This window comes from Mustela nigripes, chromosome 5, assembly GCF_022355385.1.
Source record: "Mustela nigripes isolate SB6536 chromosome 5, MUSNIG.SB6536, whole genome shotgun sequence".
Taxonomy (NCBI): domain Eukaryota; kingdom Metazoa; phylum Chordata; class Mammalia; order Carnivora; family Mustelidae; genus Mustela; species Mustela nigripes.
The window spans coordinates 53,929,378-54,001,466 of record NC_081561.1 but is presented as its reverse complement, the minus strand read 5'-3'; the positions used below and the strand labels follow the sequence as shown (position 1 = coordinate 54,001,466).

General features: G+C 35.2%; 4 protein-coding genes across 4 annotated transcripts in view; all 4 read right to left on the bottom strand.

Moving 5' to 3' along the window:
- Positions 1 to 18,696: 18,696 nt before the first annotated feature.
- On the bottom strand, positions 18,697 to 24,972 carry DEFB114 (defensin beta 114). Its single transcript, XM_059401550.1, has 2 exons — positions 24,968 to 24,972; positions 18,697 to 18,862 (listed from the first exon to the last, which is right to left on the bottom strand). The coding sequence occupies exons 1-2, from the start codon at positions 24,970 to 24,972 to the stop codon at positions 18,697 to 18,699; spliced, it is 171 nt and encodes a 56-aa protein (XP_059257533.1).
- A 12,934-nt stretch (positions 24,973 to 37,906) lies between these two features.
- Positions 37,907 to 39,077, bottom strand: DEFB113 (defensin beta 113). The gene is made up of 2 exons (XM_059399049.1): positions 39,020 to 39,077; positions 37,907 to 38,097 (listed from the first exon to the last, which is right to left on the bottom strand). The coding sequence occupies exons 1-2, from the start codon at positions 39,075 to 39,077 to the stop codon at positions 37,907 to 37,909; spliced, it is 249 nt and encodes an 82-aa protein (XP_059255032.1).
- Positions 39,078 to 59,792: 20,715 nt separating this feature from the next.
- Positions 59,793 to 64,200, bottom strand: LOC132018627 (beta-defensin 110-like). The gene is made up of 2 exons (XM_059401549.1): positions 64,106 to 64,200; positions 59,793 to 59,958 (listed from the first exon to the last, which is right to left on the bottom strand). Exons 1-2 carry the CDS (start codon positions 64,198 to 64,200, stop codon positions 59,793 to 59,795), a joined length of 261 nt encoding a protein of 86 aa, XP_059257532.1.
- A 3,823-nt stretch (positions 64,201 to 68,023) lies between these two features.
- Positions 68,024 to 72,089, bottom strand: part of LOC132017256 (beta-defensin 110-like) — a 4,845-nt gene continuing 779 nt past the window's right edge. Inside the window, exon 2 of the mRNA XM_059399048.1 lies at positions 68,024 to 68,172. Within this exon, the coding sequence (XP_059255031.1) occupies positions 68,024 to 68,172 (149 nt within the window). The remainder of the gene's footprint in view (positions 68,173 to 72,089) is intronic.

Here is a 72,089-nt window from a genome sequence, read left to right as displayed (position 1 = left end):
ACTAAAGACATTTTTTTCTAAAGCCAGTGATCGGTATGAGCTACTGATATTCAGGAATTAATGGCCATATGTTCATAAACATATCTATATTATGATAAATTGTAATTGTTTTTATTGAATCCATATCTCACTTACAAGGAATAATGAGTGCATGAAAGAGTTGGAAGAGGTACAGAGGACATAATTCTTGGAATCCCAACAAGAAGGCACATGATAACAGGTCTTGATTTTGTCTTCATGATATTTCTCAGTTTTTGTCTAGAGAGGAAATTCCAATGACTCTCTGTGAACTTAGTTATAGTTTTTTATAAGCAATGGTGAGATATGAGAAAGCTGGTAATTATTACTTTTTTTTTTTTTTAATTTGATCCATGCTGGCCGACTGAGAACCTAGATCAAGTCATAGAATAGCTTTAGATGAGATTTTAGAATAATAGGTTAAAATGGTGTCTTTTCTATAAGCATGGATAAAATTTGTTAGTTGAATAAAAGACATGTTCTAGAGGTGTCACCTTTCTCCTAAAATCCTCTTCCACAACCCAAATATGGGTAAGGTGATATACCTCAAACATGTCTGCAGAGCCAATTTTTCAAAGCTTGATATAAATATGTAGCCTAACATACTTATCAGGGATGCTGATTTTTATTTCAGACTTAACACCATTTGACCATTTGGCATTTACTTTTGTTGAGAAATCAATTGTTTTATTTATTTTTTTCAAAATCATGGCACTCATGTCTAATTTGCATCTCTTGAAAAAACAACTATAGGTGTCTTTCCTGCCATATTTCACTGTTAAAAGGAAAAAAAAAGTACATAAACCACAAGCCATTACATGTGTTGTAGGGCCCCAAACTTGGTATAAATCAATTGTTGACATGAAAATCATTAAAGCATCTGCATATGCTAAGTTTTACCCCTGGAGTAGGGATTTAGAAGTCAATTATTTTACTAGTTCTCTCATGATGACAGTTTTGTGATATTTTCTGCTTCATTCAATTCTCTCTCCAATTTTTTGCTTGATCCACTAGTGGCTAATTCTTCATTTTCCATGAGAATTCTAAATAGATATTGTTGGATCCAGAATAACTTTGGAACAGACATCATATAGCCCTATGGCTATCTACCCACCTTGTTGTTTTTTTCTTTAATTCAAAAGAAATTAAACACTTAAGTTATTTAGGACTTTTGGATACAAAAATGGTGAAGTCAAATATTATTCTTCAGATTGCTGTTTTGCTTTTATATTTAGGATTCTCTTTTATGGGGAGAAAGAAGAGAACCCTGGCAGACACTGTGGTAAGAGGCATTCTTTGAAAACACACACAAAGATTCGAGGCTAGTCAGGGAAGAAAGGGTTTCTGGGAGCACTAGTGGTGCCATTCCGAACCAACTGTAAACAGGTGAAGACGTATGAAATTGGTCAGCATGTCCTCATGTTTCCTTTTCTTAGAGTTCCCTTTTCTATAAAGGACTCAAGCCAGCATTATTGCAACATATACCAACAAAGGAACTTATTCATAACATGGGTAGAAGACTTAACATTTCGCCTATTCAAGAAATGTTTGTATTTTTAAGTGGGTCTCTATGGGAAAGACACTCTCAGAGTAAAACATTAAACATAAAGTCAAATTATCAGGCATCAGCGGAGAAGGTATGTGAACACTGTTCTTCCATCTTTCCCTCAAATCTTATCATGTAGGATCCACCTATGATAGAATTGATGGTACTGATAACCCAGTTGACTAATGTCCTCTGATATCAGTGCAGTTATATTAGCATATACTTTCTCTGTTCCTTTGGCTAATTATGCTTTATGGGAAAAAACTAAAAACCATATTAAATTGATTTTTTCCATATATTTAGACCATGTGATATTACTATTCTTCTGTATAAATTAATGATGTCTCCTTATTTATATTATCTAGAGAGATGTTATTTATTGCTTTTGATGCCAGAGGGAAAAGACATTATCTCACCAGTTTAAAAATGCATCCTCAAATTACACTGTCCTACATGAGGGGTGTGAAGCATGTATGTCGACTTAATTGGAATTTACAAATAACAGAATATGACAGCTGTCAAGCATCAATATGAGAAAAAGAATAGCATTATTTAAGTGGGAATTCTAAATTAGCATTTTCGCACTAGTAACAAAAACAACAAATAGCTTCTCACTAGATAATAGCTATTGTATCATATAAAATTCATATTTATGCACAAGAAGAAATGGCAAATGTTTCAACTTTTTTTTGAAACCATACACACATAAAAGCCTCTTTTCTGACGATACTGAAAATGTCATGATGGTTTTTGAGGAATTTTTTTTCCAAAGCAAGTGACATGAAGGACACATGTAAATGACAATAACATAATGGGAGATAATATTTTATTATCCAAGTGGGTTTGCCCTAAATACTAGTCTTTATTTTAAGAAAATCCTGGTTTGGGGTTAGTATAAATAAAATCTGGCTTTAGGTCCTGAGTTTAGAATATTGTAATACAATAATAATCCTCACGATTTTTATCTGAGAAAATGTATTTTAATTATAAAAGAATTCAAACCATTTGAATCTTTTATTCAAAATACTTAGGTGTTCAAGTTTTTTTAATTTACTCCAAGTTAGACTTACTGCTAGAGTGCTTGGTTTCATCTGTGTTTTGTGGGATAGAGTTGAAGTTCAAAGAGTAATCTACTGAAGGTCTAGGTCATTCCTAAATCAGAAGTTTCTAGATGGCCTTTTTGTTTGTTTGTTTTTTAAAGATTTTATTTATTTATTTGAGAGAGAGTGAATGACAGGGAGAGCACAGAGGGGTGGTGGGGAGGGGAGCCTGGGGCTCTATCCCAGGACCCTGGGATCATGACCTGAGTGGAAGGCAGAGGCTTAGCCAACCGAGCCACTCAGGCGCTCCTGTTTGTTTTGTTTTTAAGGTATGTGAAGTAATTTTCTTGGGATGTGTGTTTTTTATAGTGTTCTTAAATACGTTTCCTATCTCAAGTAGTCTGAAATGTGTCAAAGCAACTCTTTCAATTGCCTATATGAAAACACATCCATTTGGCTGCTAATCCAACCTAAGAGTGATGAGTGCAACTGGTTTACAAACCAAAGGTTTACAAACCAAGCCCATGAGATCCAACAGAGTAAATATTGCCTCCACTGTTTTTTACAATAGCTGCCAGAGAAAACTTTCTTCTTCCAAAATGAAACACCAAGAAGTTTCTTTCTTCCTACGATGTTTCAACACAATGTTAAAGTAATCATAATATTTAAGAAAAACAATATAGACCATAGCCTATATTAGGTACTTTACATTTTTATATATTATTCTCATGATAATAGTAGGAGGTAGGCCTTATTACTATACTTAATTTACAGATGCAGAAATTAAGGCTGAAAGAGTTTAAACAACCTGATAGATTTATGTAAACAAAAGTTGGAAGAAACCAAATCTGAATGTAGATCTCAATAATCCCAAAGGCTGTGTTCATTTCATTAATTGATTAATATCAGTTGTTATCTTATTGGACCTCCGGTAATAAAGTCAATGAATTGTTTTTAGACTCTAAACTGTTTAAAAACACCATTTAAAAAAATTGAGAATTCTCAAAGTAAATCATGCACAATAATAAAGCCAAATCTATCATTTGATATAAGTTAGTGGAAAATCCACTGTTGCTGTACTTTACACAGTGCCCCCTTATTTTTCAAGAACCCAGGTGATAATGGGTGAACATCGTATCTAATCTGGGTTTCTGGACAGCCAGCCCACACTGAGAGCAAAGCATCTGGCCAAGTCCTTAAACTGTCCCCCATAATAATATGACTCACTAGGTAGGAGCCTTACTTTTTTGTAAGATCACAAGTCCTTTCTTTTTGATTCACTCCTGGAACCATCACAAACCATGCTCTTGGCAATGTAGTCGTTTATTTCCAGTTGACATAAACCAAGACTTCTCTCTCCAGAAAGGTATTTCACCCCCTCAATTAACACTTCTACTTTAGCTAGTGTCAGTGAGTCCAGAAAGGGACAGGGAGGAGGGAGGAGGACAGGAATCTTTGTGATTCAAGACAGTCACATCAGCAACTCTGGAGTCCTTCAGTGAGAGGAAGGTAGAGAATGCATGCTCTTCTATTTCCCTTCCTGCAGTGATATGAATTTGGTCATTATGTTTATCAAAAGTTAACATTCAAGTTCGGTGTTGCTTGGGGCTAAATGCTGAACATTGCTTTTCTTTTACCTTGGGAATATAAAGGGCTTATGACATCCCCAGCAGATTATTATGATTTTTAAGTTACTAGTTGTCTAAGAAATTCCCTATCACCAGGAATAAAATATGAGAATTTAATCTTTGATTTGCTGTTTCTGTTTCTTAAAAAGTTATGCAAAGTAAATAAACTACTGAGTTTTAAAAGTAGCAGAAATTACTGCTCCTAATTTATTACTTTTCCCTTTCCCCCTGTGATCTATGGTCTTTATTAAAACCCTCTTCATTATTACCAAAATCTTTGCTGTCATATGCAATGCAGATCTTAAGGACAAAATAAGTGTAAGAGAATTTCATAATGAATATATACACGCACACACACATACACAGCAGAATAATGTGTGTAGTGTATTTCCAAAGTGTCAAATAATGACATCACTATAAATAGTAAGTCATTTTAGTGAGAAAAAAATATTTGGATATTGTGTATAAGGAGATATTTTCGTTATGGTTATATAAAGGGGAGGTTTAGCAAAAAATCCAAGTCAAATACTGCTTTGCTTTGCTTTGCTTTACTTTGGGTGTTCTTTTTCTAAGATTGGAAGTAACAGGATTATTGGAAATGGTGGTTACCATGACCCTTTAGTGAGAAGTAATAACAAAATGCCTAATTTAAGGGATTAGACTTATCTGCTCTTATTTTTAAATTTTTTTTGTTTAAATTCAATTAGCCAACATATAATTTATCTGCTCTTACAGAGGAAAGAGGGTTTCTCCATAAAAGATAAAAAATGTAATAACCTCCTTATACTTAATTGCTGAGCCAAAAAACCTGGAACAGCGCAAGTTTATTCAGTGGCTGTTCTATAGGCTACAAGAACCTGTTGATTTCCCAGGACCAGTCTCTGTGTGCAACAAATTTGTAAAAATGGAATTGAGTCTTCTGAACTCTCCTTACTGGTAGGGTAGATTCAAAGCCTTAGTAATTATTCAAAGTGAAAATGGTTGGTTTCAGATTCCATGTGACTTTCATTCCAAAGTATGCTATTAAAAATTTGGTGCTTCTTAAGCTCAGTGTTTTTTTGGACATATTTCTCATTATCAGCATACTAGTTATTGAGAAGGCTGCCTATCCTGCTCCGAGGGATTATAGAAACAGATAAGAGGAGAAACTCACATGAAAATGAAAAGCCCTGTTTTTTGAAAGCTCCCCCTACTGCAGACTCCTTTCATGGACTCTCGCCCCTTCTGCATCTGGGAAGAGAATTTGTCTAGATAAAAATCAATCAATCAATCAATCAATCAATCTTTAAAAAAAAAAAAGAAGTTATGGTAACTCTGTTCTTTTCTATATGCTACTGACTTCTTAAGAAATATTTTGGTCAATTCATCTGTCTGGGCTTTACATCCGCTATGACTGACTATTAGGGACGAACATTTGTAATCATTTATGGTGTGTGGGCACTGTTTTGAACACTTTACCAATGTTAGCCCATTTAATGTCTATGGCATCCTATAGGAATGTAGGTAAATTTACTCCCAACTAGATGTAAAAACTAAGACATAAGGAATTCATGCTCCACAACAGTTTGGTACAGTTAAGAAATGGTGGTGAGAGGAACTGAACTCAGGTTGCTAGATAACAGAGTCCCATCTCTTGACCTCTATATGTTTCATGAACAGTGTGTGTGTGATAAAACTATCTTGAAGTTTCCGCAGGAGAAACATTCCTTGTCTCGGATGTATTTCATTGCTCATGACATGAGACAGACATAAAAAATGTTTATAAATGTAAAGTACTAGAAAATTATATGTGATATTATTATTATTAAATCAAGATAGATAATCCTGCTAATATGGTTTTCAAGAAATAATTTTGTAATTTCTAGAATAAATCTGTTGAGATCATTGAATATCTTAAATAATCATACCACACAACACTTAAGCTAGTATTCATAAGGTAGAACATTGCACTTTTCAAATCATTTAATTACTAGTCCATCAGAGGTACTGAATAAAAGTGCAATAACAAAGTCTCTTTGTTCTTCAAAAGAAGAAGTTTCTTTAAGAACCCAGGGAAGTGAGACTCTGTGTGATATCAGAGTTGTAGCATTGATTTCTGATAGTAGAACAGATAAGATCAAGGGCATCTTGTAAAGATAAAGTAACCTAAAAAGTAGCATAAAGAAGGATGTGCTTTATATGACAAAGTTACAGCAATAAAAATAAGATGGCATTTATTAAAAATATAGGTACATTGATCAATCGGCCCATATATATATATATAAATAAGCTTAATTTTTCATAAATATAGCATCTCAAGTCAATGTAAAAAATGTAGCATATTCACAAATGATGATTAGCAAACTATCAGAAAAAACATATAGAAACCCATATCCCCTTACAATAAATTAATTTTAGATAAATTAAATTATATACTTCTAGTGTAATTTTTTAAGTTGTTATATATTTTAGTTAAAGCAAAAATAACAAGTGTCAAGAGTATGTTTCTGTGTGCGTATACATATATGTATATATAAAATATATCAGGAAACCTGTGTGTTTCAGTCTGTTAAGTGCCCTGTCCTTTAAGCTTAGATCATTATTTCAGGTCCTGGAATGGAACTGCCCATAGGGCTCTATGCTCAGCAGGGAGTCTGCTTGCCTCCCTCTCTCTCTGCCCCTCCCCACTGCTTGTGTTCTCTCTCTCTAAAATAAATAAATCTTAAAAAAATAAAATTTAAAATATATTGAAGTATATATAGAATCATCCTATCATCTTGTCACAGGGAAGGTCTTTCTAAGCAGGGAAAAAACTTAGCTACACAAAATATAATACAATTTAACTATATACAAGTTTGTAATTTCTTTATGAATGAAAACCATGAAAAAATTTTTCTTAAAGATTTATTTATTTATTTGATAGACTGAGATCACAAGTAGGCAGAGAGACAGGCATAGAGAGAGGAGGAAGCAGGCTCCCTACCTAGCAGAGAGCCCAATGTGGGACTTGATCCCAGCACCCTGGGACTATGACCTGAGCCAAAGGCAGAGGCTTTAACCCACTGAGCCACCCAGGTGCCCAAAACCATGGAAATTTTGAACAAAATACTTGCAACATATAATAACTAAAGGGTTGATATTAATTTATACATAAAGAACAAGAACAAAATTATTTTAAAAGTACTGATAGTACTAAAGAAAAATGAGAGATGGTTATGGAAAAGCAAGTCACAGGAGAAGAAATACAAAATATAATAAACATAACCAAAATGTTTAACTCACTGGGAATTAAGAAGATATAAATGAATATAATTACACATTTTTTTGTTTTGTTTTTTTGATTTTATTTATTTATTTGACAGACAGAGAACACAAGTAGACAGAGGCAGGCAGATAGAGAGGAAGGGAAGCAGGCCCCCGCTGAGCAGAGAGCCCAAGGCGGGACTTGATCCCAGGACCCCGAGATCATGACCTGAGCCGAAGGCAGCGGCCCAACCCACTGAGCCACCCAGGCGCCCCGATAATTATACATTTTTTTAATCATCATATGTTGCACTTTTTATTTTGTTCTTTAAAGAGCATTCAGGAGTTTTGGACGTATTGTGAGAAAACGGGCAGGAAAGCCTCCTATGTGTAAACATTAAGAAGTCACATATACTTTGACCCCGTAATTATTAAACTTCACACTCCTTCTGGAAATAGTGTGCATAAAACTGCATGAAACTCTATGTACACAGATGTTCAATGCAACAGTAAGAAATTGGAGGAGTTGAAGTCAGCATCAATAAACTTATGATGGCTTCATGTCATGATGAACTATGAAGCCATTAAAGGAAAAATGAATGGGGATAGAGAGAGAGAGTCATTTGTAATATCTCCAGTAGATTGTGAACTTGGACATAGCAAACTAAATTGAATTTTTATGTCTCTGCCTCCACAACATGTCCACCACATACACCAGGGGATATTTAGACTACCTCTTCATAACTTTGACATTTCCAGGTTTTCCACATACATCCTGACCTTCTACACAGGTCAAAAGTGATGTGGAAATATAAAAAGGGGTTTTAAAAGGTGCTCCTTGATTTTCTTACTTCAAGATCTCAGATGCTCCCCTGTAAGTAGTGATTGTTCAGAATGTAAAGAAAGAATAGTAAATGTATTCAGTGGGACTTAACATACCCAGATACAGCAAAGATAGGTGTAAACATAGCAGCTGAAAATTTCTTCTGTCACATTTCATTGCACTAACTTGTCGTGCACACTGGTACTGTTGAGGAAAGACCTTGCCCTGGACCCTGCTATACAAGGCACTCCCCCACTGTTTCTGTACTTTGGAATAACTACCTAGAATTTTTCTGAGTTCCTTGACCATTCAAGGCTGGCAGAACCATCTGAATGAGGTGTCTTACAACCTGACTGGATCCGAGTAGGCCCTGGTGCTATTTCTTTTCTTTGGGCAATCTCTTGACTCTTCAGGCTCCCCCACAATGACTGCTGTTCACTAGGTATTCTAAGGAGCTCTGGGTTTCATGCCTAAAGGTCATCCTAGCACCCCCATATGAGGCCCTGGTTAAGTAAAAGGCCTGACAAGTGGATTAATTCTGCTGATTGGCAAGACATTTCTTTTGTAAGAAAAGAAGATATTGGGCTGTTAGAACAGTGCTGACACCCTAATATTAGGCAATTCTCATTCAGATGGGACACTGAAGAAATTTAGAGCTTAGAGCTACCAATGGTTCAGTGCCACCCTTAGAATTGAGCTTACAGTGCCACCCTTAGAGTTGAGCTTAGGCTATAGGGCAGGGATTTCTTCCCCCTCTGTATTTCCATAGCAGCTCCATCTCCAGTCTATAGCACCAAGTGAACAGGAATTGTGATAGATTATCTTGCTTTGTGCACCACCAGGCCACCCCTCCATCTGCTGCTGCTAGGGTGGTCACTCTACTCCCTACATCTCTCCACAGGAGTACCAGTTATCAAAGTGTTCATGAAGATAAGTAAGCTTATCTTCTCAGAATTTTCCACATTGTTGCTCCTCATTTTGAAATGCTAATGCTCCCTTTGGATCAGAAAATGCCTTCCCTTGCTTTTTTTTTTTTTTTTTTTTAAGATTTTATTTATTTGACATACAAATCAGCAAAGAAGAAGTCAAGCTATCACTCTTTGCAGATGATATGATACTATATGTGGAAAACCCAAAAGACTCCACTCCAAATCTTCTAGAACTCGTACAGGAATTCAGTAAAGTGTCAGGATATAAAATCAGTGCACAGAAATTAATTGCACTTCTTTACACCAACAACAGGACAGAAGAAAGATAAATTAAGGAGTCAATCCCATTCACAATTGCATCCAAATTCATAAGATACCTAGGAATGAACCTAACCAAAGAGACCAAGAATCTATACTCAGAAAACTATAAAGTACTCATAAAGGAAATTGATGAAGACACTAAGAAATGGAAAAATGTTCCATGGATTGGAAAAACAAATATTGTGAAAAAGTCTATGCTACCTAAGGCAATCTACACGTTTAATGCAATTCCTATCAAAATCCCATTCCTTTTTTTTTTTTCAAAGAAATGGAACAAATAATCCTAAAATTTACATGGAACAAGAAAAAAACCTCAAATAACCAGAGGAATATTGAAAAAGAAAGCCAAAGTTAGTGGCATCATAATTCTAGACTTCAAGCTCTATTACAAAGCTGTCATCATCAAGACAGTATGGCACTGGCACAAAAACAGACACATAGATCAATGGAAAAGAATAGAGAGCCCAGAAATAGACCCTCAACTCTATGGTCAACTAATCTTCAACAAAGCAGGGAAGAATGTCCAAAGGAAAAAAGACAGTCTCTTCAACAAATGGTGTTGGGAAAATTGGACAGCCACATGCAGAAAAATAAAACTGGACCATTTCCTTACACCACACTTGAAAATAGACTCAAAATGGATTAAAGACATCAATGTGAGAAAGGAATTCATCAAAATCCTTGAGGAAAATAGAGGCAGCAGCCTCTTCAACCTCAGCCGCAGCAGCTTCTTCCTAGGAATATCGCCAAAGGCAAGGGAAGCAAGGGCAAAAATGAACTATTGAGACTTCATCAAGATCAAAAGCTTTTGCACAGCAAAGAAAACAGCTAACAAAACCCAAAGACAACTGACAGAATGAGAGAAGATATTGACAAATGACATATCAGATAAAGGGCTAGTATCCAAAATCTATAAGGAAATTATCAAACTCAACACCCAAAGAACAAATAATCCAATCAAGAAATGGGCAGAGGGTATGAATAGATATTTCTGCAAAGAAGACATCCAGATGGCCAACAGACCCATGAAAAAGCGCTCCACATCACTCAGCATCAGGGAAATACAAATCAAATCCATGATGAGATATCACCTCACACCAGTCAGGATGGCTAAAATTAATAAATTAGGAAATAACAGATGCTGGCGAGGATGAGGAGAAAGGGGACCCCTCCTACACTGTTGGTGGGAATGCAAGTTGGTGCAACCACTCTGAAAAACAGCATGGAGTCTCCTCAAAAAGTTGAAAATAGAGCCACCCTATGACCCAGCAATTGCAATACTGGGTATTTACTCTAAAGATACAAATGTAGTGATCTGAAGGGGCACGTGTACCCAAATGTTCATAGCAGCAAGGTCCACAATAGCCAAACTATGGAAAGAACCTATATGTCCATCAGCAGATGAGTGGATAAAGAAGATGTGGTATATATACACAATGGAATACTATGCAGCCATCAAAAGAAATGATATCTTGCCATTTGCAATGACGTGAATTGAACTAGAGGGTATTATGCTTAGGGAAATAAGTCAGTCAGAGAAAGACAACTATAATATGATCTCCCTGATATGAGGAAGTTGAGAGACAAGGTGAGGTGTTTGGGGGTAGGAAAAGAATAAATGAAACAAGATGGGATTGGGAGGGAGAAAAACCATAAGAGACTCTCACAAAACAAACTGAGGGTTGTGGGAGAAGGGGGTAGGGAGAGGGTGGTGAGGTTATGGACATTGGGGATGGTATGTGCTATGGTGAGTGCTGTGAAGTGTGTAAACCTGGCGATTAACAGACCTGTACCCCTGGGACTAATAATACAAATATGTTAATAAGATTTTATTTGAGATATATATATAGAGAGAGAGTGCACACATGCATTAGAGAGAGAGCAGGAGCACTGGGTGTTGTATACAATTGATGAATCACTAAACTTTACCTCTAAAACTAATAATACACAATATGTTAATTAATTGATTTTAAACAAAAAAAAACAGATATTTTAAAAAATTATTCTGCGGTTTTCTGATGCTCACAACCTGCCATGTCTTCAAGTTTACCATTTTTGTAAACACTGTAGTGAGAAATAAGGGCTCAGAAACCAGGGACAAATTATAATTTCCAGAGGTAACCACATCTATATATTGATCCTATCTGATATGCTTTTCCTGCAATATGACTGACATTTCTCTGATTAAGGGTTGGAGTCTGTGTGGTTTGCCACAAATTTAGGTGAGTGTGTGGAATGATTACCAATGCAGCACAGCTGAAGTGGTGCTGTGTGAATTCCAAGGTTATCTCAAAAAAGTATATGGACTCTGCCTGGCTTTGAAACTCCATCCCACATTGAAAGCAAGCATAGGTCGATTGGACAGGCTCCCAGAGACAGGATCTGAGATCCCCTTCTAATAGCTAATGACAACTTGCCAAAACATGAGTCATCTTGTGCTTTCTTCAGATCTATTCAATTCTTCAGATGGCTACAGCCCAAGCAAATATGCACTGTGGTCTCAGAGAATGCCTGAACCAGGCTATCTCAGCCAAGCAACTTTGAACTCCTGACCTATAGAAGTCATTAAAAATAATTGATAATTATTTGTTCTTAAGCCACTAAGTTTGTGGTGATTATGTGGCATTACATGAATCTTAAAATCCTCCAGCTCATCTCCTATATTCTCAAAATTCTTTCAGATATTTTGAGTTAGGATTGAAAGCAGAATTTTCAAGTAGAATTTTTCAAAAGGAAGGTACAAAAAGTTATGGAGAGCACTGGAGAGAGTAGGATTTGGGGATTTTTTATGAGCTGAGCTAAAGAAAGCACAGAGGATCAAGAACTAAAATTTAGGGGGACCATTCATGATTAGAGTGTGGATTATAAGGAAAAATGTTGATAGAGGGGAAAAAAAAAACACCTATCAAAATATGTGAAGAAATAATTCACACAAAGCAAACCAAAAAAATATCTTTGTTATAAAGAAGACTTAGGAAATATCAAATGAATCAAATATAATATGAAAATAATGACATGTAAAAGACAACTGACTATAACCATTTTTTTCCTAAATATTTTGAAAAATAGCATCAAGAGTAGTAGCTATGTTGCATGACACTAAAGGATGTGATTATATTGGTAGAGAATGTGCAACAAGAAGTTGTAGGTTTTAATTGTAAGAGAATTTTTCAATCTAAGACAAACCAGATGTTATGAAACTGGAAGGATTTTTGTGTTGAGACCTAAACAGTAGTTGCAGATTCCTATTTAAAAGAAGTTATAGAGGGAAGGGAACTCATACTTTTGAGCCACAGCTACATGTCAGATGATCTGCAGAGGGCTTTTTAGTACATTTAGAATTTAATACATTTAGAGCTCCCCTCCCTACAGAACTTTCCAGAGAGTATGGTTTTTCATATTTTCACAGCCAATAAACTCAAGTCCTTGGAGACCTAATAGCTTATCCAATCAAGCACAACTCTTGAGGGACAAATTCCTAGTCTCTACATTTTCAGAGCCATTTGCATCTTCTCTCTGTTATACCACTGTGAAGACTCCATTGAGAAAAGTCAGAAGGAGCTGTCACTCTAAAACACAATTAGTGTTCAACAATTATACTGACCTAACAAATGAAAAAAGCTACCTATCAAGCTTGGTAGATATCAGTAACAGAGGAGATTAAGAGCTACACTGCCTGTGGAGTAGCCACAAAAAGGCTATGGAGAATTAATTAATTCATTAATTAGTTTTATTTGAGAGAGAGAGTGAACACATGAGCATGGGGAGGGGCAGAGGGAGAAGAATAAGCAGACTCAGTGCTGAGTACAGAGCCAGTCTGACGTTGAATCCCACAACCCCCTTGAGATCATGACCTAAGCAGAAACCAAGAGTCTGGTGCTTAAGAGACTTAGTCACCCTGGTACCCTAAGGCTATGGAGAATTTAAAATGTAATTAGTTCCAACTCAAATGTGGAATCAGTGTAAAATGTACACTGGATTTTGAGTCCTTAATACAAAAAAAATAATGTAAAAAGCTTCATTAATTTTTAAAATTGATTATACCTTAAAATATTTTAGATATCTTGGGATAAAATTGATTTCACTAGCTTTTCTTTTCCAATGTAGCTACCAGAAAATTTAAAGTTACATATATAGCTTGTATATGTGGTTTGTGCCATATTTCTATTGCACAGCTCTGATCTTAAATACATAGGGATATCGGACCGTGGAAGAAACCTTTTACCATGTGGAAGAACTGATGAGACACCAAGAAGGTAAAGGGTGTGGAAGCATGGAACTAGCCATCTAGATTTCTAGGTTTAATATGAATGTGCAAACACATTCAGCCAATATAGTTTCCATCCCACCATCAGCTTAATATTCCCAGATTTACCAAGATATATTTGAAAAATAACACTGTACAAGTTAAGGTACAAACTGTGATGATTTGATACACACATTATGAAATATATTACCCCAATAGGATTAGTTAAGACCTCTATCCCTCATATAATTACTGTGTGTGTGTGTGTGTATGTATGTGTGTGTGATGAGAACATTTAGGATCTACTACTATCTTAGCAACTTTCAAGTATTTGCCACAGTATTGTTAACTATAGTCACCATACTGTACATTGGAGCTCCAGAACTCATTCATCTTATAACTGGAAGTTTGTATATTTTGATAATCATCTCCCATTTCTCCCATCTCCTAGCCCTAGCAACCACCATTTTGTTTCTATTTGTTTGGATTTTTTAGATTCCACATATAAGAGAGATCATACAGTATTTGTCTTTTCTGTCTGACTTATCTCATTTAGCATAATTCCCTCAAGATCCACCCATCCAGGTTGTTGCAAATGTCAGGATTTCCTTTTATCTCAAGACTGAATAATATTCCATTGTGTATATCCACTCTGGGCATGACCAGTCCTCTGGGCATGATCAATCCTTCCTACTGCCCTTTAGAAAACACCTAACTTCTTTCCTTTGGTTCTCAAGTCTTCCCAGCTTGGACCCAAGCCACCCCCTATTGATCATTTTACCCCAGTATTGCTGCAATTATCACATTCTTGCGTATTTCTTCAACTCTGCAGCATTGACTGTGACTTACGCCCTCCTTGATGTTTTCTTTTATACAGTGATAACATTGAACCAACTTCTTCTCATCTTTCAGGCCTCCTTTTGTCCCAGAGACTGTCCTTGTCCCCACTGTCCCTCCTGTTCAAAAAAGAACCCCATCACTCACCAACTTCTTTCACCAGTTCCTCAGTTTGTAGCCCTTATGCTCCTGCTACAAGTAAGTGGTCAATGCCTTTACTTCCTGCAAGGCTATAAAACCCACACGGATCCTCAGCCCCCAGCACACGGTCTAATATAAACAAACAAACAAATATACACATACACAGTCTTTATCCGTCTTCTTTATCCTTTTATTGATAGATGAACACAGATTGTCTATATCTTCTCTGTGGTAAAAAAAAAAAAAAAAAAAAAAATTCTGCAATAAACATGGGAGTGCATATACCTCTTTGAGGTAGTATTTTTATTTTTATTTTTTGGCTATATACTCAGAAGTGGGACTGCTGGGTCTTATGGTAGTTCTACTTTAATTTTTTGAGGAACTTCCATACTGTTTTTCATAGTGTCTGTACCAATTTCCATACCCATCAGAAATGTACAGGGTTCTCTTCTCCACATTCTTGCCAGGACTCATTATCACTTGTCTTTTTGATACTATCTATTCCATAGACTGTGAGGTGAAATCTCATTGTAGTTTTGATTTGAATTTCCCTGATGATTAGTGATGTTGAGTATCTCTTTTCAAGTATTGGTTGGCCATTCGCACGTCTTTTTTGAGAGAATATCTATTCAGTGCCTCCGTCCAATTTTTAATCAAATTGATTTTTGCAATTGAATGGCACCCATCCCTTAAATATTTTGGATATTAACCCCTTACATAGATGGCTTGCAAATATTTTTCTCATTCCATACATTGCCTTCTCATTTTGCTCTCTATTAGATTCTTTTGCAGTGTTTAAAAAAATGTTATTTAAGAAAACTCTTGATCCCATTTTTGACCTCTAGCTACTACATCATTCCCTTTGTTTGATTAATTACCAAACTCTTCAAAATAATTTTCTCTTAAATTTCTATCCTTTCATTCACTCTTGAATCAGGTTTTTGCCTCTTCTTCTCTCCTGAAATTGCTCTAAGAAAGGTCTTCAAAGACTTTAAAGACTTACCACATGCTAAATCATTGGCTATTTCTTGTTTTTATTTAGCTGGATTTTTAGATATAATTGACTCATTCTTTTAAGAGGCTTTTTAGGACATAGTATTACTTAGTTTTCTCCTAACTTTCTTGTCACTTCTTATTAGTTTTATACACTGGTTTCTCATTTCATCGATCTTTGTATTTTCACACTCCATATGTAAAGATTAATCCCAGAAATTTTATCTCTACTTATTTCCATAGTGATCTCGTTCAGTCTTATGGCTTTAAATGGCATCTAGAAATTGATGATTCCAAGTTTTTATCTCTAGTATGAATCGTCTCTCTTTAACATTAAACAAACATCTTATGGCCTAATTACTATTTCCAATTAAATATATAACTAAATATATCCAAACTGAGGTTCTGACATGAACACTCTCACCAAACTTGCACCTCCCACAGTTTTTCCAACTCATTTAATGGCAACTGTATTTTTACAATTACCCAAACACAAAAACTTGGGTCATCCCTGGTGTGCAAGGATGCAAGTTCTGTGTCCTCATTTTCTGTTCCCAGCAAATCATTTGCTAGGTAGACTTCCAAGCGCATCAAGAATTTGGATATTTCTTATCATATCCACTTTTACCACCATGTAGAGGAAGACTCTCAGGGGTATCAGAATGATAGCAATTAAGAGAAAAAAGAAGATTTTAAAATAAACTGCATAGGAGGTCCACCTTAAAATAGTTGGAGGATATATGGATAAAAATGAAATTCCCATTTGGAGGACCACATAATACATATCGCAGTTATAATTTTATATTTATTTAATTATAATATATTATCATTATCATTTACAGATGAGAAAACTGAGAGCTAGTTTAAGAACTTGTCCAAGAATACATGAATCAACAGCAAACCCCCTAGAATAACAATCAGAAATGCCGTTTTCGGGCACCTGGGTGGCTCAGTGGGTTAAGCCGCTGCCTTCGGCTCAGGTCATGATCTCAGGGTCCTGGGATCGAGTCCCGCATCGGGCTCTCTGCTCGGCAGGGAGCCTGCTTCCTCCTCTCTCTCTCTCTCTGCCTGCCTCTCTGCCTACTTGTGATCTCTCTCTGTCAAATAAATAAATAAAATCTTTAAAAAAAAATGCCGTTTTCCAGAAATCTCAATGTTTTCCAGAGTTGACATTCAAAAGTATAAAATTCAAAATAAGATGCTGCCTGCTTAAGACAGACAAGAAATAAGTTGGGATGTCGAGGTTAAATGTTTTATTACTTTATTACTTTCCAACATTATTAATGAATACAGAGTATGGTTACCAGCATATTACAGGTTTGAAGAGACACAAAGGAAAAGAATACAGTACTTCTCAACCCCTCACATTTCACTTGAAATCTAGCAGTGGCTCTAAGAGAGAAGAAATTATAGCTGCTGTCAACAAACCGGTGTGCTGTCTTTCCCAGCAAATGCCGTTGGTATTCTGCGTGTCCTCTCAGACCCATCAAAAGACCATTTTTCTTCTATCTGATTTCTCCCACACAAACACAGATTCCACAGAGGACTTGAAGGTACTGGTTTGTTGTTGTTGTTGGTGGTGGTTTTTTTTCTCCACCAATTTATATGGTAAAATATGCAGAGATTTCTTATCAGTTTGTTGTAAATTTTTCCAGGAGTTTTGGGTTTACCCTCTAGGCCCTTAATTCTAAAAAACTGTGTTGCTACCACCATCCTCCAAATCCCTTTCCTAGAAGATTTAATAAATCATGAATTATTTTGTCTCATTTCTTATTGCATTCAACAATTACAGCTAGTTCTCCATCCCTGGAGCTCTTTATGCATTTCTTTCTTCTCTTTTCAGGTTTTTGAATTTGATCCTCCTATCTGATTGTTGATCCTGCAGAAGATCTTCTTGCCTCCACCTTACACATAGTACTTGAAATAAACATAGTTTTCATTTGTTTGTTTTTGTTTTTTAGGTACACATCACTTAAATCTCCAGTGGCAATATGATGCCTGTTCTGGTACAAGTTGTTTATTATAAGTAAATATTATCACAAGGTTCACTAGATCTCCAGTGGGGGAAAAATTTTTAAAAAGCAGTAATCTTGGGTCAGTTGTTAAGTTATTGAAAAAAAAAACAGTAACAAAAGTCTTTGGGATCTTGGTAAAATATTGATAAATGGTTGATTGATTCCCTGTTTTTAGTTGGAAAACAAATTCTAGTCTCTATGTTTTTCCTTAACTTTTATCATTACAGAGACTATTTATGCTGTCTAGTATTTACACTGCAAATGAAATAACAGATCTTCATGCATTTTTCCATCCCATTCAGAACTAAGTATGAAACTAATGTTTTGAGTCTAGATTCTAGCCAAGCTAATTTTGAGTATAGATTCTAGTCAAAGTTCAGATTGTATTTAAAGCCAGTTTAGTAGTGTTAGTATTACATAGTATCCAACTAATATGCCTTCTTGCATGAACAGAACTTGGAGAGGAGGAATAAACAGCCAATGACTATTGTCATACTGTACTGTAGCTTTTGCATGCATCTTGTATTGAGGTTTCCTGTTTCTTAATGTCAATAACATACTGCTGACAGACAATTGATAAGTCTATGGGTATTAATTTTCATCAATTAAAATTCTAATAAGGTCATGATTAAGTTCGTAAATATTTAATTGTGTAAGTTTAGGTAAACCATGATAGAACAAAAGTGGTTCTACATTGAAGCAAAGTTGATATCCATACGACAGGAAATTCACACCAGATATGTCTCTATCATAAAACCCCTCACTTGAGAATATAAGAAAGTTCATGCCTTATTTCACTGAATACATAGTATCTACAGAGGAAGTATCAGTATTGGCATCTGTGTTTATTTATTACAGAAATTCTAATTATAGCCCTATACCTTTCTGCCCTGGTGTAAAAACTTCTTTGATCACAGGTATATCTTCCTTTTCAAGATTAATCTTCATCAAATGAGCTCTCAGTGCAGCAAATTTTATTTGGTGAGAGACATATATCAATTTGTTTTTCATCTTTAAAGCAGCGTCTTCTACAGTAACCGAACTTTTTTGTGCACCGATCAGGATCCACCAAGGCACATGTGGCTATAGTAAAAGAAGAGTAACTGACATTACCGATTTCTTACTCAAGAACATATTATTTCTGATTACAAAAAGTACTATGTATACATTGTAACAAACTTAGAAAATGCTAAAAAATAAGAAGACACTAAAATATTATGTATTCCCTGTATATAATTTAAACATGTTTTAAATTAATATATATAACATTTTTATGCCATAAATTATTCTCCTCAACAAGATTCAAAACTTTTTTAAAAGCTAAATAATGTGCCCTTGAAATATATGACAGTTCATCCAATGTTTCCATTAGGTCATATTAAAATTTTAATATTTTAGGATTATAAAAAGAAATTTATAGTATACCTTTTAATATTTACATGAGACATATTTAGGATAGCTGTGGAAGAGTTAGTTCCCAGGGTTATTAATTTATATAAATTTATATATTGCACCAGCAATATACATAGATTTTGCCTCCAAATAAAATAGTATCTACTGTAATTTTAATTTTTATGCTGTTAGTAATTTTTCTTTTTTCTTTATTTAATCTTCATATGCTTTGTTTATTATGTTATTATATAAGTTTTTAAAATAATTCATAAGTTCACTTTAAAAGTTTTTAAAGGCTTTATTTTTAGAGCAGTTTTATGTTCACAAAATAATTAAAAGAAAGGTATAGAGATTTCCTATATATTTCCTATATATTCCCTGCCCCTAAATATGCATAACCTTTCCTATTATCAACATTTTCCACTAGAAGGGTATTTTTTTTTATGAAGGATAAACCTATATTGACACATCAGAACCACCCAAAGTCCATAGTTTTCCCTATCATTCATTCTTCTTGTTGTACATTCCATGGGTTTGGGCAAATGTGCAATTAAATATTTCCATTATTATAATGTCATACAAAGTATTTTCATTGCCCTAAAAATCATCTGAGCTCTGCTTATTCATCTCTGCCCTCACTTCTCTGGCAACTGTTGTCTTTTTTATTGCCTTCATAATTTTGTCTTTCCAAGAATGTCATATAGCTGGAATCATATCGCACACAGTGTTTTGAGACTGGCTTCTTTAACTTAGTGATATGAATTTAAGGTGCTTACATGTCTTTTTATGATTTGATAGCTCATTTCTTTTTAGCATTAATTAACTTTCCATTGTCTGGATATAACGCAGTTGTTTTGTCTACCTACTGAAACATATCTTGGATGTTTCCAAGTTTGGAAATTAGGAATAAAGCTGTTTATAAATGTTCATGTGCAGGTTTTTGTGTGGGCAAAAGTTTTCAACTGCTTTGGGTAAATACCAAGGAGCATAATTGCTGCATATATGGTACTAGTGTGGTTAGGTTTTTTTTTTATATATATATTTTTTATTTATATATACTGTCAACTTATGTTCCAAAGTGGCTGTACCATTTTGCATTCCCACCAACAGTGTATGAGGGTTCCTGTTGCTCCATATACTCATCACAGTTAGGTTTTGCTAGTATTCCAAATTTTAGCTGTTTTAGTAGGTATGACATGTTATGTCATTTTAATTTGCATTTCTCTGATGGCATATAGCATGGAGCATCCTTTCTTATGCTTACTTGCTATTTGTATAATTTCTTTGGTGAGATGTCTTTTAAGGTCTTTGGTCCTTTTGTTTTTATTTTCTTTTGTTTTCTTATTGTTGAGTTTCAAATGTTTTCTGTATGTTTTGGATAACGGTCCTTTATCACATGTGTCTATTGCAAATATTTCTCCCAGTTTGTGGCTTGTCATATCCTTATATTGTCATTATATTTCTCAGGGCAGAAGTTTTTAGTTTTAATGAAGTCCAGCTTATCAATTCTTTCTTTCATGGATTGTGCCTTTGGGGCTATATCCAGAAAGTCATTGCTTAACCCAAGGATATCTAGGTTTTCTTCTATGAAATGTTCTAGGAGTTTTATAATTTTGCATTTTATGTCTGGATCTATGAGCCATTTCAAGTCTGTTTTTTGTGAAGGGTGTAAGGTCTGTGTCTAGATTCACTTTTTTCACATGTGAATGTCCAGTTGTTACAACATCCTTTGTTCAAGAAACTATCTTTCCTTCACTATATTGTCTTTGCTCCTTTGATAGGTATCAGTTGCCTATATTTATAGGGGTGTATTTCTGAGATCTCTATCTTGTTCTATTGATCTATTTGTTTACCAATACCTCATTATTCTTTTTAGATATAAAAATATAATGGTATGAATTTTCCTATAAACACTACTGTAGCTGTGTTCTATGAGCTTTGTGTCATCTCATTTTTATTACCATTCAGATGAAGATATTTTTAATACTCATTGATATTTCTTCTTTGAATTAGATTGTTTCATTAATTTTCATGTTTATATCTTTTTTCTTCTTACATTTATGTTGTTTATTTTTCTGTTTCCTGTGTAACTGAAGAAGGTGTGTTAACATCACCCATTATTATGGTGTTTTCTACTTTTTTTGTCCCTCTATCGTTTTTCACATAGTTTAAGACTAAGTTATTTGTTGCATTAAATTTATGGATGCAATATTATACTGTTGAATTGAATCTTGTATTACTATAAATAATCATTCTTTGTCTCTAATAATGCATTTTTTTCTTACTGACAACCTCATATAATATTAACATAGCTACTTCACTATGCTTTTGTTGTGTTTTATATCTTTTCCTATCCTTTATGTTTTATATTTTGTATTTTCTCAAATATTAGATAGTTCTCATATAAACTACTTGCTACATTCAAAACTGTATCCACTACATTCAAAAAGTCACTCTTTTTTTAACTTTACACTAACATTTATAATAGTAAGATAGATTGGATGAAATATATCCTGTTATTTTTTCCTATCTTCTTTTCTATATGTTGGTGATGTTTTATAATTCCACCATCCCATTTACTATTGTGTAGTTATATTATCTTTTACTCTTCTTCTACTATTTATGCCAGAAGTTTCAACTTACCAGTCTTATCCAAAAAATTATTGCTTGTTTTTTGTTGTTCTTTTTTTCTTTCTGTGTTTCTGAGCTTCTACATAAAAAATTATTCTCTTTCTGGCCAAACAATCTTTTAAGAATTTCCCTTAATACTAAAGTTCTGATGTTGAATTCTCTCTCTATTTTTGTTTGAGAATATCCTTATGCTATCTTCATTTTCATTTGATACAGAATTCTAGATCATAGGTTTTTTCTTTCAGGACTCTGAAGAAATCACTATCTTGTCTTCTAACTTCTTTCTTTATGGGTTTTTGGTTTGTTTTTTTTTTTTGAGAAGTCAACTTTCAGTTTAATATCTGACCCTTTAAAAGTGATATGATGTTTTCTTCAACTTTTGTTTTGCTTTATTTTTTGAGTTTTTTTTTAACAGTTTGCTATGCTTTTCTTTCCTTCCTTCCCTCTTTCTTACCTTCCCTCCTGCTTTCCTTCATCCTTCCTTCCCTCTTTCACCTTTTTCCCTATTTTCAACCTCTAATTTTCTCTTGTTTCTTTCTAGATATTTTCTTCCGGTTCATCTGTCATCATCATTAAATATATTACCAACTTTGTAAAAATGACTATTGAATGCATTTATTATGTATTTAATATTGGTTCAAAATTTTTTCTGTTGTAGCATTTTATTTTTCTTCTTTGTTGTAGTCTTCACCTCTATGCCAAATTTTTACTTTTGTTTTTCTTTATTTAAACAAGTTAAGCACAGTTATTTTAAAGTCTAGGTCTTGTAACTTCATTATCTGGATCCCTTGTTAATCTCTTCTCTTGAATGCTGGTTTTGATTTTTGATAGGATGTTATATTTTCATCTGTTCCTGATTATTTTTTTTTAAGATTTTATTTATTTGACAGACAGAGATCACAAGTAGGCAGAGAGGCAGGCAGAGAGAGAGGAGGAAGCCGGCTCCCTGCTGAGCAGAGAGCCAGATGCAGGGCTCCATCCCAGGACTCTGGGATCACGACCTGAGCCGAAGGCAGAGGCTTTAACCCACTGAGGCACCCAGGTGCCCCTGTTCCTGATTACTTTTGTCACATACATTTTTAATGAAAGATTGAAGACATAGCTTGAGGTCTGGAATGATGTTCTCTTTCTCCAGAATGATTTATTACTGTTCCTTGCTGGTGCCTAGGACTACCAACCAACCATAACTGGATAATCTTAAAACATTTTTGAACTTGAGATAATGTAAAGCTGGGCGTTAGTTCCTGGGACGGCTGGAAAGCTGGGCTAATGTCCTTTCAACTTAGACCTAGTTCATAGATTTTTGGATCCTCAGCCAAAGCACACCAGTATTTCCATAGTTCTCCTTCCTTTGTGGGTTCTCAATTACAATTTTTGCCCCAATTGTTGCATATGGCTATCAAATTTCTGCTTTTCAACTTTTTTTTTCCTGTGTCTTTATGAGTGGTCAAATGCTTCTCCAGAGAAGAGCTGTCTCAGAGATTGATTTCGATGTGATCTTTTCACTGTAACTTTTAATTGACCTATTTACTCTTCAATGCCTTTAAGCAATTGTTTTGTATTTCTTGTTTTGTTTTGTTTTGTTTGTGCATCTATCCCCCTCAGTGCATGGGAGAGGCTATATGAAAATCTGTTATAATTTTATAGTATGTTTTAACATCAGGTTGTGAAACAGACTACTATAATTTTATATTGTAAAGTTTTAACATCAGTAGAGCAAACAAATAACTAATTTTGCAAAATATTTATATGGTGCAAGTTGATAGTTTTTCTAACTGCAGAGTGAAGATGAGTTTACAGCCATGGACTTTAAGCTTGCATTTTAATGCTGCTTTTTGCTAGCTATGTAATTTTGGGTAAGCCCAATGAGTCTTCATTGCTTCAACTGTAAAATGGAGAAAATGGTATCTCATTCAGAGAGTCTCCATGAAACATGATGAGTTAACACATAAACTGGTGTACAACAGTGCCTGGAACATAATCCTCTCTCAGAGATTAAGAACTGATACTAATTAGTGTTGAACAAGAATGTAGTTGAAATTAAATCATTATTGACTACAATTTTTAGACCAGGTGGTAGGCTTTTTCTGGACGTAAAGCAAAACACTGAGCAACAGTGAGAGCCAGAGTGAGAGTAAGAGAGACAGCTAATTAAGTACCATGATAGAGACATATAATAGGTTCAATGCGTGAACAGAGAAGTGTTTGCTTATATTCATGGTGTTGTATCATGGAAGAGTGCTATGAAATTTTAACCTTAAAAAATAAGTAAAGGTTATTTAAATGCACAGGAGGAGTAAAAAAAGAACATGAATCAGTCAAACAAAGTAGAGTGATTTTCTTCCTAGAGTTGAAAGAGCATATTATACATTTAAGTTCAAAAACTAATAATAACACAAATAGATTTCCTTTGTTGAAAACCTACTGTGCGTCAGGTATTGTTTTAAATATTTTGCATACCTTATCTCATTTAACTGCCATAAAACTTTAAGGTTGCTGCTGTTCAGATAAAAAACCAAGGCTTTGAGTGACCATATAATTTGCCCAAGTTTGCAAAAGTAATACATGCTTAAGGGTTCAATCTTAAATTGTTCCAAACCATAATTTGCATTTCAAATATGTAATTCAGGGCCTCTACATTGAAAAAAGTTGGAAACTGACATATGATAAACATTCAAAATATTGACATATGATAAACACATCAAAATACTGTCTCAAATTATATATTGTTTCTGGTAGCTGGTTGTTCTAAGACCTTTAAGTATTTTATGACTATGGGGGAACCTGAAGATGTGAAAATTAGAAGTTGAGTACTAAAGGACAAAATAGAATTCTATTAAGATAAATATGTTTACCCATACAAAGATTCATTAGTAATAGATACTTAATATACTATATATAGGCTTAATAAATGGGATTACATGATGCAACCTGAACATGGAAAAATTTTATCTTAGACAATTTTAAATAAAATAATTTAGATCCTCTATATGGAATTATTTGTTAATTCTCTTGATTTTGATGTCTTAACTCAAAATTGGATGATAACTATGAATTTAAGGTGACTTTCTGTTCTCCATGTCTTCCCGACATCTTATTCAGAGCTTCAAATTAAATCCTTTTTTTTTTTTCTTTTCTATTTCTCAAACACTGTTAGTCTGGTAAGGGTTGCATTTGTCTCTTACCTCATGGCTGGCACCTGGATCTCTAATATTGAAGATACTTCCTATCAATTAATAATACCATCATGTGAAAGTCATAAAATGTTCTAAGATATTAGTATTTGTGTTCTATTTTTCCTTAGCTTATTGAATAATATTGAAGAAGGTATAATTCTTTAAGTTAGGTGGATGAAAATATGAAAAATATTAAGACAAATTTGCAAGTTACCTTAACTAGTAAAAATTAATTAATACAAACAAATCATTGCCACAATGGAAGCACTCACATGGTATTCATTTTTCATACATCTTTCTGGACTGGTTGAGAAGTTACTTAGGTAGTCAGTGAGATCCTGGCCAGTTGGAAAAGGTTATTTTTATAAGCTTCACTTTTCTCACAACATTTTATTATAATAATCATGTAACCAAATTGACACAGTTTTCAATTTAATAAAATCTAGAGCACCCGAACAGATATGGTCTTCCCACCAACATTTCAACACAGGTGAATGTCTTTTCCCCCACTATTTTAGACTCAGACTCCCATGCACATGCAATGTATCATAAAGTTTCCAAGGCCACCATGTTTGTGCCATTTAAGGTCCATTCTGAGACATCTTAACAACTGGCTATACTAAGACAGTCCCCTGTATTCCTTCTCAACTACATTGTCTCCTCTTTTTCTGTTTTCTACTTCTACTTCTATTTTTACATTTTTTGAAATACTGCAATATGATATTGAATGTGATAAAGATTTTGCTTACATTATCTCTGAGTCTTTGCAAAACCTTACAAAATTACCTTTCCATTGTACAGTAAAAAGAATTAAAGCTTCTCCACAACTACAAAGGAGTCAGGTCTTTAATATAAACCCTGATCTATTTGATGACAAGTTCACTCTATGAACCACTATATTGTGCTGTTTTCACTATCTATGGATTATTTTATGCTTGTATTAAAATACTGTCTAATATACTGTTCATTCTATCATGTTTTAACCATTGTCAGTATTGTTCTCTATCAATTTTCTACAACTCGCCCTCCAGCATGGTATCCTTCTGCTTGGATCACTCATCTAACATCTTCCACTTAGACCAAATATTTTTTATTATTTCTTTAATGACTTTGGGGTTCTACTAATAACCAAACCATGCCATTGGGCAACTGATAAGTACTACTCTATGAAGCCTTCAAAGCCACTCACTCTGATACTTTGTATCACCCTTCCTGTTTCTTTGGTCCCATAAAGGCCAAATATAGGACATTCTGTCCATTTCAGTACACATTATAACTTAGTATCTGTTTGAATGATCAAAAGGTAAAGGAAAGTTTGTGGTCATATTCATGCACTAAGTGTCTTCATTACATTATATAAAATTTTCTGCAATGCTTGGCAAATGGTACAGTCCCTACACATCTGAAGCACATCCATATTCCCATGTGACCTCAATGCTTTTGACCAAATAATCTATTCATCTTGGACTTTAGCCTCAGTGCCTGCTATAGAAATCATGATGAAATAGAAAGAGCAAATATGCTAGGATCCTGTATTCCAATATCCAATATTCCACTTATCACAGACAGTATAATAGTTGTGGCCTTAGAAAACTCTCTCCTTTGATGTCATTTTCCTCTTGCATAGAAAGAGGCAAAAGCAGATATCTCAGTTTAATCTGGAGGCTCAGATTATATATCTATAAACCTTCTAATTCTATAAACCTTCTATAAACATTCTAATTCAAGCAATTCATTAATTTTAACTGAGTATACTCAACTAGCTTTTAAGTATGCCTGAAGAATTACTGTGTCTTTTTTTTTTTTTTAAGATTTTATTCATCCATTTGACAGACAGAGATCATAAGTAGGCTAAGAGTCAGGCAAAAAGAGAGGGGGTGGGGGAAGCAGGCTCCCTGCCGAGCAGAAAACCCGATGCAGGGCCCGATCCCAGGACCCTGGAATTATGACCTGAGCCGAAGGCAGAGGCTTTAACCCACTGTACCACCCACGTGCCCCTACTGTGTATTTCTTTATTACTGTTTTCTTAGTGCACAGGGTTGTGATCAGTAGATCACTAGCCATTCAGTTTCACATGGTTATTGATTAACATTCTAGCACCATGGGCTTCAGCATCCTCCCTAATCATATTTGAGGTCCTCACTTCCTCAGTTCCCCTTCATTATGAGTAACAACTATAACAGCTGGGGTGCCCGGGTGGAGCAGTCAGTTAAGCCTCTGACTAGTGGTTTCAATCCCGGTCGTGATCTCAAGGTAGTCATCACAGGGTTGCTTAAGACTTTCTCTCTCTCTCTCACTGCCACCTTCCCCGCAACCCCCCTCCCACATGTATGCTGTCTCTCTGCCTCTCTCTCTTCTATAAAAAATAAGCCTTTAAAAAATAATCATCGGGCACCTGGGTGGCTCAGTGGGTTAAGCCGCTGCCTTCGGCTCAGGTCATGATCTCAGGGTCCTGGGATCGAGGCCCGCATCGGGCTCTCTGCTCAGCAGGGAGCCTGCTTCCCTCTCTCTCTCTGCCTGCCTCTCCATCTACTTGTGATTTCTCTCTGTCAAATAAATAAATAAAATCTTTAAAAAAAAATAATCATCATAATAGCTATAACATCAGCAACTATAGTAATTATAATGGTACCTAAATTGGTAGACTAATTTTCAGTTTGTAGGGTGACTTACTGTTACATTATTACACTAAATCTTAACTGTAGTCTTTTGAGGTGCATATAATTAGCAAGCACAATATTTTACATCAGACTTCTTATTTTTTTTAAATTGTGGTTGTTATGGATTCCCTTGTATTTTTTTTTTTTGTGTGTGTGTGTTGTTAAAGACTGGCAAACCACTTAAATTCTCTAAGTGGCAAGGTTCAGAAGCTATTAAGTAGAAAGTTAGTAATAAAATTTAGATCTTCTAAGTTTGAATTAAGTTCTCTTTCTGGTATATGTTGCACCTCTTGAATTCCCAACTTTCTACGTCCAAATTGGAACACTTTTGAGTACCAATTTATATATTCATTATTTGAGAGCCTGGATTGCCTCAGAGGATAGACCTCTTAAGAATATCTTAAAATCACCATCATGTACTTCATTGCAGTGCATATTTTTTTTGAATATTTATTTTTAATTGATTCATAAAGCCATTGCTGAATTTCTTCATTAATGTATTAACTAATTCAACAGGATTTTTTTGCGATACTATTTCTTTAATTACCATTTTATTCCTACTGTACCTCATTACCCAGCATATTTTGAGACTATATCCAGGATCATTTTATAGATTCTGTTATTGACATCTCAAGAGATATTTACCATTATTTTCAATCACTCATCTTCCCTGGGCCTTATTTATTTATTTATTTATTTATAAAAAACTTTAGAAAGAGAGATGAGAGCACATGAGATGCTGGGGAGAGACATGTGCAGAGGGAGAAGCAGACTCCTTGCTGAGCTCAGAGCCCAACATGGGGGCTCAATCCCAGGACCCTAGGACTATGACCTGAGCCAAAAGAAACCACGACCTGAGTTGGATGTTTAACTGACTAAGCCACACAGGCACCCCTACTAGACTCAATTTATTATGGAGTCTTTATTTCTGAGTTTTAGAAATAAATTTTTTAATTTATATTTTTAAAAATAATTTAAGTACATAAAACAATCAAGCCCTAAAAAGTCAGAAGATCTACCTTATCGTATTAATTTTCCAAATTGAGTTGAAGGGTGCCTGAGTGGATTGGTCAGTTGAACAACCAAATCTTAATTTCAGCTCAAGTCTTGACTTCAGGGTTCTGGGATCAACCCCTGTGTGGGCTCTTAGTTTATTGCGCTCAGCAGGGAGTCTGCTTGTCCCTTTCTTTCTCCCCCTGCTCCTGCTCTCCCTCTCTTTCTCTCTCTCAAATAAGTTTAAAAAAAAAATGAGTTGAGTACATTAGTATAACACTATTCTAAATGAGGAAACTGAGATTCAACACGATCAAGAAACTTTTTTAATTGATTTGTGTTAAGAAATTTCATTTTCGGGCGGCTGGGTGGCTCAGTGGGTTAAGCCGCTGCCTTCGGCTCAGGTCATGATCTCAGGGTCCTGGGATCGAGTCCCGCATAGGGCTCTCTGCTCAGCAGGGAGCCTGCTTCCCTCTCTCTCTCTCTCTCTGCCTGCCTCTCTGCCTACTTGTGATCTCTGTCTGTCAAATGAATAAATAAAATAATCTTTAAAAAAATAAAGAAAGAAAAAATAAATTGCATTTCCTATTTTATAATCTGTTTTTTCTATATTTAGCTAGAAGCTTTATGTTAAACATAAACAAGCATCTATTTTACCTGGTAAGATGAAGGTCACATAACACAGAAAGTGGAAGAGATAGTAAATGATCTTCATTCTGCAGAAAGAAGCTGCTGAAAGATTTGGCAACAAAATCTAAAGAGTAGCACACTTTCTGAAAAGCCAGGAGACATTTACTATTTATAGTTTTCTAATGGAAGAAAGACTCTTTATCCGGAAATTGTTTTAATCCGGTGTACTTGTCTCTGCACGATTGACTAGGTTGTGGGCAGAATTACCCAAACTGAAAACACTTGAAATTATTGATCTTTATAGAGGAAACTCTGTGTGGAAGATAACTGTACACATGACACCATTATATTGACGGTGATCAATTAAACATTGACACAATGGGCATGTATGGAGTGGGTTTAAGAGAAATATTTACCATTTTAGTTATAAAACAACTGAACATTACCATGTCATTTAAACTCCTGGTTACTTTTCAGAATATATTCTAGTCACTAATTTGGTAGGCAAATTCATCAATATATCCATGTATTCCAAATTCTTACTTATATCCAGTTATCCCATTGATTTTCCCAAATTACACATTTACAAAGGACAAATAGTAAGCCTTACTTTTGTCATTAACTTTTACTACCTTCTTTTCAGATGCAACTTGAATAGTTACGGAGGTCTGCTTTTTCCTTGAAAAGCCCAATTAGTCTCTATTTTTAATTTTTTTTTATAAGAGTAATATAGGCGCACAATAAATACTGAAAAAAGACCTTGTAATAATAGAAATAATTTCCTCTTTACCCTCCCTATGTTTAGGTCTTTTCCTTATTATTGGCATAAGAATTGGGATGTAGCTTAATATTTTGTCCTTGTGTAGCAATTACAGAATGTATCTTTTGATTTCCACTAAGAAAAATGTAGATTCAGATCATTTACACTCCTGTGCTGTTCTGCTCCTCAAATATTTGAAAGTTATATTAATTTTCAAAAATTCTGTAGGTTATCTATAAACATTTAAATATCTCATTTTTCCCCCATCAACCTTAGTCACGACATTAAACTTTCTCTATTTAAAATGAAGATATTAGTCTCTTTGCCATTCCCTCCAACATTCCTCTCCACTTTATACATTTCATTCACCTGTTGTCATACAATTCCTTTTATCTTGTCTAGGTTAATATTTGCTCTCAAAATTGAGACATACAAGCTTTATATTGAAATCCTGTAATAGAAATAGCAATATGGACCATATTGCCTTTTTAATATGTTTGATGTGCTAACCAAAGACAAATGTTATTGGTTTCAAAGTCAAGTAAATTATCACTATTATTTTACTACTATTATTATTATTTTCTTTTATTTTCATCTCTCTTCTTTTTTACCTTTTTTTAATTAAATATTTTCAAGTCTTTTAGTTGTTTAATATTTGGTTATGATGTTTTTGAAAAATATTTTTTCCTGTAGTTTTCTTCTAGATATGGATGAAAAATATAAGTGGTGGTCATTCCTCATTCTTAAGTTTACCTTAGTATCATAGGCTATACGTGTTTCTGCTTCATTCTAAGAATTTCTGAATCTACTGTTATTTGGATCTCACATAGCTTCTTTTTTTTTTTTCCCTCCATCCAGAAATGTTCTCCAAAAAGATAGAAAATACAGGAATTTCCATGTTGGGAAATATATTTATTCTGCCATCATATCTGATTGTTTGAATGTAAAATATAGGTTCAAAATCATGTGAAGTCATTACTAACTTATATCATTCAGTCTTCTTGATTAGAATTTCAATGCTAGGTTAGGTCTTTTTAAATGGTTTGATTTTTATGTCCCCCTAGACACTTACAGGATATTCTTTTCATAATTTATACCCCACATCTTATGATTCCTACATTTCCTAGTGTAAACCTCTTTTTAATGAGTTTTGTCTGGCCTTTGGGTGAGCTTCTACAAATCCGGGAATATGTGTTTTCTTCTCTTTTTCTATATCTTTCCCCGATAAAGTCTTTCCCTCCTTAGGTGTATATTTATCTTACCTTTTTTGAGGATTTCTTTTAGTCAAGGGTTGAAATTTTCCTCTATAGATTTGTCTTTATTATCTTATTTTTATATCTGTTTATGTTGTTATTTTGTGATTTAAATACGTTTCACCTTTCAGTTTTTCTATGGTTTTTTTAAGCAAATATATTTAGGATGTTAATGCCTTTATCTCTTCTCCGATTGCTCTTTTGCCATAGAGCAGTTTTTGTTGTTGTTATTGTTTTTGTCTTTTTGTTTTTGTTTTTTTAGATGTAAGATCTTCTTGAACCCAACTGCAAATATATTTCAGAGAATTTTGTTCATATTAAATTCTGTTTTCCTTGAACTCTTTTCTCCGGACCTAGTGTTCTGTTTGGTGGTGTTATCTTAGTTATTCATGCCTTTACTTTTACTTGTTGTCCAAGCACTGGCTTTAGGATGAAGAATTAGAATCCTCTTGAAGATTTCCTTTACTATTAGACAAATCTTTTTTTTTCCCCAAAAAAATCTCTGTTTTGGGGAATCCTCAAGGTAAGATCTGTGGATATAGATTGAATGGGCTTCTTTAGTGCGGAGAAAGAATTAGAGCTCTCAATGTCTTGAAAAAACAAAGCAAACATTACTTTTTTTTTTTTTTTTTTTCCCTGGGACAGAAGTTCCTATACCAGAAATCTTAGATCTCTATACATGATTTGTTCAACTGGGCTCTAGTTTTAGTCAAACAAACAAACAAAAAAATCTCTGTTAAGGAAGAATTGTATTTCTCTTGTTTGACAGTGACTCTCCAATGTGTAGGAATGTTTTTATTAGAGTAGAAACTCCAAAAATAACAATATAATTCAAATTAATATCTTTAACACTTTTTAAAAAAAATCAATTGACTATACATATTGGCATCTGTTTCAAGACTTTACATTCTGGTTCATTGATCAATCTTTCTCTCTCTTTTATGTCCAAACCAAATTCTCTTAGTTATTGAAGCTTTATAGTAAAACCTGGAATCAAGTAATATGAGCTGTACAACTTAGTTCTCAATTCTTCAATTTATCATGGCTATTTTTGGTCTTGTAAATTTCCAAACTTTTTTTTTTTTTTTTTTTTTTTTTTACTTTACTTACTTATTTGACAGAGAAAGAGAGGTAGAGAAGGAGGGAGAAAGAAAGAAATAAAAAAAGAAAGAAAGCAGGAACAGGGGGAGATGCAGAGGGAGAGGGACAAGCAGACTTCCTCCTGAGCAGGGAGTCCAATGGAGGGCTCAGTTCCAGGACCCTGAGATCATGAGCTGAGTTAAAGTCAGATGCTTAACTGACTGAGCCACCCAGGTGGCTCAGTATTTTTTTTTTTCCACACAAATTTTTTGAGTAAGATTGTCAATACCTATTTAAAAACCCAGCAGGGGAATTTGGGTTGGGTTTTTCATTGATTCTATGGACCTATTTGATGAGATTTGGCAATTTAAAATTTCCAATACTTGAAAAAAATATATCTCTTCATTTTTTACTTCTTTAATTCTTCTCAGCAATGTACTTGCCACTGTATAGACAAGTACTGGATATATTTCTTTCTGTTTTAAGTCATTTCATATATAGTATCTTTAAATTTTTATCACCCAAGTATTTATTACTAGTTTATAGAAATTTAATTGGTTTTTATATTTTTCTTGTATCAATAACCTTGCTAAATTCAATAATTAGTTCTTTTACCTTCTTTTTTAGATTCCTTAGATTTACATTATAGGCAATCATGTTGTCAAATAAAAATGTTTGTCTTTAATTTACAATCAATATGCTTTTGTTTATTTTTCCTATCATACTTTCTAAAATTCTCTTACAATTTGGAATGGAGGTGGTAAAATTCATTATGCTTACCTTGTTCCTGATCTTAGACGAAGTGCATTCTTTTTTTTTTTTTTAAGATTTTGTTTATTCATTTGAGAGAGAGAGAGAGAGAGAGAGCAGAAGCATGGGGAGAGGGAGAAGGTGAGAGAGAAGCAGACTCCCTGCTGAGCTAGGAGCCTGACATGAGCTCCATTTCAGGACCTGGAGATCATGACCTCAGCCACAAAGTCATTTACTGACTGAGCCACCCAGATGCCTCTCCTTGAAATTTCTTTGTTTGAGTTTTAGTATGGATAATGCTGGTCTCCTAAGATCATTTGGAAAATGTTCTTTCCTATTCTATTGTACAAAGATATCTGTGTATAATAAGTATACATTCATTATTAAATATTTTGAAAAATTCAACAGTGAAGCCATCTATACCTGGTATTTTCTATGTGGGAAGATTTGTAAATAGACATTATTGAAAATGAATATAAAATTATTCAAGATGCAAATTTTTTTCTTGAGCGACTCATGGCATTTTACATCATTTGAGGAATTTTTTCTTTTCATAACAGTTATCAAAGTATAGGTATAACATTGTTTATTAAATTCTCTTACTGCTATTTTAATGTTTTTTATATCTGTTTTGATTTCTCTTATTCATTCCTGATATTGGTCATTTGTGCTTTTTCTTTTTCAAATCAATCTGACTAGATATTTCTGAAAAGCAATTTTCTACCTTTTCTTAAAAAAAGCTTTTGTTTTCATTGATTTTTTCTATTGTTTTTCTATTTTATATTTAATTAATTGTCTATCTTATTTTATTATTTCCATTCTTCTGAGTAAAAATTCGGGTTTCATTGAGACATATAATTTATAAAATGAAGTTTAATTTACCCTTCTTTTTCTAATTTCCTTTTTTAAACTTCTTAAAGTGGAAGCATAAATCATTGGTTTGAAATATTTCTTATATTTTTTAAAGATTTTATTTATTTATTTGAGAAAAGGGAGAGTGTGTACTTTTGTGTATGCATGCGAGGGGGTGGGGGGAAGAACAGTGGAGTGAGGAGAGGGAGGGGGAAAGAATCTCAAGCAGACTTGTACTGTGTCGGAGGCCCAGTGATGGGCTAGGTCTCCTGACCTTGAGCCCATGACCTGAGCTGAAACCAAGACTCAGGTGTTCGATCTAGCCACCCAGGTGTCCCTTTTATGTTTTATTATAACCACTTAAAAGTACTGTAGTTATAGTCTCGGGCTCTCTTTTTTGTCTGTGCCTCTTTGTTTTTGTGTCTGTTATTCTCTCTGTCTGTCTCTTGTTCCTTTCCTCTTTCTCTGTCTTTCTCTCTCTCATCACTTGTAATGGGGGAAGCAAGGTGCTATGCTGTTAGAATCCCTATGGAGTGGCCATAGAATCCATGTGGTTAGATGGTTTGGTTAGAATCCATGACCCTCTATTTAATAACTTGTAAGATATTGAAGCTCTATGTCCAAGAGCTCTCAAGAACAAAGGATAGCAACAATCAAATGAGCAAGCTTAGAAACAGGTTCTTTGACCCCTGTTGAGAACAGGATGTCTATAGCTCCAGTCACCTGCTTTAGTGCAATTTCATTGAGACCTTGAGACAGAAGCACCAAGCTCAGCTGCTTCTGGAATCCTTCCCACAGCATCAATGAGATAATAAAGGTTTTTACACTGTGACCTCTTGGAATAATTTGTTAGGCAGAAAAATAATTAATATAATATCCTATCTTACATTCTCTTAATAGGTATGTCTACATTTAATATTAATGAAATTATAGTATGTTTGCGTTTAAAACTGTCTCCTCTTTATTTGTTTTCTATTTGTTCTCCCTGCCTTAGTTCTCTTTTCCTTCACTATCTGTACATTTTTTATTATTACATTTTATCTACCACATTGTTCCTTCACTATCTGTACATTTTTTATTATTACATTTTATCTACCACATTGATTATATATTTATTTTTTTATTCTTGCTGTAAGTTTTATAATCTAGCTCTTCAGCTTTCTTATAATGTAACACTTACACTCCTATACTAATATTTTCCCTTTCTCATAGTTTGGGCTATTGTCGTCCATATCTTTCTGCAATGCAGTTAACTGCACAATATATCATTACTTTTGTTTTAAGCAATAAATTGTCTTTAACAGATTTTAGAGGAAAAGAATATTTTACATTTACCAACAAATCTACAAATTGTAACTCAATTGTTTTCCTTTGTGAAGGTCCAAATTTCTATCTTTTATACTCTTAATTCTACTATAGAACTCTTGTTTATTTCTCAAGAAAGGTCTGCTGACCTTTATCCATGTTGTAGCACAAGTTTGTACTTTATTACATTTTATTGGCAAAATAATATTCCATTGTATGGGTATGCCACATAATGCTTATCCATCCATCAGTTTATAAACATTTGGGTTGTTTCCATTTGGGTCGTTTAGGCTATTATGAATGATGCTGCTATGGCCATTTGTGTGCAAGTTTTGCGTTGACATTTTTCAAATCTCTTGCATACATGCCTATGAGGGGCATGTATGCAAGAGATTCAAATGCAGAATCAAATGAAAATCCCAGGCTTAATTTTTTTCAGGAACTGGCACTCTATTTTCCCAAGTATTTGCACTAGTTTACATTCTCACTAGCAGTATATGGGAGTCTGATTTCCTCATATTATAACCAACATCTGTTAATGTGTCTTGTGTTTATTACAGTTAGGGGGTGGGAAATGGTCACTCACTGTGGTGCTGATTTGTATTTCCTTGATGGCTATTGAGATTAAATATTTTTCCCTGTGCTTGTTGAACATCCATATTTCCTCTTTGGAGAAATGTCTATTCAACTCCATTGTCCATTTTATAATAGAGTTAGTGTGTTTTTATTATTGAGTTACACATATCCTTTGTACATTCACAGCTACCTTGATAGAGAGGCTGCTGTTTGTCACAGCCACTTGTGGAGCCAAGAGTTGGACAATAATGGGGCAGCTGAACTGCCACAGAGTTGGCTCTTCTTCTGGAGATTCAACATCTTTGTTTTGTTTTTAAACAAATAAATAAATGCTCCTTGGATTTTTGCAAGTTTGTGGTTAATTTGGAGAGCTCTTAAAACATTTATTTTTTTTTCTTGCCACTGTTTTGCTGCTTTCATGAAGGGACAGAATTTTAGATCTCTCTATACCATCATTTTAGAAGTCCTGCCTATGATTCTTATGTATTGTTTCTTTTTATCTTTTTTAAAAATTTCTATAGTTTGGAAGTTATATACACTTCTGGCTAATATTGCTGTGCCATGGACTACCCTGAAAATTGATGACTTAAAACAAAACCATATTATAATTCTCATTGAGCTAATGGGTCAAAAATGAACACAGAGCATAGTAGGAATGGGTTGCCTCTTCTCTTATATGTCTGGAAACTTATCTGGGAAGACATGAAGACTGGGAGTGGGGTCTCACTTGCTAACTTCTCCTTCTTACCCTCCTTTATAGAATCTAATTTTTCTTAACATACTTAAATGTTATTCCTTAGAATTTTGGACATTTTTTTCTTCTCATCAATCTGTAGTAGTCATTTGGGTGATTTTATCTCATTGCTTCAGTTAATGGCGCCTGAACTCTATATTTGAAGCACAACTTTCTTTTCTAAGCTTCACACCTGTACATAGCTAAAAAGTATAAACTTGATATACCATATATGTTCCTTTCTAAAATTCTATGTCTTTTGCTATATTTCCTAATGAATGATTGCAGTGTTAAGCATTTATCCAAATAAGAGAACTTGGAATTATCATCTCTTCTTAAATCTCAAATTCACTGAACTTCTTACATTTTCTCTAAATCAGAATTCACAATTAAATTTTTATATTTTCCAAATCAGTGCTATAGCTATAGGTAAAAAAACAAAAAAACAAAACAAAAAAAAAAAAAAACCAAAACACTGAGTGGAGACTTTAAATTCTACACATCAAGTATTTGTGGATAGAAAACATTATAATTCACAAGAAAGTTATGTCAATATGAATGCAATATTATGGTAGAATTAATGTGGAATGTGAAAAACTGGAGGCACAATGAGTTCATTGAAGATAGAGATAAGGACAGAAGTATTAAATACTGAATTATAAGATGAAGAAGTTAAATAAAATTCTAAGGACCTGGAGAGAAGACCCTTACATTAACTGCCTATGTTGACAATTAATTATGATAAAAGTTTAGCTTTAGAATTAGAAATGGTCTTTTTTGTTTTTGTTTTTGGACGTTTTGGGGTTCTCCAAATTTTTTATACTTTATGATAGGAAAAAAAAAAAGCCTTAAAAATGTTTTTAACTTGCTTTATGCTCATCACATTTTACTCCCTGCTGAGTTTTGCTTGATTGTTCTTACTCATAAATACATCACCAATAGTGTCTATTAGGTGATAAAGGTGTTTATGACTTTGCGTCTAAGACTCAAGCACATTTTGCTGAAATTATGGAAAGATAGCATAAACCATGATTGAGGAATGATGCCTAAAAGACCACATGAAAATAATGAGGTTACTGCCCAGGGCACATAAACAGGCCAGAGATAAATTAAAGATGAAAGGTGTTTGTAATGTGGGTAGGGGAAAACTCCTGCCCGTTTCACAAATAAGCTACCACTCTTCTTTACATCTCTTGTAACTAACCCAACTTTGAACTCATTAATCTCCATGATCTAAGTGTGTAATCCAGAAGACCAGAGGACACCCACACGAAAATACATTGATGAAAAGTAGAAAGTTAATTTTTATTAATAGTAATGTTACAATTTAGTGTTATGTTGTATGGTAGACATAATTTACAGTGTATCCCCTGTGGTATTGACAGGTTCAAGAACTGGCTTTTGGTATTCCCGCACAACACAGCAGGGCTCTGTACTGCAGTAATTGTATATATACTCCCAAGTGTTGCATGAAGTCTTGCAAGCACCACGAACAAGGTAACATTCTATTTTTTTCTCTGTATCTTCTTTTGTTTTTTTCTGTGAAACTGGGAAAAAGTATCTATGATCATAAATCCAGATTTAATCCCCTTGCATAGATAGGTGGATAGATAAAAGTTACACAGATAAGCATATAAAGTTGTTTAAAGTAAAGAGTTAAGCCATTTTGTTTCTAAAATTATGTCCAGGCAATTATATAAAAAGTTCACATTTTATCCCCTACAAATAGTGACAATATAAATACTTAATCTATTGAATAATAGTTCCTTGACCACTAACTTTTTAAAAAAATAGAATATCATTAAATATCTAATATGTGCATGCTTCCTCAAGAGTAAAGAGAAAAAAATGTGTAAAAAATACTCTACCGGGGTACCTGGCTGGCTCAGTGGGTTAAAGCCTCTGCCTTTGGCTCAGGTCATGATCCCAGGGTCTTGGGATGGAGCCCCGCATTGAGGGGGGGCGGTGTCTGCTCAGCGGGGAGCCTGCTTCTCTCTTTCTCTCTGCCTGCCTCTCTGCCTACTTGTGATCTCTGTCAAATAAATAAATAAAAAATCTTAAAAAAAATACTCTACCTGTTTTGTGTTCTAAATAACCATCCACCTCCAATACTCTCTCACCCCACAAACTACTGGACTACTTGTAGAAAGCTTAATTTTGACAACAGCTTGCATATCAGTTCATTAAATCACATTTAAAATGAGAAGGCAGTAGGAAGTATGTAAGAAGTCATAGTCTCATCAAACAAAATAACAAACAGGTTTAATTCTACACCCAGGGAATTTTTTCCCCCTTATCTTCTCAACTATCAGTTCCACTCATTTCTTCTTTCATGTAAAATAGAGTGACTTGCATTATATTTCACGTGGCATCTCCTAACAACAATTTAATTGTTTGATTTTTTTCAGAGTAAAACATTTATAAAAAACATTTTGTTCCTCCCTTCTTTTTCATATTAGCAAATATTACCTGATGGACCACAAGACACAGTGAAGAGGAAAGTCAGGAAAATACAAAGTATCTTCATTGCTGATATTGTTACTTCAGTGAAGTTGAGGCAGACCTCAAAATGTCTGAGAGTTGTGCTATTCCTTGATAAAATAAAGATAAACTCTTGTTTTTATAGCCCTTTCAGGGTAATTACTATTCTGATTAATGCCGCCTTTCAAGATTGAGCACAGATTCATGTATTGTGTAATAGCAACAAACAGAAGAGAGGACTTAGTTCTGTTACGACCTCGAGCCAAATGTGAACTCAGTTTCAGTGAGACAAGCAAATAATAGGGTGAAATCTTTACATTTTTTAATTGAAAATACACAATCGGGCTCAGCTATATTGTCAGTCACATGCTTTCTTGAACATCTATTATGTGTCAGGCAGTGTTTTAAACATTTATATAGATTTGCTAGCTTTATCTTTATGCCCAATTTTATGACATAGGAACTTCTTCTAGTTGAGGAAATTATGGCAAAGAGGGATTATGTGATTGCCTCAAATCAGACATGTAGTGATTGGTAGACCTTAAAGACCTGGAAGACCTTAGTGGACTCCAAGGTAATGTGATACCAGAGTCCATCTCTCAACTTCCACCTTCTTTATCCTTCTGAGTAAAAGCTTTTTTATCTTGTGAAGTTATCCTCTGTATACTGGCCTGAACCAGGCAGTTCCTGCAATGCAATTTTTCTACAAAAGAAAAATATTTTAAAATGTAGTTTTGGAATGGTTACATTAAAAATTACCATAGTGATGTTATAAGAATAATCACTGTAATTCTTTACTTGTAATGACTTATTCATAGAACTGACTACCTCATTCATAGGGGAAATCAGTGTGTTAAAAGTTGAAAGAGCACTGGATTAAATACAGAAAACTCATCTTGGCATCTGGCTTTTCTGTTTACTGGCTGTACATTCGAGACAAATATTCACTGACTAAGCCTCAAGATGCTCTCTCTGAAGGCTGGATTGGTAGGACCAGCCACATTCATGGGTTTAAGCTAAGAACTGAACAGACACCATATGCAAAAAGAGGACTTATAAGTAATTGACATATAAATATAAATACTTTGGGCATGAAAATCCAAAAAGTTATGTCCTTACAACTTAATGATTTATGTTCTAACTCCCTCTGTCATTGAGGAAAAACAAATTATAAGGATATTCTATCATCTGGATTTTAAAAGAAGTTATCTAGTTTTGTTCATTCTCTGCTTCAATTCTTATCTGCTTATGTATTACAGCCACATCATGGAAAATCTATTTTCTCAATATCCTCTTTCTAAAATCACACCTCCCCAAAATAAGACACTTTAAACTGCTGCAGACATACTAAGACCTATTGTATATAAGTACAGCAAAATAACAGATACAAGAAATACTATAGAAAGTTAACATGCCTGGCATTAGCATAGTGGTGGCATGGATTAAGAAGATGACCTAGGAAAAAATGGCCCATTTTTCTTCAGTGCAGATGTATCCATTCTCTGTCTAAAATAAGGCACTCCAATCAAGATGGAATATCAGCCAAATTCTTGTAAATTGGTTGGTCTTCTTTTCTCTCTCTGCTAAAATATAAGGTTGTAACTAGTGGCATCTGAATCACACAGAACAAAGATAAGGATTGGATGATTATCACCCCAATTCTAGCCAAGAAGTAATATAAGTAGAATCAAACTGGATGCACAGGAGAGAATTTATTGATTTATTGCTTAAAATTTATATTTTAGGGCTGACTTGAGAGAGATCCAGATTCTAGATTTCTACTAATTACAACTCTTTTAAAGGGGAAAATACAGAGACAAAGTGTGGGGAAAAGGACAAGAATGAGATAGCAACTAATGATTAAGAGAAAGAGAAGATACACAGGAATTTTTTTTAAAGGTTAAAGAATTGATCTAAAGTGTATGAACCAATTGGCATTGGTCCAAAATATTTCTAATAAAGTAAGAATTTTGGATTCTTAGATGAAAAATTGTTACTTCCTTTTTACAATGTTAGATGAGAATAGCTAATAATTATACCTTTCAAAGCCATAGATAAGGACCCTTGAAGTTGTCAGTTCTTGGTGAAAAGAATGTGGCTAGGCTTTCAGGATTTGGGGTTGATTTGTGCCTAGCAAGGGAGCTTTTCCAGGCTAATGCCTATATGTTGAGAGTGCCAGAAGAGGATGTGATGATGAGAAGACAGATGGTCAAGAAAGGGAAGGAAAGAGAAAGTAAGAGTAAGGAAGGGAAGAGAAAGGAAAAGAAAAAGAAAAATAAGAGAAAAGAAGAAAAGAAAGGAAAGGACAGGCAAAAAAGAAAAGAAAGGAAAAGAAAAAGAAAAGAAGAGAAGAGAAGGGAAGAGGAGGGAAGAAAATAAACGAAGAAAAGGAAAGGAAAGAAAAAATATTCCCTTATAGGAGTTTCCAGTAAAACCTAAAAATAAAAAAAATAAAAATAATTGACTATTTTAATTCACTGATGGCCACAAAGCTTTAAGTTTAAAGAATACATTATGGGACTAATTTTATACACCAGTGGCAGACTGATTGGCACTTTGGGAAGTTTTCAAAGTGGTCAGAATCATAAAACCTTTCTACAGATGAGGGCAATGAGCATTAAATTACTAAGAAAACAAAAGACTGCAGAGACATCAGCAGCTGGAACTTCTGCTACTGTTTCTACTTCCTTCCTCTATTAAAAAGCTTTTATGCAAGCTCTAATAATTACTGGTGCTTCATATATTTAGAAACCATGAGTCCCAGGAGCTCAGGCTCTGTCCTTCCTGCTCCTGATGCACCTTCAAAACATCTATCACATGCTCCTTATGTGCAAGGTGCTGTTCCTTGTATTTACATCACATGAAAGCCCTATGAAGTGGGAATAATATTTAGCCCCATTTTCATGCACAAGGAAAGGGACACAGAAAGATTTAAGTAAGTTACTTACTTAAAGTAACAAAGTCAACTACTAGCTGGTAAGTGGTGAAGCTGAAACTGAACATGGTCTATGGTTAGAGCCCACATTCTTTTTTTTTTTTTTTTTTTAAAGATTTTTTTTATTATTTATTTATCAGAGAGAGTGGGGGGGGAGAGAGCGAGCACAGGCAGACAGAATGGCAGGCAGAGGGAGAAGCAGGCTCCCCGCTGAGCAAGGAGCCCGATGTGGGACTCGATCCCAGGACGCTGGGATCATGACCTGAGCCGAAGGCAGCTGCCTAACCAACTGAGCCACCCAGGCGTCCCTAGAGCCCACATTCTTAATCATTACTGTTACTACATATTCCAGTCACCTGGAATACTTGTCTTAGAGTTATAAAGGAATTTATATAATATAATCATGAAAATGTGCTTTCCAAAATAAAAGAAATGTTACAACTCATTTGTTCTCACTCTATTTTTATAGCTTAAGGACACTCTGAAATCGGAAACTTTGTAGAGAAAGCAATCCTAGGAGACTGTTTCGAGAGAAGATTTAGAGAATAGCAGACACCAATCTTTCCTTTCCTCCCAACAAATAATCTTTCCAGTCCAGTTTTCCTTGACATTCTAAGGAGTAGGTGAAAACATCACATATTATGTATTCTCAGTGAGGATGGGGCAAAAACAAGGCCTCTTGGGGAGCTCTGGTGCAATGTGTAGCTATTGTTCTATTTTAAGTCATACATGGGTGTTAAAGGCAATAATATAAACCTTAAATTGCTATTTATTTATTTATTTATTTATTTATTTAAATTCCAGTTAGTTAACATACAATGTAATAGTAGTTTCAGGTGGACAATATAGTAATTCAACCCTTCTATACAATATCTGGTGCTCATCACAAGTGCCCTCCTTCACCCCAACCCCCTAATCCACCCACCCACTCCTCCACCTCCCCTCTCGTAACCATCAGTTTATTCTCCATAATTAAGTCTTACACCTTAAATTTTAAACTAACCTTAAAGATAACTATTAGAATGTATGGTCTCATGGGATAATGTCATCCAATGTCTATTGACTTGTGTGCTTTGTCTTGACCTGGGGGACAAATTTATAGTTTATCAAATGTATTTTTTGTACTAGTCCATTATTCATGAGTCATCTTTTAAAAAAAAAAATCACTCATGAAAGAATTGATGTTGAGCCAGTTGCTTACAGTCTTATCACACTGTTATGGGACTGTGAAATGTATCTGCCTGATCACTACTACTACTGCTGCCACTACTAACTACTAAAAAAAATCAGTATAATGGGTATGTTTATGTAAGTTATTCGGTTCCAGAAATTACCTTTTCCAGTGGGTAGGATGATGGCTACCACCACCATTTTTTTTTTTTTAAAGATTTGTTTATTTATTTGAGAGAGAGAGAGAGCACGAGCAGGAGGGGCAGAGCAAGAGAGAATCCGAAGCCGACTCCACACTAAGTCCAGAGCCTAATGTGGGCCTCCATTTCACAACCCCGAGATCAGGACCTGAGCTGAAATCAGGAGTTGGTCGCTCAATCAACTGTGCCACTCAGGCACCCCTAAAATCCACACTTCCAAAATTGTCTTTGAGCTCATAGTTATAGATATTAGGTATAAGTGAAGTTTGGGTAGTAGTAACAAAGAAGGGAAGGTAAGGGAGAGAGGCATGGAAATGTACAGATTAATAAATATTGAAAGAGATAATATAAAAGAATCATAACAAAGTTAGTAGGGCTCATTACAGTTTTAGCTTTTTATACAGTGATTTAGAAATATTAATCTGAAACTATGCTCAGTAGCCATTGCTTAGTAGATGTTTAAGCAATAATTACTTAATGAAAATATATTTTTTGCTGTTATTAGTGCCTTTCACTAATATATTTGTTTGTTAGACTGTACTTTGGTTAGTGGTTTCGGAACAATGGCATTCTGCAACTGTCAGAATACGCTTACTACTTTCTGGTATTATGTATCAGTGAGCTGTCTCACACTAAGAAAATTCATGTGGTGGTTAAAGTATTACATTTTTTTTAAAAACTTATCTATTTATTTATTTAGAGTGAGAAAGGGAAAGGCAGAGATAGAAGCAGGCTCCTTGAAGAGAAGGGAGCACAACAGGTGGCTCAATCCCAGGCCTTTGGGATCATGACCTGAACTGAAGACAAGCCCTTAATGGATAGAGCCACCCAGGTGTCCCAAAATATTACATTTTAATTTTGAAAATAGAGTATTGATTATCTGCTGTGATATGTTATTATTTGCCTCATCTTCTTACATATGAGTGAATTTTAAGGTATAGGTTATAAATTCAATAGCCATTAATATTCATTTCACATATTTTGCATATGATCCACTTCTCTGTGTCAATTTTAATTTTACTCAGCTGAAGACTAGTTCCTCACTGAATACATGGTACTTTAAGCTCACCTAACTATAATGTTCTCTTTTGTTCAGAAGGATTTGGGGTGTGTGTGTGTGTGTGTGTTTGTGTTATGTATTGATATGTGATATTTAGGACTCATTATCAAGTGTTTCAATCACATCATTCAAATTCTCCACCTTTTTACCCAGAATTTGTTTTATTCTGGTCCCTGATGTTCACATGTCATCTTATCAGACATTTTGAAGGCTTTTCTGCTATTTTAATAATAGTGACTCTTACTTCATTCCAATATGTGGAGGGGTGGGGGTGTGTTCCTTATTTGTCTTCATTTGAAATTAGCTTGTTCATTATTGGCTTCTTTAATTATTTACCCATATATTATGGTATGGTTATTATTACTATTATCATTAACTTCTCACTGGAATGTAAACTCCATGGGGCAAGTATTTTGACAGCTATGCAGTGGAGTTTAGGATAGAATAGGCATTTAATTCATATGAATGGGGACTGAAATAAAGTTATTGAAATAAAGTTACATTTACTGAATGGAGATTGAAATAAAGTTATAGTAGCAATTGTAGTATCTACCATTTGTCTATCTAAAAAATTTTGGAAAATTGCACTTCTGAGAAAGTGAATGCCAGAATACACAATTCAGTTTCTAATCCTAAGGGATGAAAGACTAATTCACAAAGATTTTTTTATCCATTTCTTTCCCTTTCGGTGGGTATGAAAGAAGATGACAGGAACTAATTTAGGTCTTTCTTCCTAAGCTTCAAAAAGTTGCTAGGACTTCTAATACTATGTTGAACAAGAGTGGTGAAAGTGGGCATCCTTGTCTTGTTCCTGATCTCAACGGGAAGGCTGCAAGCTTTTTCCCATTGACGATGATATTTGCTGTGGGTCTTTCATAGATAGATTTGATGAGGTTCAGGAATGTTCCCTCTATCCCTATACTTTGAGGCATTTTAATCAGGAAGGGATGCTGGATTTTGTCAAATGCTTTTTCTGCATCAATTGAGAGGACCATGTGGTACTTCTCTCTTCTCATATTAATTTGTTGTATCACATTGATTGATTTGCGAATGTTGAACCATCCTTGTTGCCCAGGGATGAATCCCACCTGATCATGGTGAATAATCTTTTTAATGTGCTGTTGGATCCTGTTGGCTAGGATCTTGTTGAGACTCTTAGCATCCATCTTCATCAGTGATATTGGTCTGAAATTCTCCTTTTTGGTAGGGTCTTTGCCTGGTTTGGGGATCAGGGTAATGCTAGCTTCATAGAAAGAATCTGGAAGTTTTCTTTCTGCTTCAATTTTTTGAAACAGCTTCAGGAGAATAGGTGTTATTTCTTCTTTGAAAGTTTGGCAGAATTCCCCAGGGAATCCGTCAGGTCCTGGGCTCTTGTTTTTTGGGAGGTTGACTTACCCCTCTGTATACAGCTTGTATAAAGGACAATCATGCGAGAAATATTCTGAAAAAGTAGATAGACTGTACACAAAGGATATCCTTTACAATTCTACTTTCTATTTTATTTTTTATATTTAGCGAAGGGCTTGGTTCTTACTGGGTGCTCAATAAGTAATAGTGAATCTGTATTGAACATTTACTAAATATAAGGTAATGCCTGAATGCTTTTCATTTATGATTTCTGTTGAACATAACACCAACCTGAAGGTCATCGCACAAGGTAAAAGAGGCTTAGAGGTATTCATTTAGTAGCCTGCTAAAATCCCTGTACTAGTATTTCCACTGCTGATATTAGACCCCAAAGCAATTTGATTCTTGAACCCAAGGTCTGACCTGCTACACTAGATCAATGAATTTGTAAATGAACAAATCTATGAAAGGCAATACTGAGTTTCTTTAATTTCTTTATGTTCTGTTTAGTAAATGGTAGACAACAGACTGACCCTAAAATTAAAAGGTGAATTCATGCCTAGAATCAGCAGAAGGATTAGTTGAATCCATGGCTCTCTGAATGTCATAATTTTTAGAATCATTAGGATAATTAAAGAAAAGGAAAAATCCATACTTCTGGGCACCACTCCCTAATAGTCACATTCTGTTATTCTGTGGGCCAGAAATTTGAACATTTATTTATTTATTTTTAAAGATTTTATTTATTTATTTGACAGAGAGAGAGCAAGAGAGCACAAGCAGGGAGAGCACCAGGTAGAGGGAGAGGAAGAAGCAGACTCCCTGCTGAGCAATATGGGGCTAGATCCCACAACCCTAGGATCATGACCTGAATCAAAGGCAGTCACTTAACAAACTGAGCCACCCAAGTGCCCAGAAATTTGCACTTTTAAATAAATCTCCTCAAATATTTCCTATGCTTACCCAGGTCTGATACCACCAATTTACACACATTCTGCTTTTCTCAGAGTGAATTCATTTATACCATTTCTTCCCTTCCTATGGTCAGTCTCATCACTGTCCCTGCTCTACTTAAGCCCTTTTCAAAACGCAGAATGAAAAATACTTTTCTCCCCACCAGGCTCAGAAGAACATGAATACCCTGGAATAGGCTTGTCCAAGTCCTCTGCTGTGGCAGTGAAATAGCGTGGACAGACTGACCCAAGTGTGAATGACACTCTACTACTGTGTAGCCACGTGCTCCTTGTGCAAAGGGTGTTTCCATTCTGAGTCTCAGCTTTATTAGGGGTACTGGGAATAAAATTAGTCACCTGCATACATGGTGTGAAGATAAAATGACAAAGATGAAGACTTGATCTGACCTCAAGTAATGCTTCTTCTGTTTGCTACCCTGCCCTCTACATTTTACTGTGCTACAGGAATCTAACACAGTGTCACCTAGTAAAGATTTACTTTAGGAGCTGAAACCAAACTGAAGAATACAGAAAGCTGGTCAAATGTATGTTCATATCCTTTGTAAAGTGGTCCACAGATTCTCAGAAATGAAGAAACAAGATTTAGAAAGTATTTCTCAAGTCCATTTAATACAGTTCACTCCTTCTGGTTGTCCATATCCCTGACAAATTACCTCCATTTGGTACTGCTTGACTAGACTGAATGTCCTCAGGGCTAGAATGAGCCAATTCTTTCACATTAGCAAAATTTGGAGTTGAACCTCAAGCATGCTTTTACTAAGTGATCTTCTTGAGGTCGGTTTTCCTTATCTATAAAATGGTGAATTAAAAAAAGATTTTATTTATTTATTTAATTGACAGAGCAGGAGAGGGAACAACACAAGCAGGGAGAGTGGGAGAGGGAGAAGCAGGCTTCCTGCTGAGCAGGGAACCCGATGTGGGACTCCATCCCAGGACCCTGGGATCATGACCTGGGCCAAAGGCAGACGTTTAATGACTGAGCCACCTGGGTGTCCCTAAAATGGTGATTTTAATATCAAACTTACTGACTTCTATGAACTTATTGGCTTCTATTGGCTTCTACTGCTACTTCTACTTAATATCAAAATTATTGCTTCATGTGTTAAATGAGATAATGCATGAACCTGACAAAGAAGACACTCATTAAGAACTCTAAAAATTATTGAGTTCTTACTATGCATTGATACAACTCAAGACTCTAGGATAAAGCAGCAGGCAAGATAAACATGGTTACAACCATACTTGGTATTTAGTTTTCAGACTGAATAACTCTTCATAAAATTCAAGAGTGTTAGGAGAGAGAGACCATCAAGAGAGGCACTGTAATAAGTGATCAGGGGTGAATTCTATTGCCCTGAGAAAGGGGTAGCCCACAAAGGGTGTCCCTTGTAGAGATACAAATTAGATATTCCTGACAGCAGGATGTGTGTGAGGAATAAAAACCAGACCAGAGAGCTCACACTCAGTGGGCAACGGAAACATGAGTGGGAAGGGGGAGGTCAAGGAGCTGAAGGGGGTTGGTCTCATCCTGCTTTTTAGGCCACAGTGAAGCGATGAATTTTATTATATGTCTGATGGAAGCTATTTAAGAGTTTATGAGCTCACTCTGGCTCTAGTAGAACTGATTGGAAGGGAGCAGGAAGAGGGCCAGAGTGGGAGGTAATTTTGGAGAGTACTTCAGTGATCCTTGAGACGCAGATGTGGCTTAGATAAAGCCTCATTATCTAAGGGACACTACCTATCCATTGGGAGCTGCCCATCTGTTGTTCCTCTTGCCCTTTTCTCTACTCCCCTCCTCCCAGCGGCTTTGCTCAGTTTTCTTCCCTGAGAAACGCTTAACCTCCTCCCTTTCAGATCTTATCCCAGATAAGGAGAGCCAGTGCCTGACATTTTAACCCATTGCCAAACCACTGATCACTGATAAGTCTGTCCTCTCCTCATCACTTCAGTGCCCTTGGGTTGGACTCCCTGTACTTTCCTAAGGTACGAGCTGACAATATGTCATACTGAGCCGTGTGGGAGTTTAGAAGAGAAAGTTTTCTTTTTATCTCATAATATGTGTACATTTTAAGGGATAGTGATATCCCCCAACAATGTTGCTATTTAACACATAGGGAAAACAAACAAACAAACAGAAGCTTCCCCCCCCCCACCCTCCGCCTCGACCCCTGGGAAAAATTGCAGGTTGATTGAGAGATGAGAATAAATGGTTGAAAAGAAAGAGAGGTAGAAAAAAAAAAAAAAGAGGAAGAGAGGGAGGGAATTACCCTAGAAATTGACTGGTAGACGTATGAAGCTCTAATGTGTTAAGATAGTGTTCCTTGAATTTGAATGTGCGTGTGAATAATCTGGATTCTTGTTAAAAAGCAGGTTCTATGTCAGTAGGTATGGGACAGGCCAGAGATGTTCCATTTCTTACATGCTCTCTCATGGTATTAATGCTCTTGGTCTGTGGTACCCACGAGTATGGAGACCCTAGCACACCTGCTGTTCCAGTGTTGGCGGCTGGTCCTCTCTCACACCGTCTTCCTGGGAAGAGAGCTTCCCAGGGTGTGGTGATAGCCACAGAGCAGAAGTACACTGGTACAATGACAATTACTCTTTCATCCATCATCAGTGTATGTTTTGTTGCAGTGGAAGTTGAAACAAGGGCAGAAATATAAACACGAATTTTGGTTACACAGTTTTTAGGAAAATGAAATTCTTCAGTTATTCTCTGTTCTTCAGCTGGGAGAGGCGGGGTAAGTACAGTTTGGAGGGGAAAAAATATATTGGAGAAGGGTACAAATCTCTTCAACTTTTCTCCTTATAAGATGCAAAGGAAACCCCTTAACAAGAATAGGTAATGGAGAAGAGATATTACTAGTGAAAATAAAACAGTGATTTAAATTTAGGTTTCTATCTCAGGTGAGAGTTTAAGATACTCAAAGATATAGGATTACTGTTTTGTTTTGTTTTTTCACTTTTTTAAAATATTTTATTGATTTATTTTTAGAGAACAATAGCAGTGGAGGAAGTAGAGGGAGAGGGAGAATCAGATTCCCCACTGAGCAGGCAGCCTGGAGCTGGGCTCAATCCCAGGACCCTGGGATCATGACCTGAGCTGAAGGCAGAGTCTTAACCCACTGAGCCACCCAGGGGCCCAGGGATTCGTGTTTTGACCATAATCTTCAGGTTAGCTCCAAAAAGCTTCAGTCTTAATGTTCTAAGTCACAAATTTAGCCCTGTTCTGCTGAATTAATCCTGGATTCTTTATCAGTTCTATTACTGTATTTTCTTGGTTCATACACAGTAAAGTGGGTTAACTTTAAGAATGCCCTTCAATAGGCTTCACAGAAAAATCCCAATAAGTATGTTACTCTTACTTGCAGGGATGTGTGCCAAAAAGAAGGAAAACATTATAAAAAAATTCTCACGGCAGGTGCAGCTTCTTAACGCAAGAAACAATGAGATAATATCTATGAAGCTCTAGAGTTTGGGAGGAGAGATATTTGTAGTTCACCTGTGTGGCTTCTCATTCAGTTTACTGAACCTTAGAAGATTATTGAATCTGTGCCTTATTTGAGCAAGATTACAGCTGAAAAACTTCCCCAACATGCCTCAAAAAAACTAAAGCAATCTTTCATGTGTCATGCAAATCTTAGTGGTTTTCAAGGCTGTTAAGCTCGGTAATGATTCCCAGGCAGTCTATGGGGTAGTGGTTTTAAGTGTTTGATCTCTGAATCTCTAGTTTTCATTGAGAAAACTTTATTACCCTTGGTTTTCTAAACTGTCTTTGCAGCTAACATAGTTATCTGTGGAAATCGATACTATGTGGGTGATTCATGGACAACTTGTCTGAGTCACAGACTTTGTACTACAGGTCTCAGCCCACAGGTCTCCTCTCTGTCTTCCGCAGGGCCCTTCTGTGGCTTCTGTGCTCTGCTTGATGGTCAATCTGTTCTCCTTTGAAGTGGCTAGCCAATTTTCACCACCCTGTGAGTTTACTTACAACTCCTCTGTCTATTCATGGCTTTGATACTCATTGATGTTTCAGTGATTTTGCACATGTCATCTTCTCAGATTGGGGGTTACCTCTTCCCACCTCTTCTATTGCTACCCTTGATGCTCCAGCTGAAGTCGAGGCTCTTTTTTCCTGGCCAGTGTCATACCTCATTTTTCAAGGTCCACAAATTCGCCAGTGTGAATTTCCTACACATTCCCAGTGTGACAACTATGTTTCATGTCACTATCATAAACAGTGTTTTTCCAATTCCCTGCCTTGTATTAGAACATAGATCATATCTCTCATAACCTAGTTGTAGAACACCAAGGTCTGGGTTCCTGGTTGGTTCAGTTGGTTGGGTGTCTACCTTCTGCTCAGGTTTTGATCTTAGGGTCCTGGGATTGAGTCCTGCATTGGGCTCCCTGCTCTCTGAAAAGCCTGTTTGCCTCTGTGTGTCTCTCTCTCTCACTGTTTCTCATGTCTCTCTGTCTTTTATGAATAAAAAAATATTAATATTAATTAATTAAAAAAAAAAACCAAGACCTTTGCTGGGTTGGTTGTACTTTGCCCACCTCTACCCTACATCGGGGCCCTCTCACCTCTGGCCTTTATCACTCTAGGTTTTGATTTTCTCTTTTGTCTTGTATATAAAGTGAATTCATTCTGATGAGCCCAATTGGGTCATTGACAATTTAAAATTGCACTTTGTCTAAATCTTCTAACTATTCAGTAAGAGTTCTGAATTCTCTCTCTGTCTGCCACATTATCAGAACCAGAAATCTCTGTGTGTTCTTTGTTTTTGTTTTTATTTTTTTTAATTTTTTAAAGTATGATTTTGCCCAATGATACGAAGTCTCAACCACGAATGTGGAAAAGAAATTTATTTAAAAGCCAGAACATTTACATGAAACAGTTCTGAACAAGATAAAAAAAGGGGGTCTAAATTTAGAATTTTATCACCTCATGTGAACCAGAAGTCAAAGCAATAATAATTAATATTCTTCCGTGAAACTGTTTGTTAATAAAACCAAATGTCTGATTTTAATAATTTGCATTCAGTCTTTGAAAGATTATGGGACTTGGGCTTTGAGCTGGTGTCTTTCAGCTCTTGAGTGTATGATGCCTATGTTGACTGATCTCATCACGGCTGATGGCAACTGAATGCAACAACTGATATGTGTAGGCTGTTTGCCAACACACACACATATACGAACACATATACATATAGAGAAAAGTCATCTAGTTCTTCTCCACTCTGGTCTAAATTATTATTTTCAAGAAAGAGTAAACCTCTCAAAATAGCTCAAGAAAAACTGAAGAATATATATTTTTTTCAAAGATTTATTTATTTATTTTTAGACAGAGTGAGTGTGCGAGTTGGGGGGAGGGGCAGAGAGAGAGGCGACTCTCAAGCAGACTCCTCACTCAGCACTGAGCCCAACATAGGTCTTGATCCCACAACCCTGAGGTCAAAACTGGACAGAAATCAAGAGTCCAGATGCTTAACCAAATGAGACACCAAGTTGCCCCAAAGAAGCATATATTTTAAGGCTAAAAAAAAAAAAATACCAGGTATAAATTCAGCAAAAGCTGGTTTTGAGAAGAGGCAGAGAGAATGGTGGATTTGTAACACATCTCAATGGCTTCTTTTTCCTGGCTTCTTAATCTGCAGGTTCATCTGTCCCATTATCCTCTGTCTCACAGCTAACTCCTTTACACCCTTAGTGCTCAAGTAGTATCATATCATCCCCAACCTGATTTGACATAAACCTTCAATGCCTATGTTTGACACTGATTCCAAATGACTCATATATAGACTACATAAACTGATACATAAATTATATGAAATATATAGATTACTATATAGTGATATCATATATATAAACTATAAAAATCATGCATTTTGAGTCAAATAAAAGATATACAGATGCAGTAAAGAAACAAAAATTATTCCAATAAGAAATTAGATGATTAAAATCTAATTTAACATTAGTATTGCTGTTTACATTTATAAGCAATTGCTATTTACATTTATTGAGTGATCCTGACACTGGGAATTGGAAAGTGACTTGTGACTACCACCATTTTATATATAAGAAAACCAAAATGTAGCCAAGCTAAGTAACATGCTCAATGTTACACAACTAGCAAGAATAATATTCAGCTATCTCCTAGATCATTTGACTCCAGGCAGTGTGGTAGGACCTATATTCCAGCTACTTTGCCTACTCTCTCTCTCTATAGCAACATATCTGAAGCAGGATGGGGTCAATGAGAACATGTAAAGAAGATGTACATGTACATGTAAAGAACATGGTACATGAAGCAGAACCCATGAGACAAAAACTGATTACACCTGTCAATAAACTTTTCTAGGGCAAGTAGCATCCTAAGAAGATGTATATATTGAAATGACTATTTTTTCTACTTGGCAGTAGTAAACTTATTTGGAATATAAAAACCTTAGGCTTTCATACTGATGCCCCTTAACATTAAAACCCCTCTTCTAATTCCAACTGTTCTTATTCTTTGTTCATAAGGAAATTTATTTATAACTTGGCTTCCCATGTAAATTGTCTGCATGGAAAATATGCATTTGTCAGCCAACACAAATGATCAATAAACCAAGAATATAATTTCTTACTATCAATATAAAATTGGCATCTTGTATTAAATAGTTTAGGCCAAATTGCCAGTGAGTATCCTAAATCTCATATACATTATGGCATTGAAAAAATAGACTTCATGGTAAAGCAGAAGTTCAAAGAGAACCATGGTGAAACTATACAAGGTGATGGTTGATCTTGAGGATCTCTATGAAAGCAATCTGCATGAAAACAGCCCCAGCTTGACAGCCTAAGGTCAAATCCTACATTAGGCTCCCTGCTCAGAGGAGAGCCTGCTTCTCCATCTCCCTCTGTCTTCTGTTCTGCCTGCTTGTGCTCTCTCTCTCTGTCAAATAAATAAATAAAATACTTAAAAATAAATAAATAAACAAATAAAAATGAGAAAACTAAAACTCAGAGAAATCTAAAAAGAATTTTTTCAAGTTATTGTGAAAATGATAGTAATATCTCAATAGTGTTTTCAGTTATTACATACCTTTATTATGATTCTCCAACACCCTTCAAATGAAATCTGTGAGGTATAGGTTTTGTTTGAAAGTCACAGACATCCAACTCAAAATAGCTTAAGTATTAATATATCAATGTAGACTCTAGTGGATTTCATACAAAACCAGCTGAACCAAACAAAAGAGAAAAGCCAAATGTGGGACTTGCATTAGGAAAGACAGTAAGGGATTCAGTCACAGTAATCTTCCCCAGTAATTCTCATATCTATTTCTGTCCATATTGGCTTCACATTGGTCTTCTAGCCTATCAGAGTTGGGGAATGGGGAGAGTTATTTTGTTAGTAGAAGCACCAGACTCATTTTATTACAGAAGTGTGAATAGAGAGGAAGGTGTTAAAAATCCCAGGTAAAGACTGATTGGGCCACTGTGATCAGAGGTTGAACTTTCAATATTACCATGGTTAAAAAGCAAGAATTATAAGAAAATGTTGACTCCTGATAAAATCCTAAGATGAGAATGATGGGAGAAATTCCCCCAAAGATAGAAGTACAGCATGGACACAGCACTAGAGAACTTGTTACAAATTTAACAAGTAAATTGATGTCTATTTTAGGTAAAAAGGAAATATTCTCCTTATTTTACATATGAGGGAAAGAGAAAGAAATGATACTCATGTGCCTTTCCAGATATAAGAACATTTAAACATAGACACTTAATTGATGTTAATTATACTTCAATAAAGATGTTCAAAATTTTTTAAAACACATGAAAATTTAAATTTCCAGTCTAGACATAGAGAAGTTACTACCACTGAGAAATATAAGTACCAAAATCCAATAACATAACGATCAGTGGAAGTTTAAAAAACAAAAGAAGCTCAATGACATCATCAATATGACATAAAGCACTTAAGAAAGTGCAGAATGACCAAAAGAACCTGGACTTCTAATGTTCTTCCGGAGACATTTTGAAGACATGTGTCAGTGATAGGTGACAACTAGCCTGGCAAAAACAAGCAAAGTAATCAGAGGATTGTCCAAAACATGTTTTCTTTCTTAATGTTAGCATTTATGCTCTCATATTGAATTTTAATCCTTTTGTAAACAGTTTTTTTTTTTGTAAACAGAGTTTTAAAATGATTTGTATAGCTATATGCTTACTTTATCCAAAACACCACACCTTCCAAGATAGCCTGTATTATTTGGCATTATATATAACCCCTCCTCCTGAATATGCCTTTCCTAATTCTAACTTTATTTTGGTTCTATTTGAAAACTTCCTGTCTTCCTCTTTTCCACGGTATGCTCTTCAATATGAATACTCCTTGAAATGGGGTCTTTGGATCTTTGTTATTTATGTGTGCATCCAGCTATCAATTCACTGCCTATGAAAATGTATCAAGCGTCTACCCTTGGTCAATCTCTGTGCCAAATTCTAGGGATTCCTGATAATTGAAACACATGAGGTGCTCCTTGCCCCCAAATGCTACCTCCTGGTGGTCTTTGGGGGTCTTCCCTGACCACTCTAAGAAAGTTACCATAATCTCCCCTGTCATCTCACAACATCTATATGTGTAACTCCTATGGTACATATAGCATTCTACCAAAAAAGGGAATTTCTCTTAATAATGTCTTCTATCTATATTGGGGAAGATATTTCCTAAGCAAATCCTTCAGACCCAGAATTCAAATTTTTGTTATTTTATTTGATAAAGTAAAAGTTGCCCTAGAACAGCCAAGGAAGACTTTATTGAAGACTATTGCAATAGAGGAGAGAACATGAACTCAATTTCAATGAAACAGAATGCAGGAAGGTTCTTAGGGTCTGGTGTGATGACAAGCTCGAAGGAGTTTGATCACTGGGCTACCCAGAGCACAGCAACTTATCTCAGAGTCTGCCAGTGCTTTCCTCTGTGATTAGGCCATCTGCATTTGATAACTAGCACCCATTGAAGTTAGGCTTTTAGCCTCTCACAGAGACTGAGAGACAGAAGTGTATGTCTTTTGAAATGGATATTTCAAAGGGATGGTTCTCAGGTCTTTGAGAAAGACATTTCTGGTAATACTGAGGAGAGGCTGGGAGAAGACTTACATATTTTTCAAAGGAACAGAGAAAGAATTTACAATAGCAAGTTTTCTAAAGTGAATTCAATAAGAAAAGTGAGGTCAGGAGTCTCTCCTCAGGAAGAAATCCATCAGAAGCTAAGTCAAAACTGAGGGGAAAGCTATCTTGATCCCATTCCTTTGGTTGACCATCATGCCATCCTTTGAAGCAGCAAGGAAATCAGCACTGCTGTTTCCACACAACTATATCACATTCTGTGCCCAAAGTATAGCGACATCAATGTAGAAAAAAATAGAGAAAGTGGAGAAAGTAGAATAAAATGGCATATACAGATTGATTTTACTTTTACTTAGTTTAGGTCATGCAATACCTATTGACAAATTATAAATATAGGAGATGGAATTCTGATTTCCTTATCTAAAATTTCTCTCTGTGTTTTCCTTTTGACCATTATCCTCTCTAAAGAAAGATATTTTACTTGACATCTTGCTTCTCCTACTGGACAATATTTTATCAGCAATGTCAAGGGGTCTTGAAAAGTTTGATCCAAGTTAACTAAAACATTAAAGGATCATGATTTTGCTTCAAAATTCAATAGTAAAGAACATTTCTAGGCAATGGTTAGCAAATTTTCTGTGCATTATAAACAAGTTGAGGGCAGGTTAAACACATATGGCTGAGCCCCATCTTTAGAGCGTCTGATTCAGTCCCCTAAGAATTAGCATGTCTAGCACATTCTCAGGTAATGCTTAAAGAGATGCTGCACAGACCACATTTTGCACCTGGAAATGTTACTCATTCTTTTCTTATGGGGACCAACAAATGTATTCTGTGAAGGGCAAATATTTGAGGCTTTGCTGGCCATGATATGAAATCAAGGATATTTTGTAAGAACTTAAATAGAAGATAAAAAACAATTTTCCATAAATTTGAACTGACAAAAATTCAGTAGATAGTAAGAATGATTGCACATAATATTTGGGGGGGGGGGTTACAGATCTACTAATAAGAAAGATGGGATAACATTTTTCTTAACTGATGTTGGAAGTTAGTAGCTCCTACCATCAAATCAATTAAAATGTCGTCTGCAAATACTAGCCTTTACTTACAGGCCATACAAGGAGGAGGGCTCGGTCTGGCCCATAAGCTGTAGTTTGCTAACCTCTACAATATACTAACAGTAAAAAGAAAATCACAAAGTGATAAATAGGTAATTACACATACAAGGATGCTTGAAGAAAAACTCTCTACACGACAGGTTAAGGAAGTGAGATCCACAGTGATGAAAAAACTTTCTTAAGGATTCTTTACAACAAATTTGTAACCTATAAATAGAAACTAAAAGATAGAACTTCATCATCAAATGTAAGGAAGTGGTATCAGTTACCTATTGTTACTGGTTCAAAAGAAAATTCAAGATCAGCTGACAGAAGGCAAATCCATACAGTTCTGGGAAACACTCATTTAACAGTTATTAATTGAGCATATACCAGAGATTTTTCAAGGCAGTGGTATATTGGGGCACATATTAAAAAGTACAGGTCATGAACTGCAGTAAAAAATTCAAGTACAAAATTACTTAAAAGATGTATTTATGTACAGTACTTAAAGCATATTTGGTAACATGGCGAATTTGGAGACATAGTCGCTAGATGAAGAAATCTTACTAAGAAGTAGTTCTATGAGGTCTAATATTTTCAGTATTCACAGAATCTGTTTCATTTACCATTAGAAAGGTAGAACAAATAATACTCAGAGAAGTCATTAGTGGACATGATATCCCTGAAGTATGCAAAAGAGTATCCTAAATTGGTGTTCCTCTTGGTAGGAATTAGTCCAATGGCAATAAAGCAATAATAAAGAAAAAGAACAGGCAAATTGATCTTTTTCTAGCTGTAGGCTATCACCATGGATAAGTATATGTTGTTAAAAATTATATTCAAAACTTTTTCCAACTAGCTACCCTGTCCAGCAAGATTAGAATACAGCTGACTGCTGCTAAGTGGTAGTAATCGGATTAATCTAATGGTCCTTTGACACCTAGAATATTATCATTCAAGACACAAGTAATTACTTCAAAATTTGGAAGTGTAAATATCTATATAAACATGTCTGTTTTAGCTCATGGAATTTTGACCATATAGAAGAGAATGCTTTTCAAAAAAAAAAAGGAAAAAAGGGGCACCTGGGTAGTTCAGGGGGTTAAGCCTCCGCCTTCGGCTCGGGTCATGATCTCAGGGTCCTGGGGTCAAGCCCTGCATCGGGCTCTCTGCTCAGCGGACAGCCTGCTTCCCCCTCTTTCTCTGCCTGCCTCTCTGCCTACTTGTGATTTCTCCCTCTCTTTCTGTCAAACAAATAAATAAAATCTTTAAAAAAAAAAAAAAAGAAAGAAAAAAAATCTCACAGTAGAAAATTTCTTAGTAAAAAAGGATTGAAAGACATTCCTTCTCATATCATGTGTTGTTAAAATGAAGGAACAGAGAATTCTTACCTCTTGGGGCTTGCTAAGTATGAGAAAAGTTCAATCCTTTGTTAGCGGCATCTTCAAAGAACGAAGAGTCAGAGAGAATACTGCACTTTCACAAAGACAATGCATTTTTCTCGACATATCAGTCCAGAAACATTGTGTCTTGAAATGAAGTCATATTATGTGTTGATGTGTACCAATATATGTACACAATATAGCTTAAATATTTCAGGTAGAGTAGCGTGAACAGTTTTAAGCAATAGGTGTAATGTAACAACAACCTTTGTTAAACTAAATGCTACCATCTCATCCTTGGCCCCCACAGCAGCACACCTTTTGGAAATGCAAAAGCTGGTCTCTAGTGTAAATAATATAGTCTTTGCGATGGCCAGGGGAGTCCTCATTTTTGCTACCATGCATGTGCCTTCATCTTCCCTAGGCTCATGGTGACAATTCCTGAATTAGCCATGCACACGGTTGTGGGAGCTGCTTTTGAAAACTGAAATTCTCTAACATCTAAACCTCTCACTTCAATCTCTTAGACAAAACTAATCCTGTTAGATCTCGTGGTGGACCTCAGAGATTGGTGTTCTGAGTAGTTGGTCAGGTTCACTCATTAGCTTAAACTGAGCTTCCCACCATAAGACTCTAAACTGCTCGTGGCATCCCAATTCCTTCTCCAACAAAATGAAAGATTCCCTCAATAGGGCACATTCTTTGGGAGCTGCCGACTGAGCCAGCTGAACAGAGTCCTAAATTGCTGGAAGAAGAAAAGCCATTACTTAACTTACTTGTGGAACTTCATTTGAATAAATGATTGCATGGGTAAAAGGAGCTCTCTCTCTCTCTCTCTCCAACACCTTACAATTTATCCTTTTGCAGTGCCAATAAGAGTATTTCATAGCCCTACTGAGAGAGCTATTAAACTGTGTCCTCTCAAACTGTCATCTTACAGGAGTTGGTTAAATGCATACCAAAAAAAAAAAAAAAAAAATCAATAGATAAGCCAAGATTGGAAGGCTTCACATTTGGAAGAGAGAAAACATGCATTTTGTTTTAAGAAATAATTATGACTCTATTTGGAGATATTTCAATGTGGAAAAAAGCAAGTATGAAGATAACCATGATTCTCATAGTAAAACTGGCAGTAAAGTGCCATACATATATTTAGAGATGTACCAGAGCAACTCAGATGATTACCATGAATGGCTGGATGGCAACATGACCATAATGACATTATAAGCACAATTAGAGTCTGATGTCATGTTTAATGAATATGTTTATCCATCTGAAATACAAAGAAAGTAGGCAATGAATAGACAGAAGAGAAACCGAATTACTTTTATTTACATAAACAGTGGTACTGAGGATATAGAAGTGAATATTTTTTATTAAACATTGTTTTCTTTCTGCCAACCCTTGAGTCAATAAGATGTGTCTCTCTTCCAGACTTCAATGCTTAATCATACTTCTCTTTTACAGATTTTATATGCAACACTGATTTCTCCATTTTATGCAGGATCCGTAATCATATTCATCATCATCACAAAATGTTTTACATCTTCCTTTCACTCTTTCACATCTCTGAAATTGATATTTGGGCTCCATGTCATTTCTGGCTGCAGTCAAAGAAGACATATAAGTCATCAGTCTAATTTTTCACTTGGGAGTCTTCTTACTTAGGGAAGAAGAAAATCTGTTTAGTTATAAGATCATGTGTGAGGGGCTTGGCGAAGCAGTTTCATGGCACTAAATTGTGGTAGCAGCTGGTACAGAAAGTGACCATGCTACAAACATTCCTTGCACAGATGTGTATGTCCTTATCTTACAGTTTACTCGGTACTAAGCTTTAGCTGGCTCCTGAAGGCTCTTGCCTTCCTATCTTTTTTTCTTTCTTTATTAGGACCACATTTCCTCTCCCATGCTTTCATTAAGATGACATTTGCAGTTCTTTAAAGACCTATGATTTTTATTTTCATGCTTTTTCAATGTTTTAAACTTAGTCTGATTGCCTCTTTACAGTATTATTTGTTGAATGCTTTCTTCTTCTTTCTGGATCTTACTCCTAATTGAAATTTTCTTTTATTATATTAGAGCAAACACATATGTCCTTTTCACCAGTCTACAGTAATAATGAATGAATAACATGATTTAGTACTTAATAGATGTATTTTTCTTAAATGTTTTTATGGTCCTTTTATTCTTGCTGCCTTTTATGATAGTAATGGTTTCTTCTGATTCCCTGTTGTTTCCTACCCCATATATCATGATAATTGTAGTACAGTAAGCATGTAATACATACTGATAGAGTAATTTATTAAGGGAAAAAATATGCTCAGGAAAAAATATGGTCAGGAAACACAGTTTTGTTGTATATTGTGTTTAATAAAAAGAGGATCCCCACGTTAATCTTCTAGTGAGTCATCTAAGACAATGCAAAGAAGGATGTCCTGAGATTGCAAATTCATAGATTTGGGTTCATACATTAAAATGGAAGCAAATATTTTTGTTACTTAGAATTTTATTTCTTTTAATGATTCAGTGTACTGCGATTAATGCCTTTAGAAAAGAGACTTGGAAATCAGGCTTATTCCCCCCACCCCAAATTTTATCTTAGTATTTACTTCTCTTGGATTAGTCATTCCCTCTATCTGCATGATAGAATATAATATAATAGAATATAATTCTGTACCATAGCTATCACAAATATACTTTGAATATTAAATTTTGTACATCAGGAAAAATAAAGCAAAATAATTTCATTAAAATTTAGGGAATAAATTGAATTTAATTTAGATTAAAATTACATAGTGTTAACTCATAGAACCTAATTGTCTGCCCAGAACCTAAATGAAATTCAGAATGATGTTTCATTTCCATGTGGCAGGTGTTTGAGTGCATAGTATTCTCTAACCATTTGGTTGAGAACTAGTCAAAAACTTCAAATGTAGAGAAAACTTCAAATAGACTAACTTTATGGTTCTTAATAAAGTTAGTAAAAAATAAGAGGAAGTTAAGCATAAAATGAAAGAGATTGTCAGGAGGGTTTTGCCATGTGGATATATGTATGTCCTTTTGGAATGGAAAGATGACTCACCATGACAGAATCTCTGCTCACCAGTAAATTTTGGTGAAATCTAAAGTTATTTCAGATCTGTATTTGATGTAATGAAAAGTAGAGAGGTGCCTGGGTGGCTCAGTGGGTTAAAGCCTCTGCCTTTGGCTCAGGTCATGATCCCAGGGTCCTGGGATGGAGCCCTACATCGGGCTCTCTGCTCTGCAGGGAGCCTGCTTCCTCCCCTCTCTCTCTGGCTGCCTCTCTGTCTACTTGTGATCTCTAAATAAATAAATAAATAAAATCTTAAAAAAAAATAGAGAAGAGTGTGATGCATGGTTATATTTTACTTTTTTTAAAAAAAACTTTTATTGGGATGATTATCTTTTAGGCTCGTCTGCATTCTTGAGACTCTACTGTCTTGCCATTGATGTTAGTAATTAGTGAAACAGAGAATAAAAAAGCGGAAGTCAAACTTTAGCCTTTGTGAATAAGATGAGCTATATTTTGGGCATATTAGGATTAAAGAATTTAGAAACCAGCAAGGTAATTAAATTCCACAACTAGACATAAATGCAGCTTTGTGGTTTAGGAAGATTTGAGAAAAAAAAATTTCTTGATAGCAGAATTCACTACAGTGAACAAGATAATCTCAGGAAAGCATATGAAACAAGAAGAAAAGGGATTCAGGACAAAGTCCTGGAGGCCACTGCATTTAAGAGACCATCAAATAATCTTTAGACAATTGTCAAAACAGTGATAAACTCTAGCAGTGTGAAGAAGTCCACAGGATGAAGAATAAAAATAGGACTTTGGGTTTGTTTTTAAGAAAACACTGATCCGGGCACCTGGGTGGTTCAGTAGGTTGAAGCCTCTGCCTTCAGCTCATGTCATGATCCCAGAGTTCTAGGATGGAGCCCCACATCAGGCTCTCTGCTCTGAGAACCTGCTTCCCTTCCTCTCTCTCTGGCTGCCTCTCTGCCTACTTGTGATCTCTTCTGTCAAATAAATAAATAAATAAAATACTAAAAAAAGAAAACACTGATCACATTAGCATGAAGATGTTGTTAATTGATGAGGGGTGAATGTATTGGTGAACAGAGTGGAGACTAGGAGTCTAAGCTGTTTTTCAAGAAACTTGGTGAAGAATAGAATAAAGCAGATTAGAGAATAGCTCAAAGGAAAAAAATCTCATGAAATCCAACTAATTATACCTTGAATATATCCAGAATCCTACCATTCCTCATTGTTTTTATTGTTAGCACCATGGACTGAGCTACCATAATGTGTTACTTATACTACATTAATATCTCCTAACTCATGAAAGTATCTCAGAGAGGATTTTCTTTTTCTTTTTATTATTTTGTAATGAAATTCAAATATTCCCATGGCTAAAAGCCCACAGGATTTCTCTCAGAACAGAGGGCAAGATCCCTTCTCATTCCTAAAAACCTCTGGGTGATCTGCCAACACATTTCCTTTCTGACCAGCTCACTCGGGACTCTCCTCCCCACTCACTCTTCTCCAGCACCCATCACAGGCATTCCCCACAAATCTCAAGTGAGGTCTCATGATGCCTTCAGACGTCTGTCAAATTTTTGCTCAAGTGTTACCTTCTCAATAAGGGCTCCTGAAAAATCCTATTTAAAATTTCATTTTTGAGTCCCATAACTCTAACTTACCATCTTCCAACATCCTCTCTGAGATACTTTCTTGGGTTAGGAGATATTAATGTAATATATGTAACACATTATGGTAGCTCAGTTCATGGTGCTAACAATAAAAATAATGAGGAATGGTTGGATTCTGGATACATTCAAGGTATAATTAGTTGGATTTCATAAGTTTTTTTTTCCTTAAGCTACTTTCTAATTTGCTTATTATGTTTACTGCCTATATTTTTCTCCACCTCTAGAATATGAGCTCTGCAAAGATAGAAAATATTGTCTGTTTTGTTTATTAATGTGTCCCAGTCTTATTACATTATGGTGACACATAGTTGGTTCTCAAGGAATATTATTGAATCGGTAACTAAATGAGAGAGGGGTTGTGAGATGCAGTGCCTGACATATTTTCAGTGTTATGAAATGACATTGCTCTTCTTGGGGACAGATCTCATGTCTTAACTCACTTTTCAACTCTGTCAAATTGGATCAGAAAACCTCTTATCACATACCACTTCTTGGTGGCCAAGTTACTTAAAATTCACTTTGTATTCAGTAAACATCAGTTCCTTAAGACAGGAGCTGTAAGTTTTTATTTTCATGTCCCACACCCATAACAGCATACCTGGGAAGAGGCAAGCCATTAGTCAAATGTTTTATGCATAAATAAATTACTATTTGGAGTTAGATTTTTTTCTTGCCCAAGGACATTGAGGTAAAGTAAATACTGAAATGGAGAGGGTTTGAGTGTGTGACATCATCTGCTGCTAGTCCCATGCTGGAATTTGATGGTGGTAGACCTCATTTCAATGGAATGCTTTTAACTGATTCAGGTGTGTATTGAACTATTAACTACAACAAAAATACCCAATGCCTGATAGTGTCTGTTTCATCAGAGTCGCTTCTAATCCTGACTCATAGAAAACTAAAATGCAGGAAGACACACAGTGTTGTGGAAATTTTGATTCTGGACCAGAGGAGAGAAAACTGGGAAATTTTCAGCTCTTTAGAGCTAAGTACAGTTACCCTTGAACAATGCGGGGCTTAGAAACATTGATGGCCCCTCCACCTTCCCACACAGTTGAAAATACACATGTAACTTCTGACTCCCCCAAAACTTTATGTAGCCACTGCTGACTGGAAGTTTTATGGATAATATAAAGTCAATTAACATATATTATGTATTCTGTCTGTGTTATATACTGTATCTTTATTTTTTAAGATTTTATTTATTTATTTGACAGAGAGAAACCACACAGCAGTGAGAGTGGCAGTCAGAGGGAGAGGGAGAGGCAGGTTCCCAGAAGGACAGGGAGCCTGATGCTGGGCTTTCTCCCGGGATTCTGGGATCCTGACCTGAGCCGAAGGCAGAGGTTTAACTGACTGAGTCACCTGGGTGCCCCTATATACTGTATTCTTACAATAAAGTAAGCTAGAGAAAAGAAAATGCTATTAAGAAAATCATAAGGAAGGGAAATACATCTGTAATACTGTACTGTATTTATCTAAAAAAAATCCATGTATAAATGGATTCATGTACTTCAAACCCATGTTGTTCAAAGGTCAGCTCAGTTTCAGATTATCAAGCTGTTTTATTAACCCAATGAACTTTATAATGCATGAGCAAGAAATTTGCCAGATATCTTCCCGTATGTATTTACCTTTTTTTTTCTTTTCTTTCATTCTTTCTTTTTGTTGCTATAAACAAATTCTGAGGTCAGTATGAATAATTAGTGACACTTCATTCTCTTTAAGGAAATAGAATGCAGAAGTTTATCAAAAGAGCTTCTAGAACGTTTCGTCAATATCACATACAGCACACAGTTAAAAATTTCTTCAGGGAAGAATATTAATTTCATAGTTGATGCCCATAGGTTTATATCCTCCTTCAAGTTTGTCATATTTGTTCCTTGGGCTGAAGGAAAGCTGGTGGCCTAGACCACACAAAGAGGCTAGCTTAGAAATGCAGATGGTAAAAAAAAAAAAAAAAAAAAAAAGAAATGCAGATGGTTTTGGTTTTCTCTATCAAGCACTGAAGGTTGGAGGGTTACAGGTACAGATTAGTTCATATGCAGAGATGCCTTGGGTATCTTTCAGAAAACCTCTTATTACCTACCACTTCTTGGTGGCCAATTAAAAACTCAATTCTTATTTGTCCCATATTACTAGTATATTAAGTTTCTCAATTCTGCATTATAGGTCTTGATTATCTTAGGTAAAAGTCAAACATTTATTTCTTCTCAACATGACTAATGTATTTATTGTTCAAAAGTAGAGCTATTTCCCCCCCCTGGGGCCACCAATATATCATCTCTATCCCATATGTAATAAAATATGAAAATTTCAAATAGATAATTCTCATAATAAGACACATAAAATGTGTTATCTGGAAACATTGATTTTTTTTGTTTCTATTTTTTAATTTTTAAATTTCTGTGGAAACGAGTGCTTAATTATAAGCCAGTGGTTCTAAATCAGGAGTGATTTTGCCTCCAAAGGCGATAATTTTTTTTAATTATTAAAAAGATTTTTGTTCATTTATTTGTTAGAGCATAACTGGGGAGGAGGGGCAGAGGGAAAGGGAGAAACAGACTCCCTACTGAGTAGGGAATCCAACCAGTGCTCTATTCCAGGACCTGAGATGCTTAACTGACTGAACCAATCAGTCAGTTAACTGACCTGAGCCAAAGGAAGACACTTAAGAAACTGAGCCACCTAGGAATCCTCCAAAGGGGATTTTTGACAATGTAGGTAGACATTTTTGATTGTCACAATTAGGAGAAGGGGTATGTTGGCATCTGGTGGGTAAAGTCTAGGGATGCTAAGAAACATCTTCTTGCTAAAGATATAATGCATAGGATAGCTGCCACAGCAAAGAATTGTCTGGATCAAAATACCAATAGTTCTCAGGTTGAAAACTATTTAAATATACTGTAAAGATACTTTTAAGATATTTATACCACAAGGGAACACTCTAAGAACACAAAGTATAATTTAAGTTATTAAAATATATGAAAGATATTGCATGTGAAGCGCTAGTGTGTGCTTAGCAAGTCATTGCTTCATAATGGGAAGTCATATTTTTATTAAAATAAAACAAAAAAGTAAATAGTCTCTTGCAATGGAAACATATCCAGAAACCTTATCTAAATAGAGAAAAAAAAGATATTTCACTATAATAGATAATGCTTAGTATGAACATAGACTCTTTTATCTCACATCTGCATTTAGAAGATGTAATGAGACGCCATAATAAAAACATAAAGAGAGGTAACAAAGACAACTACACTTGTGATAGGCACTTTATAATGTACAGAACTGTCGAATCACTATATTGTACACCTGAAACTATTATAATACTCTATATCAACTATACTTAAAAATAGAAGGAAGGAAAGAAGGAAGGAAGGGGGAAAAAAAAAAGAAGGGAAGGGAACGGAAGGGAATGGAAAGGAACGGAAGAAAGAAAGAAAAAAAATATATCCAGAGGGTAACTGGGGCCTGGAAATTCTTTGACTTCTCATCTCTTCTGAGTCCAAGTCTGGCTCACATATATCCACTTAATAAATTTCATTTTATTTGTTAAGTTATCAAAAATATTTTAATTTTATTTGGGAGAAAGGCAAGTTTCTGTTTTACTGCTATGCTGTGTTATTGATGATATTTTTTTCCCCAAAAAGAATCCCAAATTAATATCAATAATTAAGCTGCATTCCTAAGTTCATAAAAGAAGAAGAATGTGTATTTTTGAATAGCAACTCTATGATACAGCTGTATTGTGGAGAGTGTTCTAGGGGAAAATCCTGTGGTCCCTCAGAGGAAGTGGCAAGAGCAACTCAGGCAGAGTAGAGCAGAAGAGTGCAGGCTACTCCTCCTTTCTGTTGTGTGTATCCTCAGACAGAGTCACCCCAGGACTGGGGAGCCGAACTCAGTTGTTAGCCATAGTTTCTGTCTTCGTCAAAAAAATTAATCACATAGAGTCTCATCTCCTTCATGAAATTCAGACCCTTCCATTTTTACTCTCTCTTGTAAATACACACTTTTGCTCCACTAAACAATAAATAAGGACCAGGGTGTCTGGGTGGCACAGTTGGTTAAGTATCCAACTCTTGGACAGATCAGGTCATGATCTCAGGTTCTTGAGATCAAGCCCCTCATCCAGCTCCACAGTCTGAGAAAGTCTGTTTGAGATTCTCTCTCCCCTTCCCTCTGCCCCTCCCCCTGGGGCTCTCTCTCTTTCAAATAAATAAATATATCTTTTAAAAATGATAAATAAGGGGCACCTGGGTGGCTCAATTTATTAAATCTCTGCCTTTGGCTCAGGTCATGATCTCAGGGTCCTGGGATTGAGCCCCACATCGGGCTCTCTGCTCAGCAGGGAGCCAGTTTCCCACCCCACCTCTCTGCCTGCCTCTGTCTACTTGTGACCTCTCTCTCTGTCAAATAAATTAAAAAAATCTTAAAAAACAAAATTAAATTAAATGATATATAAGGACAGAAATTTGAGCTTATTGTGATTACCTTTGTTCTTCTGTTCTTACACTAATCCTTCTCTTACTTCAGCTCTTTCTGTCACAAGCCCTGCGTTTATTATATATTTCACAGCATAGTCTATAGAGCAATGTTTAATGATAAAATGGCAGCACCTTTCCACTGCAGGCTTGCATCTCAGAAAGATGTTTCTCCCATTTCTTTGACTTAGGGATTCTTACAACGTTATTTATGTCAACCAACACAAAGCAGATAGAACTTTGAAGAGTTCTTGGGGAACTTGAATAAAATAAATTCTGCTTATTTCTGGCACCGAGAGATCAAGAGAAAATGCAATGTAAAGGCACCAGATACTTAGGTGACATAGAACCAACTCTCAATGGCTCAATATTAAATTTTATTTAATTCTTTGAGATACACAGGCTTTGAGGGATATCCTGGGAAGACTTAATAACACTGGTCCTCTCTTCTTGGAGCATGTATCTCTTTCTTGTCTTCTGTAAGCTTTACTTCTGTAAGCAGCAATGGGATCCAGGTCGTATGCAGAAAGCAATCCTAATTTCACTTTCATGGCACTCAACTCTACATCGGCCATTACCCTTTCTGCACTCTCTCCTCAAATCCAAGCTACCATATTGGGGATATTTCTTTTTGGCTGTAAGAAGGAAAGAATGACTGAAATTAGCAATTTAACTATGACACACTCACATTTTAAAAGAAGAAAGTCAAAGAAGTAAAAGATTTTTGTATAGTTCAAAAGGAAATGTCCCCCTTCTAATTAATGACTGGGAAAAATCTTAATTGAGCAAAGCTTAAGTGAATGTACCTGAAAATCATGGAAGTGTCTTGGACCTAAGTTAGGTGTGCCAGTTTGCTTCCTTACAAATGACTGCATAGTAGTAACTCTTGGATAGTTCCCCAATCAGTTTAAGAAGTATTCATAATTGACCTCTCAGGCTTAGTCCCTATAATTCTCCAGTTGCATTTCAGCTCTCCCTTTTATCTCTCACAAACATTATTTAGAAAAAAAAACGTACTTTTCCGGTTTTTCTAGAGATTTTTACTGCAGCTTGATTTTACTTTTCCAAAATGTTGAGATAGAAGTAAAGTTAAGCAATTTGACTGAATTCCTGCAACTACCCTGGGTATTTTGGGATTTATCTCCACAAAGAAATTAGCTAACTCATATCCATGTCTGATGACAACATTGATTTAAAAAATGGGAATGACTAGAATATAGGACCATTGTTGGTCATTACAAGATTGCTAACATTACCGGTGTTCTGAAAAACACCTTTTATCTTGTAGCTTGGAGACTGACTTTCACTTGAAGTTTGTATTATGGTAAGTGGAGATATTTAGGGAATTGGGAGATGTTGGTCTGGTAGGTTGTAAGATTTATTCCAAGCCAAATACATTTTAATTTTATATTTCACAATATGTGCTGATCCATGTGTTTTCAGAAGCCCTATATTTTCAAGTATTTTTTTTAATGCACATCACTTTTAATAAGTAATCACCTTACTCATGTGGTGAGATTGAGGGGAACTGGTGTGGGAGAATTCCAAATATCGCCAAAGGTCAGACTCAAATATTTTTGTATACTTGTGGCATGAAAATAAATAAATTTTTCCACTAATTTCAACCATTAATTAGGTTTGGTGTTCTAATCTGTCCTTTTAAAGACCAGGCCTTTCTACCTAGACATTACATCTGCGTTTCCAAGAGTTGGTGGTGAGTGGTGATACCTCTTAATGGAAACCTAGACTCAGAGCAACATTATCTATATTACTGGTATAAATAGCAGATATAAAACCTAACTCTTCTATTAAAATTACCTCTATTCTAATGATAATTGAAGCAATGCAGAATATGGCACAATTTACAGCAGAAAAATAGTAGTTACTTTGCACAGATTAAATGTTAATTTCTGAATGTCATTTTTTATTGTATAACTTCTAAGAAGTTACTATCATCAAACCCATGGATGATTTGCCAGTGACAGAAACCTGAATTATACTCACTTTAGACAAGAGGATTGTCCCACTCATCACACTATTGTTCAGGATAGCCCCCTAAACTAACCTCACCCCTTCTCCTACCCATTTGTTGTCTTATTTAACCTTTCTAAAAAATATTATCTTCTCTCTTTTCATTTTCAGCTCTAAATATAAGTATCCCCAAGCTTGGGTCTTTGGATTGCTGATATTCATCTTTGCAAGCCTCCTCCCACTCATTCCACTATTAGGTATATGCCCTGTTAAGCTCTGACTTAATCTCTAGTGCAGGTTTTCTCACCCTCAACACCATTGACCTTCTGAGTTGGACAATTCTTTGTTGTGGGGTGCTATCCTGTTCACTGAAAAATGTTTAGCAACATCCTTGGCGTCTACAAACTAGATACCAATAGTACCCGTTGTGACAACTTAAAAGGTCTCCAGACATTGCCTAATGGAGGGTGAAGTTGCCTCTAACTGAAAATACTGTTTTCAGTGATTAAAACTACTATTCTTGTGATGCTGTGATAAGTCAATCATATTGTTTCCAGTCTTTAATACATTGTTTAAATATGGTCTTTCTGGAGTCTCTTCTGATCCCTTTCAGGGAAGTAAACTCTCTTTCCACTGCTCCCACAAGGCCCTTCCTAGGCACTTCCTATGTCTCATTCAGCCTGCATCCATTAACATGTTCACATGCTAGGGAATTTCTTTAAACAGTATACAAATTTTACTTAATATATAAGCCAGAAATGGGCAAGGTGTTTCCTGAAATATCTTTCAACCTATAATTTCTTTTTATTTTCACTCACCTGTCATTTTGTTCTTTAGGCTACCATTAAACTTGTTGGAAATGGCATGGAGTGGAGGGGGAGGAATTATGACTATTCTTTCAGCACAAAACCATACTATCTTAGGGGCACCTTGGTGACTCAGTCTGTTGGGATGCCTTACCTCAGGTCATGATCATGGGATCCTAAGATCGAACCCCACATTGGGTTACCTTTTTAGGGAGGAGTGTGTTCTCCCTCTCCCTCTGACCCTTCCATGTTCTCACTCACTCTTTCAAATGAATAAATTAAAAAAAATTAGAACTATACTATTCTAGATTCAGAGTACATGTCAGATTTAAAGAGAAGTGATTAATGGCATTTTTTTTTTCAGTTTGGCAGATGAAGTAAAACAACACATGAGAATGAAACCGTACCTCAGTTCTAGACATTTGATGCATTTATAGCCTCTAAAAATGAAGAGGAAAGTTAAGTGACTTCAATGGAAATTTCCCTGTATAGACAGTTTAATGGCTTTTATCTGGACATCTCTTCATCTGTAACTGTCTGAGTGGGAAAACAATGTGGTTTTCTACCTCAATTTTGAGTAAGGATTTTTATACTTTGCAGGTGAGATATAAAAAATAACTGAAGAACTCTAAAAGCCATACATATGACATTTTGTGCAGTTTAAGTGAACAACTATACATTGGTGAATACATAAGTTGAAAGACAACATCCTTATTGCTTTACTACTTTCTACATCTATATTTCCTACCAAATCTTTTCTAAATTTGTGTCTGGACTTTTTTTTTTTTTTTGTCAGTATTATAGTTTTCTAAAAGTTTGATTGATGTGTGATTAACAAGGACAATGGTCTTACTTTAATAATATAAGAAAAAATATACAAAAAGTTAATAACACTGATGTTGTAATCTATGCTACTGTATCCCCAACTGGTTTTTAATTTCTAAATCCACAGGACACATGATATTTTATTTGTTGATAAATGCATGAATAGTTTTAATTATTGGTAAGAGTACCTAATATAACTGTTACAAAGAAAAAATAATGAAATTCTAAAAATAATTTTAAAAATGGCGAAAACAGAGACAGGCCTGACATAGTGATCTAGTCATGCTAGCTATCGTTGAAATTAAAAGAAGAAAAGGATTTATCACATGTTAAAAGCTGTATGAATCTGTATAGAGTATCTTTTAAGCCCTGTCTAGAACTGGAAAACAAAAATCCAGAGATCCTTTTGAGTTTTTGAATGGAGGAAATTTTTGAATGGAGAGAAAGGAAGTTATTCTTTTAGTTAAGATGAACAATTAACTGTATTTCTTTGTTATTTCAATAATGCTTGATCTCTATTTGAATTTTATCCACTTGCAAATTTTAAATGATAATTTATCAGTTTATTATGTATACATTATATACATTTTTAGATTGCCATGATGGATTCTATAATATTCACAATGAAAGGATAAATTAGTTTCCTTTCCTAGACCTGTATTATGATTTCTATTGGGCCTAAAGAAATCAATCAGATATCAAAAAAGGAATGTTTTCCTACGAGGTAGAGAATTTGAGCCTAATTTTAGTGCCAATTAGGTAGACTTTAACTAATCCTTTCACTTAATCTCTTTAAAAAAGAGGTAATAAGTGATCTCTTCTAAAATGTATTATTCTATTTCCATACAATTCATACTTACACATTAACTCAGGATTAACAAGATTCTCTTGTTACATACCTGATGTAAAAAGGTAGCCTTTGAGGGTGGAAAAAAATCTCATGAAAAAAA

What these genes read in the sequence shown, in the direction of transcription:
- DEFB113 (XM_059399049.1), bottom strand. Translation starts at nt 39,077, where the DNA reads ATGAAGATACTTTGTATTTTCCTGACTTTCCTCTTCACTGTGTCTTGT. An exon ending in TGTGTCTTGTGGTCCATCAG is followed by an intron (nt 38,098 to 39,019) that starts GTAATATTTGCT and finishes ACTTTTTCCCAG; the next exon opens with TTTCACAGAAAAAAACAAAA.
- LOC132018627 (XM_059401549.1), bottom strand. Translation starts at nt 64,200, where the DNA reads ATGTTAATTGACTTTATATTATCCATAAAACTTCCAGTCAGCAGTGGC. An exon ending in TTACATGTGTATTTTCAACT is followed by an intron (nt 59,959 to 64,105) that starts GTGTGGGAAGGT and finishes GTGAAAAATTAG; the next exon opens with ACTGATGACTTATATGTCTT.